Below are 71,773 nucleotides of genomic sequence, written 5' to 3' on the forward strand. Positions count from 1 at the left end.
TGAATTTGTTGCTCTAAATGTCCTGTAATGTGCAAATGAGTGTGTGCAGGATAGGCTCTGGACCAGCACAGCCCTTAACTGGAGCAGCGGTTATTAATAGATGGATGGAGGTAGAAATACACTACATACTGTATAACTATGCATAGTTTTTTTTTTTTATGCACTGATATATAATCAGTTGCCTACAATTAAAGCATCTCCCTCCATTTGAAGATGAAATGCATTGCCCATATCCACAGCAACAGGACCTCCCCCATCTGCGTGCACCTCCCTCGGTGGCACCGTGTTAACTTGTGACCTTCACAACATTTCCATTTACTCTTCGACACTTATTCTACTGATGCTTCCCTGCAAAGGACACACACATGCACACTGTCTGAACCACTTAGCCCATTCAGGGTTGCGGGGAGCCGGAGCCTAACCCGGAAACACAGGGCGTAAGGCTGGAGGGGGAGGGGACACACCCAGGACGGGATGCCAGTCTATCGCAAGGCACCCCAAGCGGGACTCGAACCCCAGACCCACCGGAGAGCAGGACTCAGTCCAACACACTGCACCACTACACCCCCTTTCTTCCAAAACAACTTAGTGTTAGACTATTTAGAATTATTTACCCATTTATACAGCTGCATAATTTTACTAGAGTTATTTAGGGTAAGTACAGTTCTCAGAGGTACTATGGCTGGGATTCCAACCCATGGGTCCAAAGGCAGTACCTCTAACCGCTGCGCTACCAGCTGTCCTGTAACAAAGTTGATGACTTTGGTTTCGGTCACTAAGTCATGATGCAAACTGGTTGCAGGTGATCTGCAGTTGTGAGATTTTCCATGGTGTCTTAAGTGAAGTACAACTTGTCAAAGACCATCACTGACACCATGCTGAGTACCCAGTAATTCCACGGTTCCCTTTGTATTTCTGCCAGCTGTACTACTGCGTAATCATCAGCGTGCAGCTGAGCACATGCTGCACAAATATTCCTTTCTTAAAGCACAGCTGGGTTCCACGATACAATAATACATTTTGATATTTGCATCAGGCAGCTGTGATGCTGTGCATATCTGCCAGCCTTGGTATGTGTTGTGTGCACATGCAACAACTGCCAAACAAAGGGTATGTTTTTAGCCAAAACAAATGTTCAACTCTTAATCTTTGCTATATTTTACTTGGTAGACCATTTTAAGGCCTTCAGGTCTTGGCGTCCTTTTTAAAACTTTCACTGCCAAGTTAATGTGGCGGACAGGGAGGTACCCCGGGAGGGCGTCCTCTGTTCGCCCGACAACGCGCTGCGGAGCGAGGGAGCTCGGGTTGCTGCCGGGGTTAGAATGCCAAGCATGCCGGGGATGCGGAGCTGCTTGGATCATTTGGTGTCAGAAGCACGACAGGTACAGCGTGTTTTCAAAACACAGTAACGTCTGCAGGAACACGCTGTAACACGCTTACAAGACATCACATCAGCACGAAACACAGCCCGGCGACCGAAACGAAAGCCAGACCTCCGTACAGTCATAACAGATCCGTGACGCCTCCCTCCACGGGGCACGTCTCCATTCCCGCTAATTAGGGGGAGAATCCCGGCACGTGATCTTTGTCGGGCGCTCGGCTCTTACTGGAGGCATCTGCAAAATCCATCATAGTTACTGTAACTGGGTGCCCAGATGTGCTGTGTGAAAACCAGTATTCCCACACCCCGAGTCATCATGGACTAACTGTCACAGAAACACACTGCACCGAACAGATGACAGCGGGCTGCCAGAGGGAGCTCCTCCTATTATACTTTGGAAACTGTAAAAAGAGCGGATTAAGCGTGTAATTACGTGGTGTGTGACAATCTCATATCAGGTCGGTCAAGTTATGTGCATAAATGCAGGTGTTTATCCAAAAGTACCTGCATAACTTCGCTACCCACTAGTGCGACTGATCCTTCGTTGCCAGATAGCATTTCCGGATGCTTCTTAATCTGCTTGCGGGTGTTAAACGCAACCTCTCGATTCTTTTAAAGATTCCCAGTGACTTGTGAGGCTCCCGAAATCAAAGTACTACTAATAACTTGTATTTATTAGGAAAAAGCTTGACTTTGTGCTGAAAGATAATACAATTCACGTCGATTCCAGGTCAGCCGGTTCTCGAATGGTCAGTTGCACATGATGAGTATCTTTTTATACATTAGGAGCATCGGGTTGCATAGCGGTTACAGCTGCAGTTTTGCGGTCCGAAGGTACGTGATTGAATCCTACTCTTGTTTCCGTACCCGTGATCAGGGTGTTTACCTTGATTTTAGACCATAAGGGAACTCTGCTCCGCTTTAGAGTGTCACACAGTTCTTTGGCTCTTAGATGTTTTTCATTTGACTTTCTTCTCCTTCATTCAGTCATTCATCCAGCTTGCTTCTCTTTGTTACCGGGTACTTGGACTGGCACGAGACTGCCTTCAGTCCTCTTCAAGTACTCGGCCTTTCATCTCTGTTTCCTCTCACGGAAGCACACCTTGTCTCTTTTGTTTGTGGATCGTTTTATTGAGCTCCAGCGGATCTTGCTGTGGACCACGTGTGCTGTACCTTTCCGTTGGTCCCATACAGATGAAGCCGAGCTTCATTACACTGATGTTTTCGCATTCCAAAGCCATTATATAAGCGGAGCTTCAGGGAGGACGTGGTGCGCTTTTTCTTTTCCCTTCTTTTTTCTCACGAGCTTCGCCTTTGAAAGGCCTCCTTTTACACGATCCCATCGAGCTCGGCAAGCAGATGTCCCTCAGCTGCCTCGCGAGGCTCCGAACACTTGGCGATAGCAGGGATGGAATGTGTAAACAGGGCCTTCAAAACCAAGAGGAAGGTTATATTTCATCAGGTACGAGATAGCAGCTGCGCTCATTTGATGCGGAGCTTTTTCCAGGCTGCCTGACAACGTTGTACGCAGGCTTTAGCTCACATTTCCATCAACGTTTTCTTTTTTTTTTCTTTTTAATTAAAATGGACAATCAACAGGGGAGCGAAACAGGGATTACAGATACTGGAAATGGCATCGTTTCAGGGGAAAAAATGAGAGGCCTGCACTAGTGTGTGAGAAATGGCCAATGCGGTTCACATTATGTAAGTCAAACAGAAGATACAGTTGGGTAATCCCTCTCCACCCCACTGGAGACATTTAGGGTAAGGACCTTGCTTAAGGGTACTACAGCAGTATGAGACATGAACCAGTGACCTTCATGTCCAAAGGCAGTAGCTCTGACCACTATGGCCTCAGCTGTCCCTAAGCAAACTGTAGGCCTTTAAAAGGCACGAGGACATGGCACGATGGGGGACAAGAAAGACATTATGTTCCTTAGCTTTGTGTCCAGCTCTGGGTCCTACAATTTCTTGTACAGGAAACCCATGAACAATCTGTGTGTGCGTGCGTGCATCAAGGTAAAGCAAAGCAAGCCAAAGAGCAACAGTTTACAGTAAACAGCCCCGTTGTCCATCATTATTGTCTCTACTTTTCATTGTTGCACTAGACTGAGTTCCATGTGATAAAAGGACAGTGTCTTTTGTGAGATGACACACACCTGGCCTAGTTTGTGGACGTACAACGGAGAGCGAAGTACTACCGCAACGGCCCAGCGGCTCTCAGGTTACAAATCGACATCGTCAACCTCCATCATCTCTGATACGGACTTACAGATGGATGGTAAGGTTTGCACCAGCAGCTGAATCGCGGTGCTTTAAACGCTTACTGTGGTTTTTTTTTTTTTTTTTTTGGTCTGATCTGTAAATGCTTTCCCTTGATATAGTGTTATTACAATTTATTTTTGTGTCCTTATATGCAGAGGAATCAGAATAATTTTCCAAAAATCAGCTGACATTTAAGTGAGCGGGCACACGTTCTTTCATTTTTACTCAAAGAGGGAAACGACGTGTGGTCAGCCGGAACGGAGGTGAACATATCGAGAATGCAGAGAAATCAAGAGGTTATTCCAGAAATGACTTTCTGCCACTGTCTCTTAAATGATATTATGAGCTACATTATTTGACATGCTGTGATATAACTGGTTTTACCAGAACATCTGTTTATACAACACGCTTGATAAAATTAAATATATTTAAATATTGCTTTTGCTCTCTAGCTTTTTCCATATAAGTATTGTCAATGCGGTACTAAAAATTTTAACTGGCGATGCTGTAATATTTTAAGAATATAGTTAAATAAAGATAGTTAATATATTATACTCTTAAAATACCTCTTAAAATGTACATTTAATGTGGCTTCCTGTAATATATTTAGCAGAAGTGGATTACTAATGTATTACCTAAGAAAGATGCCTTATAGCTCCCTGCCATCTCTCATTCTAGACCTAAATAACCCCTGCAAGGTGGGGTTTTCCCTTAGTTGAAACGAGAGTTCTCTTTTTTTCCTTTTTTTGAAGGAACGAAGCGATACCGAAATCCCCAGGGAATGGTCCACTGTCTCACTTCTCATTTCTTTCAGGTCATGAGTCTCAGAAACACAAAGATTTCTTTCAATATGCTTCCAATATAAAATAATTTTGCTGACTGGATGTTGGTATCCCATACAGTGTGCACTTCCTCCAGCCCCCAAAACCCAGACCAGGACAACCTGTTAATGAAAATAGGTTGAATGGAATAATTATAAGAAAAATTTAAAACGAAATTATAGGACACACAAAAAACTGAGTATTTACTTTTTAAAAATGTCCAAGATGTGTCAGAATTACTCATAAATGCTTTATAGACAACAAAATATGTTCATATTCTGATTAGGATATCAAAACAGTTCTCATTATGATTATTTGGACCCCTTGTACAAATTGCATGCATATATGTGTATATTATATATATGGGTCATTTTTACCCATGTTGTACATTTGTTTTGTAAAAAGAATAGAATTCTCAGCATTCCAGTGTTGCAAAACATGATTTTTCCATCTTTACTGTGGCCCAAGTTAACAATAGAGGTAAAGGAGTGTTCTAGTTGGCACATGAGAACAAACTGGTTATTGTGACCTTACTTTGTTCGTCCAGTGCTCCATGTGTGCAATCTAGGTGAAACATCATCCAAAAGCACAGAATTCTCTGTGTTGCAGGGTTACCAGATAAACACATATCTGGGCTCTGTGATGACAAACGCATTTTAGGGGTATCGATTTTAAAGAAATAAGTTCTAACGTCAAAAAACATCCCGGAAAATTTGGCGTTTCAGACCATTAAAAAGGTGTAGTTTAATATATTTTTGGCATGGCAAAACAAGACGTTAAGCACGTTCTCTGCCCTGGCAAAAAGCCACGTGCTATACTTGCAACCCTAGATGCCCAGAAACCTTAGCAGAACATTATTTCACACCGGAAACGTATTAGCTAATTGTGTGACAGTGTCCATCAGTTATTTCTTTCCTTCATAAAACTGCTGACAGACCGCTACTGAATGCGGAGAATGCCGTACAAGTACATTCCGTCCCCGGTATGAACTTTCGGGACCCTGACACACCCAGTCCACAGCTGTTTAAATATTGTAGTACAGTTAATATTTATGCTTGAAGATGGGATTGTATTGTTTTATGAAAACTGACCCCTAGAAGTAATACATTACTTTGCTATGCATGTGAACATTTAATAGTGAAACATATATTTTTCCTAAAATGAAACATTCAATATATTTGATTGTTACTATTACTTGCAAAAAAAAATGCAGCGCTGATGAAATGATAATTATGAAACTTTGGAGAAAACACTGCAATTTCTTCTCATTTCCTGTAACATCTGAACCAGTGACTTCTTACAGCAAACAGTCAGGACCTTCACCCAACACCCATCCATCCCTGAACCCATCAGTCAATTTAACTCCATATGGTAATGATCATGCTGATCCAGAACCAGTCCTGTGAGCAACACAATTAAACCTGGTACACCATGAACAGACTGCTGATCCTTTGATGAATCTTGAGTGTAACAGAACAAATGAAACCACGAGATCCCAGCACTGACAACGTAATTCTCTGCTATTTTTCAGTGTTTATTTTTTTTAATTCGATTTCTAAGGGCTACAATCATTCTTGAACACCCATTCCTCACATAAAGGGGTAAGTTTGTTCTGTAAAATCAGGCAAATTTCATTATTTGCCTGAAATCACCATTATTTGTTTGTCTCTAGACCACTGTGACCCTGCTTAAGCCAAGAGTTTCTGATTGTGAGTGAAAATGACCCTAAATATAAACACAAACATAAAATATTTATGTATGACAATAACCCCAACATATTTTATGATATATTATTTCTCCTTTATGTTTTAATAATACATTTTCATTCAATCATGCAGTGCCGTGTTGATCCAGGAAGCACAGGGTGTGAAAGACAACACACCCTAGACAGAGACATTTTGATGATTTCATTATTGGATGTTTATAACACAAAGAAATTAAAGTTCAGCACAGATCACTGTCTGCATCTTTCACTTGGCATGGCGGCACAGCGAGTAGCGCTGCTGTCTCACAGCAGGTGTGAAAGAACATGGGTTTGATCACCGCTCAGTCTGTGTGGAGTTTGCATGTTCACCCAGTGTCGGTGTGGGTTTAAGCCGGGTGCTCCGGTTTCCTCCCACAGTCCAAAGGCATGCTATTCAGGTTCCCCATAGTGTGTGAGTGACACAGCTAGAGTGTGTTTCACTGCTGTATGGATGAGTGACCCATTGTAAACACTGTCTCTAGCAGTGTGAGTCATCCTGGTGTGTGGGCTAGTAACACTACATAGTATCCATTGTAAGTCACTTTGGAGAAAAGCATCTGCTAAGTAAATAAATGTAAGTACTATGGTGCTGTGTATGGTCTGCTTCTTGAAGAGATTGAAACTATGCTAATGGTATTCATGTTATTAAACTTTATACTATTTAAATAATTAACAATTAAATGTTTAGTTTATTTCTAAGTGGTAGTATTAAAAGGGAGCAGGTGGCATAGTGGCTAGAACATGAGGTTAAATCCCAGCTCACCGAGTGCTATCCTTGACTGAGTAACTGAACCCAAGCAGCTTCAGTAAAAGTTAGAGCTGTATGAAGGGATGAGTAAGTGAGAGAAGCCTAGAACACAATCCTAATGTCATAATTCTCTGTGGACGAGGGCGTCCACTAACTACAGAGTAACAGCAACAGTGTGACCTTTTACTTATGTAGTACTGAAATTACACTGCACTTCTACCGCCACCTTGCGGCTAAAGACTATTTCATGTAGGGTTGTTGGGAACAGACTGAAAACAACACTTTTTTTTAGGAGAGTAATGTAAATGTTTCTGATAATTCAATTCCTTTTCACTTTATACACACGAAAAACAACAGATAAGTTTTACTCATGTCTCAATCAAGAAAAAATAGGTTCATACGATTCCTATATCTATAGTAGAGCCTCTATGCAGTACATTTTCTTGGTGATATTCATGCTGAAGGCTCTTAAATCTATTGGTTGACTATCTTGAAGACTGCTATCCTTTATTTCCTAACTTTATTATAAAGTATAGAATTTAGTTGTCAACATTCAGTTATATACATTTTTCAACAGTTTTGATTTTATAGTGCACCTTAAACACCCACTACATTTCACTGGCGATTGTGCTGGTTGTAAGAAGAGAAAAAAAAAAAAAAAAGCAAAGGTGAGAACAGATGGAAAGCCCATCAGCGTAATGCTTCCTCTGTCCTCTCTCACCAAACGTGAGATTTACATTTATTTATTTAGCAGACACTTTTCTCCAAAGTAACTTCCAATGAACTCTGCGTACTGCTATCAGCCCACACATCTTATTCACCGTGGTGACTTACACTGCTAGACACACTACTTACAATGGGTTACTCATCTATACGTCAGTGGAACACACTCTCTCTGTCACTCACACTATGGGTGGACCTGAACAGCATGTCTTTGGACTGTGGAAGGAAACTAGAGCAAACCCATGCATACACGAGGAGAACATGCAAACTCCTCACAGGCTGAGCAGGGATCGAACCCGTGTCCTCTCACACCACCCAGGCACTGTGAGACAGCAGCGTTACTCACTGTGCCACCATACTGCCCATGAGAAACATGAAAGACTCCGCTTCCTGTTGACACCGAGAAACAGCATTTGTTTGCTTTCTGAGACTTTCAAAATGAAGCCGACACACACATATACACACACAGTCTGAACCACTTGTCCCATATGGGGTCGTGGGGAGCTGGAGCCTAACCCAGCAACACAGGGCGTAAGGCTGGAGGGGGAGGGGACACACCCAGGACGGGACGCCAGTCCGTCGCAAGGCATCCCAAGCGAGACTCGAACACCAGACCCACCGGAGAGCAGAACCCGGTCCAATCCACTGCGCCCCCCATGAAGCAGACATCCTAGCAATGTTACTGAGTAAGTATCAGTTCTGAAGTGGATTCAGTGGCAGGGGCTGGGAGACACCACAATCCTATAAACTACTTACTGTATTTCATCTGTTGAAAGTGATGCATTTACTTGGACAGAGAAACGTAGAAACACTAGCAACAATGCGGTCAAACCATTAAACCATGTCCATACCACGTCTGATAGACAGCACTCCTGAATTCAAACGGTTAACCACAGGGCTCACATGGCAGAGTGCCTGACCACACAGGAGACACAGGGCTGCGTGGTGAAAGCAGCGGGTCAATCAAGAAAGACTGCTTGCTGTGGAGGAGTGAGGCCATGACAACCACACAGACATACTTAAGTCAAAAATGTTATGGCTAACAAAGTGAGGCTTTTTAAACAAGACACCCGGGAGGAATCCTGTTGCGATTCCCTTGGACAATGAACTCCAGCAGAGTAAAATTTCAAAAGGAATAAATAATGTATAATTACTGTAACATTTTGATGAACTCTGGCTGACAGCACTAACAAATAGGACTCCATGGGAAACCGGTACGGCATGATGGAGATCAAGCTGGGCATCGCATGCTGTACTATTACTGTATGTACAACCACTACATATCACAGACCACCTTTTAAAGCAAAAACTGAATGGTTTCAGTGAAGCAGGTATACATTAATAACAAGCAGAAGTTGCACTCCTAACTCAATGTCTATTAAAGGGTGTAACAAAGCATACAAATAAACCATTACAAATACTGTACATGAGCCACCAAATACATGGTGGCAGCTAAGGAATCAAAAGGACAGCCCTGAAAATAAGATCATTCATCATGAAATAGGGAATTTACAAGTCTCACACTCCAGCTTTGAGCTCTGCAAACAACTACACCCATGTTTCCCATATATCAGATGCCTTTACCGAGGGAAGTTTACTTGTTTCTTAGAAGCTACCACTTTTACAGTTTGATCAAGAATACATGAACACTCACGACCCTTCAAATGGAAGAACAGCTCTTCTGAAAGAAGTGCCACAAGACTAGTTGATGCTGTATCAAGTAGATCTTTTGACCACTCATGACCTCTTTCAGCTAACATGGAACAGAAGTTCAACCAGTATAACATTTTACTTGACTGCAAAAAAAAAAAAAAAAACAGCCCTGTTAACCATGAGCATGTCCTCCTGGATGCAGGCACACAGCCACTGCTTATCAGAGTGTTTCTTCCCAATAGAGGACACAAATATTTTGTAATGAATAAATGACCCAGTCTCCTCAGAAAGGCATTTCTAAGTCATGACTAAAATCGTGCTTCCAGGCAAAAAACATAGCTAACATGACGCTGAGTATGGCTGCCAACCACAGCTATGAATCAAACCCTTAAAACTTCCACCTCGACAACAGGACTGCCTTAGGTAATTTACATGCATAAACATGACACCGTTTACTCTACAGATATTTTTACAAACACTATAAATCATTAAAAGTCAGTAGTGCCAGACACATTTACCTGGGAAATTTAGAATTTCTGTTTCAAATAGTTGTAAGAAATGTACAATATTCATTCTCCTCATGAAAGACAGGTTCTATGGGAGTGAGGAGGGCAAAGAAGAAGAAGGGGGGGGGGGGAAAAAAAAAAAAAAAAAAAAAAAAACTTCCAGGCAGTGGCCACAGCACACCCACAAGTGCTAATATACTCCAGTGCTGAGTTATGATGAGCTGCCTGAGGCCATGTCATAATACAGGGCAGGTAGCTCTCCTTCCAGGGCTGCAGACAGAAATACATGTTATCCCGAGAGTGACTAGCCGTCCCTCCTTCAGGTAACAACCTTAATGGAGGTGGCCAGGTTTAAAATCTGCTCAAACTGCTCTCTGCCAGAGTTAGGTCAGGAAAACAGCTGTCGGGAATATTTCTTGGGGAAGTGAAAGAGGTCAAAGTTTCTCCTGCGCTGCACTAGGGGGGCAGAGGAGCAGGCTGGTCCTCATCTGAGTCAAATTCCACATTCTCATCCTTTATCCAGTTCCCACTCTTGTCCTGCAGCCATCCTGAGCTGAGAGACAGGCAAAGCACAAAACTGAGCACAGTTCTAGTGAATGTGGTCTATGCATAGTTTCTATTTGTACACACGTTCATTGTTCAAAAGTGCCACTTTAAAACTTTAACAGCAATGGATAATTTCATTTAGAAAGCATTTCAGTCTCATGTGGATTTTTTTTTTTTTTTTTACATTTGATTAATTTCTTAGCAACTCATCACATTTTTGCTAACTGTTTTCATCCCTCTCCAATTACAGGGAATTACCTTTTTAGTCTGAGGTAGTGCTCCAGCTCACGACGTCGCTCTGCCGTTAAAGAATTTGGCTCAGATTGTGCAGCGTGATGGGTCTTTCCTCTGTCCAACATCATCTTCTTTTTCTTAGGCAGAGGTTGTCTCTGCTGGACTGCTGCAATACACAGCATACAGAGGACAGTTCTGACACTGCACACATGACAGGAACACCTCTAATAAAGTGGTGCGAAGTAACCTATTTCAGAGGTTGCTACCTGTTGTGTTGCTGTTTTGAAGAAGTGTGGTTCTTTCTGTACTTGACCCCCCAGCTGCTTCATCAGATGGATTCTGGTACAACAGTGAAGGCCTTTTGCAAATGGGACCAATACTTGTTGATCCCTTTTCAGACCTGGTACTTATACTGTGACAGGAATAGAAAAGATGACAAGTTAGCGTGCAATATAATTTAACCACCTAAATAAATCTAAGAAACAAGAACATGAGCTCATCTTGTTGAACAGAACCCAATAGTAGAATGGTCACTGGCAAAAGAAATACTAACCTGTAAAATGTACACCTCTACAATCCCAGAAAATGTTACATAAATGAAAATTATCAAAGCACAAGGTAATCAAATTAATTTGTTTATATTTAGTTTCAGAAAGAGACTTACTGCATTCATGTAGCCAAAGCATGAATGATTTTTTTTTTTTCTTTCTATTACAAAAAGCCAAAAATTCCTAAGAAGTTTATGGAAACTTACCTGGTCTTATGACAACTGTTATAGGGTGTTGATTTCAGCAATGCATGATGGGTGATTTTTCTAGTTTCTGTGAGCAGAGGAGCAGGATTAGCATTTTCCTGTGGAACCAGAAAGGAAAATTTCATATAACTCCTCCGCATACCTTGCGTACACAAATACACACCCCCTCCAACTGCGAACAGACCCAATCTACCTCTGCAGGACTTAGCGCATGTACGGCTTCCATGTTTACATTGCGCACTGCACACTTTATATATGTACATAAATCCTTGTTTCTTGGATTTTTGTACTAATAGTAATTTTTGTAAATTTGTGATTTATGCCTTGTGTTTTCACTGTGTTTTTCTTTCCTTACGTCCTTATAATTTGTCATAGGCTGCTGAGAGGATTCACAGAGTAAGAATTTTATTGTATGGTGTAACAAACTGTTTACTGTACACATGACAATAAACTCTTGAATCTTGAAAAGAAAAATCTAAGAATTGGTATAGTTCACATAGTGGACACAGATTGCAAATAATGTTTGCATTATAATAATTATACCGTCTATAGAGTGTGTTAAACAGAACTGCTCACATCTTAATAGGCTTTTGCTGTTTCTCCCTGTGGTTTTAAATGTTTCAGAAGTAGCGGTTTTGCTGTTATACATTGCTACAGTTGTCCTGAACTTCAGCACAAACAGCACTTTCACTGTAAAACAGACAAAGGGTGCCTGATGGTTAACATTAACTTTCCAGGAAGACTTTACTTGAAGGTTTGGTGCCCAAGAGAAATTTAACTGACAGTTTCATGTCACTGTTCCACTGAAGACACTTCACCGAAGCTACAAAACCAATGCAGGAGTAACAAGGCACTGGTTACCTCCCTGTGCTCCTCAGCCTGGATGTAGTCCTGATGTCGGCGTTTCTCAACTTCATTCTGAAACCTTGCTTTCTTCCCATAAAACCACTTCAACCCTGAGATGGAGACAGAAATCTGCACCAACTTTCGCTTTGCCGATGCCCTTGCCCTACATTTAAGTTAATCGGCTTTACAACGACTTACCCAGTTACACAGCAAGGCATTCTTACTGTGTTTTCTCAGAGTAAGTAACTTGATCAAGGAAACTACAGCAGCAGGAGCGAGATTTGTACTGGACACTACAGACAGTAAGGGAAGAGCTCAAAAATGACCCAACGAGGAGATGCATTTGCATGTGTTTTTGTAACAGGGAGTTTACAGCAAAGTGCCACTCAGGGAACAGCTTTATTATTTAACTGTAAGGCTCCAGCTCACCTTCGAGGTGTCTCTTTCCCTGGCGGTGCAGAGCCAGCATATCCAGGGTGTCGAACACGGGCCGGTAGGAGCACACCAGACACGTGTATCTGGACACAGAACACGGACCCCGCTTAAGCCAACTTAGGCCCATCGTTCAGAAATGCCATAGTCTCTCGCAACGAGTGCAAAATCGGCCACCACCAGCCACTCTCTCTCTCTCTCTCTCTCTCTCTCTTACCTGCCATTTTTCATCAAGGCAGCTTCGTCCTCAGGGATAAAATTTGACAGAAGATCTGCAACGCGCCGTTTCTACAACAACAATAATCAATGAGTAACAGTAAGGGAACCAAATAAAATTTCCAACACGATAATTTTCAACTTCCCAAACACAAACAGACAGAGTACACTGACTGATCAGTGATGCTAGAACAAACCAGTCTTCGTAAACTGGCTAAACTCAAAAGTTCTACCGGTGTGCTGTATGCTCGCAGCGTAAACATATTTACAGCACAAACCTTAAGGATGTTCAGCTGACTTGGATCATCTCCTTCCCTCTTAAACGACATTTCTGTCGCAAAAAGTGAGCATAGCCTTAGCCAAGAAGCTAAGATTCAGGAACGCCGGAAGCCTTTCTGTAAAGCTAAGAATTGTGGGATTTCAGGCTTTAAAATCACGTGATCACGTATTGCATTTTTTTTTTTTTTTTTACATTTTTTTATTTGAAAACAAAATCTTTCAATCATCAGCGTGCACGTAGTCATCATACTATTGTCATCATGTATTTAATACCTGTATTATAACAACTATGAATAATTTAGGGGTGAAACTTTTAAAGCGCGTCAGTGTCAATAAAACCACATTTCCCATGTTACGTAGAAGTTGTCCTGCGCAGTTTTCGTCATCTGGAAGGTGACGTCAAGTGGATCAAAACATTTGTTATATTCAACAAACTCAACGCAGGCAGGGTATAGAAACTCGGAGGAATTGTTTCGGGGAAATATGTTTGAACTTAAAGCCTTCACTTTAAACAGCTGGTGAATTAAAGAGGTACCGCATGCATACTCATGTTGGGAGTCTGCTTGTACTTCAACTGTACGTACTACCGACTGGTGGAATCATTCAGCACGATTCCAGACTTGATTTCACATACTTTATTTCTGTTATTATTGTGTTATAACTGATGATGAGGGTGGTGGTACTGAAGGGTCGGGAGAAGAACTCAGAGTAACGGGGTGAACTGAGGCTACGGCGGGGTAAACCGTACTCAGTACTTGGGCTGCTACCGTAATTGCTGTGTAATTAAGTGTAAGCGGTGCTTTACTTTGTGCTCTTGACTTGAAGCTGCTGTCCTGCAGTTTTTCGAGCGAGAGAAAAACAAACAAACAAACAAACAAAGAAAGCGCCGCGAGAACCTCTGATTTCCGGAACTTCGGTGCGGACTCCCAGCCAGCGCGAGCTCAGAGTAGGATTGAGTCTGAGGAGCGGGAATGTTCCGTGTCCGAACTTCTTTTTTTTTGGCCTCTAATCATAGGTAAATGTTCACGTAGGAGCCTAGCAGCGCACTGATATCCAAAACCTTTGTTTTTGGCTAAGTTTTGTCCTGGGGGCGGCAAGTCAGTTTTAACTGGACTCGAGTCGATCGATCGATGTGTTCGCGAAAACCGAGCGAGTCAAGTGTTGAAGTCTTGAAGACAAGTCCCCGCTGCGTGAGAATAAAATAATTCATTCAAGTGTGCTGACTTTGAGAATAGTTCTCAGAAAACAATGATAGTTATTATATTTAATGATTAAAATTCGCCGACATCTGCGTTATAACTTGTAAGTGAACGCGTAGTGGAGTTTTGGTATTCACCGACCGGGTTTGTTGATTTATTCAGTGAATACTCTTACTTACTGTATCTGTAGTGTAGTGTAATACTCTACTAGTAAATAGGTAGACACACACGAAGGCTTTTATTTAACTTTTTTTTTCTTTTTTCTTAAAAACCTCGGGTAAGTACAATAAAAAGTGGAGACAAAAATATATTGCCTCAGACATTCAGTCAGTGCCGTTGTTGTAGTGTCCAGTCCCAGCAACAGCAGACAGAGGAGCTGTGAGCTGTGGAAGTCAAGTGCGCTCACTTAATGATCGGGCCTATGATACTCCTCCTGTGTTCCTGTGTCTCATATAGCCAGGGAACGAAATGATGAATGTCTGGGTGGGGAAATGCAGGAAATCGCATTTTTCTTCGCGTCAAACATTTTTCAAAAGAGACGAGTGATTGCAGAAATTGGGGGGGGGTTAATGAGCTGAGAAAGTCACCATCTTTGGAAATCTATAACACGAGCATTGCAGAATGGCAACCCAGTGTGTATAGAAGGAAGTTCTGTTAGCGAAGGCTTGTACTCTCACTTTCTTCCTGTCCCTCGTTTGCTCACGCACTCGCTCTCTCTTTGTCACTCTCGTGCTGTCATGCTCTTTGACACGACCTCTGCTTAAACTGTTCTTTCGAAACCTCAAAACCCCAAATGGCTGACACTCTCTGGTGACCGGTGGTTGTTATCTGTGTTTCCATGCAATTCCCCAATAGCCATGTGGCCACTGTGACGCTGATAAGCCGACGGCTGTGAGCAAGGCGTTCGGCCGAATCGATCAGATGTCGGCGGAGCGGGCTTCTCTTCCCGCCGGGGGGAAGACACGGGCCAAGTCCTATGGCAGTCTAGTGAACTCCTCCGTGTCTCCGCTGAGACAGAGGCGGCTAGAGCACCAGGTCCAACCAGGAGAGACGCTGCAGGGCCTGGCACTGAAGTACGGCGTGTCGGTGAGTGAAGATATGGCTTTTATTTACCAATTTACCTATTTATAACTGGACAGGGTGCTGGAGTTATTTAATAATTTGAGTTACTCATTGTGGTTATGTGAAAGTTGCCCCCCCAAAAAAAAAAAAAAAAAAAAAACGAGACTGTGAATGTGACCTACTCTTTTACAAGAGCCTCCAGGTTGGGTTGTATTGTTCTGAAATAACAGGAAAAAGAGTATAGTTTCCAGCAGCCTTCATCCAGTCAGCTCTGTTATCAGCTGCAGTATTATTGACTTAATATACTGGTCTGCTGGTGGTCCCATAGTTAACATGGCCTATAAGTCCCATTGTAGAACCCTTGACAGCCCATAGTGTCCACCTGTATAAAAGGGGCAAATGCTCTAGGTTGCTTTGATAAAGGCATACATACACATATACGCACAATGTCTACAACCACTTGTCCTGAGCTGGAGCCTAACCTAGCAAGACAGGGCACAAGGCTAAAGAAGGAGGGGACACACCCTGGATGGGACGTCAGTCTGTCGCAAGGCACCCCAAGCAGGACTCGAACCCCAGACCCACCACAGAGCAGACCCCAGGCAAACCTGCCGGGGCACCCCTTAAAGGCATATATATATATATATATATATATATATATATATATATATATATATATATATATATATAATATACACACACACAAACTAATTAATAGCAATGCAATACATTAAAAGTTACTTAACATTGGGATTGCTGCTTAATGTCACCAAAAAGGCATGTTGCTTGGCAATCATAGAGTACTTGCAAAGCATATACTTAATGAAATGTGTAATTTTTGGTTCTTGGATACCTGGTATAGTGAGATTCCTTGTTTTTTAGATGGAACAAATTAAAAGAGCCAACCGACTGTACACCAATGACTCGATATTCCTAAAGAAGTCTCTTTGGATCCCTGTGCTGACAGACTTTCATAGCTTTGACAATGGAGTTTCCCAAGAGGGCATGGGTCTGTTTGACACTGACAAGGAGCAGGAGGACTCTGGTGAAAACAGTGAGCCAGTCACCAATAAAGACAAGGGGCAAGCAGATGAGGAACAGGGCCCAACTGATTTATCGCCTATGGACTTCCTGAAAAGGATGGATGGTTTGATCAGCCAGTCCAAACTAGCAGCTGTTAAGAAGATCCAAGAAGGAGGCAAGGGGTAAGCTGACAACTTGCTGATCTTGCTTTTTAGAGGTGTATGCTGGCAAAATGTTCAAATTACCCCATTTCTCAAAGCTGGAATTCCAATTAGTGTCACCAAACTTTTTGTACCTAATTTATACTTGTGAGTTTCAAAAGACTTCTGTGATCACTTAAACTCTTAAGATTACAGAAATTGTTATATATTGCAGAATGAGATCTCGGAATTAATGTATTTTGAAATCTGGCTCAGAACAAACAAAAATTATGGTTAAAAGAAGAAAAATTAGGCTCATTTCCTTTGACTTTTTCATGTGTTAAAGCCTCACTGTCTTCCCCCCAATACACTTCAGCAATTTCTTGATTTGTTGCACGCTGCCCGTTCATGTGTTGTGATTTTTCACTGTAGTCTGTTATTGTTTGACCGGCTGGAATTATAGAAACTATTGATGTGGAGTATGATCATCGCTTTATGGAAAGACCAGCATTTGGTCTTAAGAACATTTGGTGTCAGTTTTTAAAATCAGGTAGCTCCTGTTTGAGGTGCTGCAGGTAATTCTTTATAGGAAAATTCTCACTATTTATCTTTGTGTAGATTTACATGTGCTGAAGAGTTTGGCCCTCATAATACCTCATCACAAAAGCCTGTGAACTACCGGGGTCCTGCTTCCTGCTCTGTAAACCAGCGGCCTCTGCTGGGAGCCGTCCCCCTGACCATCACCAAACGCACCAAGAAACTGAGGGACAGGGAGGATGAGATCTTTGAATTGTGATGTCGCAGGTATTGCACTGAATCTGCTTTTTGCACAGGTGGTGGTAGGTATGTCTGGTGTGACTTTCACTGAGACGACATCCAGACCATAGTGTCTTCTTTTAAGAGCTGGTCAGTAGGGTTAATTCAGTGAGGCTGTGTGCCATACTTTGGTTAGCTGATTCTTTTTAGTGCACATCTATTTTGGTTATCAGAAAATGTGAATAGTAAATTGCACACTGCAACATATTTTGGAGTATACATTATGGTCTGACATACTCAAAGACCCAGTGCTGAAAAAGTGGTTGTGTTTTGAACACTCTACTGCCTTGACACCCATTCCATTTTAAGTGAACATGAGTGACAGAACAAGTGAAAAGATTTGGGCATAAGAAGAATTAGTAAAATGTGCTTTGTATGTTGTGAAAGTGAACTACTGGTAACTTCTGAATAATTTAATAATGGTCAAAAATATAAAAATGTGAAAGATTTGATTTTTAAATCCTTATTACCATTCTTCACTACTTACATGGTAAAAGTTCATGTCCTGGTATTAGACGGTTGCTACAACTGGATGTTCACTGACTCTATCGTCGTTTTATCATCTTTGTATTTTTATCCCACACTGTCTTCCGGTCATTACATTCTTAATTTTGGTGGAAATGTCTCAACCTCTGTTTAAAAAAAAAAAAACAAAAAAAAACCCTGGATTAGTTAACAAGGTCTGTATGGTTAAAACTGTAAGGAACCATTTGTATTTTGATAGGAATGTGCGTAATGTTTGTTTTTTGTGTGTGTTGTAGAAAACCTACATTTAATTTGTGTAACAAACTACATGGGATTCTATGGGAGAATTCTTTGCTGTCACTTTTCCCTCTTTTGGGTCTTAACAGTTCTACACAACAGAAACCCATGACTGGAAGGGGCATTGCACTCTTAGCTGCTCATTAACACTAATTTTTATTTCTGGAATTGACTTTGTTATGTTTGCAGTGGTTCACATGACTGAATATTTCTTATTTTTCACCAGAACATTTTATTCTCAAAGCTCACCATAGAGACAAGCACATCGGGTGGTTCTCTTGCATTCTTATGGCTGGTTTTGTATGATCTTTGCCAGGTCTGGGCGATCCCGTATTGCCAATTGTATAGACATAAATTTTGGAAACTGCAGATACTGTTAAAATGTGTTGTTTATGCAACAAATGGTTGTAGTAATTTCTGCTGAGCATTAAATTTATTGTTGATTCAAATTTTAACTTGACTTGAATTCTGAAAGCCAGTATTCCCCTTGCATGTGTTTTTTGAGTGGATGAAACAACATGACAAGCATTCCAGAAATTGTAAACATGGGCTTTTGTTCCAAATGTATTTAAATACAAATGTGCAGTGCTGTATCTATTAAGTAGGTTGCACTGCTCATTTAGCCATTAAATATACCCCCCCCCCCCCCCAGTTTGAAATTTAGTGCAAGAGGAGCATTTTCCTTCTGCAGACCACAAAAATGACTTCTACTGAGAGTGAACTTTCCATGATGTGCCATAAATGTTTCTGGTTTACTGTTTCCAAGTTAAGAGTGTGTGTACTCACCTGCATATTATCAAAAGAGAACCATTCATGTGACTTGTTTGCCTCTTTCACATGTATAATTTTTTTGTGAGGGTTTTGTGAAGTTTGTGATGGTAATTATTATTAGTGATGCACTTTACATTAATGAATTATTGGGGGATTTTGAACTGAGGTGAAAGCAAATGTCTGCCTTTATGCAAAAAGGGTATTTTGTGACAAAGGACTATAACCTTCATGTGAGGTACTGCTCACGTACTCCTGCTCTTTGAGGCATAGTTGTTAAAACATAAACTTGAACTAAAGGTTACTGATTCAGGTTTTGGAGGCTGTAGTAGCTTAACCTGTGCTGCCTCAGTAAACTACAATTTTTTATAAAGGTTAAAAATTTAAAGTTGCTTTGGACAAAAGTGTTAATTCAGCAATAAAAAAAAAAATTGGGCTTTAGTCCCTTCTGACTAATGACTTGTGCTTTTGAAAGCCTGTCTTTGCAGCTGCTCACCAGTATCTCATTGTGATTCAACCGTGTTTATGGTCATGTCATGAGTCTTGTCTCCAGCTGACTCAAAGGTACTCTAGTGAAGCGTGGGTGCATTTTCTTTTCTTAATTACAGGAGTGTATGACCACACCTTGTGCTCATACCAGTGTAACCAGTGCTTATTTTTAGGAGGAATGGATGAGTCTCCCATTGTTTTAACTGTCAATTAACTGGAGGGTTGAAACATAGTACAGCGTACAAACTTCGCTCAAGTCTTGTCACAAGAGAACCCAGAAAATCTAAAATTACATGTAGTACAAACAACAGAGGGGGGGGAGAAAACCAGCCTTGACTTTGTCATATTTGGATAAGCTCTGATTACCTAAAAACTGGAAAGGCATTTGTATGAAATTACCTTTGTATGGTGTGTTTGCACCAAAAGTAAAAAAAAAAACAAAAAAAAAAAAAGCCTACCAAAGTTTGAAAATGGTTTCCCCCCCCCCCGCTCTTCCCATACCTGAGAAATAATTTTGATAAATGAGTTTCACACATCCCTGAATTTAAAGTTATTGGAATAGGGATAAAGAAATGTTTTATTTCCATTTGGCCAAATACTGAAAAAGCATTCAGTGTCAGGATTATGAAACACTCCACTCAGCTGGAGAGATGAGGTTTTGTCATTCAGTATTGTGGTACACAACAGACTATTGTCTACATACAGTAGATTTGCACATTTGGTTTTACATGCTACATATAGAGAGAGGTTCTTCAGTTTACAAACAATTGGGACCACAGGGCTATTCATAAAATGTTTTTGTTCAGTAGTTCTAAGTAATTTTTACTTCTAAATCATAATTAGTAAAAGCTTAATAGTGCTGACATGTCAATTTGCTCTTTTTTCCTTGCTGGTAAGGTTTTCTGAGAACAAGGATACTGTGGTAATAAATTACAAATTGTAAGAGTTACATGTTTTGCCACACTAAAATTAATACAAAATTATTGAAAACAACCAAAATGTTTCCACAAAGTCCTGTTCATTGTGTACTTCTGACTCATCACTAAATGATGTGCAGGATTCATCATCTCCACACTTTATTATGTGCAGTTTGGTCTCCATGGTAACAACACGCCCCTGACGCTGCTTTCCGAATGAGCCGCGCGCGCTCTCGAGAGCGGACAGGAGCTGTAAACAATGGAAGCAGGTGGAACAGGCGGCTGCCGCACTTTCTCTGGGTGAACTTTACTGCCATCTGTCGGCTCAGATGGGAAACATGAATCGCTCCACAGCAAGCAGAAATTTTGGAAAACAGAAAAGTGAAGCAAATATGCAAATAGAAAAATAAATTACAGGTAAAAACGCTTCTGTCTTCAAAAATGAGTAACGACTGTTTGCAGCACAAGTAGCCAGTTATATACATTTTAGTCATGGGAGAGGAGACATTGATAATACATACAGTACCTAGTTACAGCACAAGATGGCAGTGATGTTCTGCACACTATTGTAGTTATGATTATTGTTGATAAAAGCTTTAAATTGCTCAGTCAAGCAGTGCATCATACTGTCAGCCCTTATGTTGAGTGTTTTCTCTGTGAAGACCTTTTCAGTTTTTTCCTAAAACAAATGTTGATCTCCCTTTTTAAAGACAATTCACATCCTTTGGTTGAGAAAGATGTCAGCTTGAAGAAATAAGTTGTGTTTTTATTGTCATGAAAATATATAGACAAAAACTGAGGTGTTTTGTCTGCTGAAAGCAGGAGGTGAGTTCCCTTTTTTTCCAGAATCAGCTTGCAATTTGTATACTCCTGATCAGAAGTTTAACTTTTCACAAAGAGAACAATCCATAGTCACAGCTCACCACACAGCAATGGAAAAAAATTCACAGAGCTTGCACATTTGCCTAAAAAAAACTGATCTGTGACTTTGCCTTTAAAAGTATCAAATTAAATAAAATACCTTACACTGAAAACAATGTAGCTACAGGAAGGTTTTATTAATTTGTTGCGCTGATGTAACCGCTTATCATGTTTTCCTTAGTTCTTGTGCAGCAATGAATGGTCCTTGTCCTCCTGTCATTGCCATCCCGTGGAATTCATCACCAGTGTCCATGTACTCATAAGGGCAGCCACATCATAGCTTGTCCTCCTCCAGCAGTTTGTTGAGGCCATTGCAGATCTTGGTGAGGTTGGAGCGAAAGGGTCCGTCTGGGGAGTACAGAGTGGTGAGCAACTCCGGGTCGGAATAGTGGTTGAAGACGTGGTTGATGCGCCCATGGGATTTCGGAGTAAGGTGCTTGTCTACCAGCCTGAGCAACATGTCTCGGCATTCAGTCAGGATTTCTGACATCACAGTCTTATCAAAGGTGAAATCCACCTAGACCAGAAGGAAGGAGAAATGAGTCAATTTGTCATTGTTCCAGAAAAGGCAATGGTGCAACAAACTAGGAATCATTGCTTAGTTTTTATTTTACAGAATTAGGTAACTGGTATTCTTCATTTCAACATGAAGACAATTTATGAAATTTCTAACCGCTGGGAAAAAAGTGAGCCAAATAAAAAGAAAACTATAGATGTTCAATCCATAAGTGGAGTACTGACAAGAACATCGGTGTGTGCAGTCTGTATGGGTTCTTTTTTTATTAATTGTTACTTTATTTTACTTTAGCATAAAAATTAAATCTTTAAATAATATAAGAATTTAGTTTCAATGTTGGGGACAGCTGGTATTGTTGTGGTTAGAGCTTGCTGCCTTTGGACCTGAAGGTGTACCTAGCTGTAGTACTCTTGACCAGGATATTTAATCTAAATATCTCCACTAAAATTACCCAGATGAACAAATGGGCAAATAATTGCAGGTCCCTTAAATAGCTTTGGAGAAAAGTGTCAGCTCAATGAATAAATGTGGTCGCCATTCTTTGACTTCAGTTATTTGTAATGCAACCGTTTCCTTTGAAAGTACCTTGAAGTAAGGAGAAAATGCTACCTTGCAGCGATGTTAAGATCTTTTAAACACAGTCTGCTCAAGATAAGGAGCTAGATCTTATTTTGTGCACTTAGTAGTTATGACCTGTGGAATGGAGGAAGGTTAAGGCTACCTCGTAGAAACTGATAGCGGTCATAGCGCCCTGATGCAGCTTCTTTCTGAAGTCCTGGGCCAGGATGAGCTCCTCTGTGTTGAAGCGGTTGTGGCGGTAGAGTACGCTGATCTTCACTGCCACCTTGATCAGGTCCTTCACCACCTTCTGGGCCTCTGTGCGGTTTCCCGTGTATTCCTTGGACACTCTGTAGAGCTCGTCCAGAATTTCACTGCTGGTGTCATCAATGAACACCTGCGCCATGGATTTGCTCGCCATGTGGCTAAGGATCTTCTTCTGGACTTTCATGGCCATGTCCTTTGAGCTAAAGGACTCCATTGTGGCTTTGGGGCAGAAAAGGTGGAGGGGAGAATTAAAATAAGACATAATTAGTATAACACAATGTTGATGTAAGGAAAGTAGATCCCTTTACTAGGAAAAGGGAACTGGCTTTGTGACTTAGACACAATGATCTCATTCCTCTGACAGTCTGATCAAAATCAGTGTGTGAATGCTGCACTTTTTTATTGTTGCAGATAGTGTTCAAAGTTGCTGAAGAGGACAGCAGAGGAACACAATGTATTTTCTTGCTTGAAATGTGGACTACTCCCATTCGTCTTAAAACACAAGCACTGGGCTGTATTAAGACGTCTTGGTGGTGCAAGTAAATGCGGCAAAAATCAGCCCTGAACCTTCACGCTGGACTGCAAGTTGTGTTTTTAGCTCCCTTCTCAAGAATTATTGTGATTGCACTTTGTGAGTGTAAAATGTCTCTACTAGAGCTACAGTGCACCAAAGAATGTTTTTGTTAGAACGCCAAGTAGAAATCACATTGTGCTTTTTGCTATGATAGCAGGCCGGAGCGCTTGAGGAATGACTCCACAACTTTAATGGATATTTACATTTGCAGCAAATTGCCAGTAAGTGGTTGTCCAGTGTCTGCGGGAGCATCATGGTTGTTGGTGTTGGAGTTCTGTTTGGATCACCAACATTTTGGATTTTGTTTATGGACACGGTCAAGGGGACAGAAAGTATGACTCAGGCCACACAGTGTTTATTTGTCATGGGGAACATGCTGTGGCCGTGGGGGGAGGAGCTCGATGGATGCAGGACAGTTAAAAAGTCACATGTGCAAAGAACTTTCAAGCAATGCCTAGACTGCTGACTGCATCTCTGCTTTGTTTATCCTCTTTCACAACTGCATGTAATCAAATTTTGCTGGAGCAAAAGCACAGAGAACAGCAGTGCTCTTGATTTAATGGAACATCAGAAAAGTCAAAATATTATTGATACGGAAGGCAACGAATGTTTTGCGGGACATGTATCAACAACATGGATGAAAACACATCCGTACGCTGTATTCTGGAAAAAAAACACAAAAAACCAAACTTTTGATCTGGAGGTAGTAACACTGGAAATGTGTATTTTCTGTCCTTTTGAACGATTCAGCTGTGAATGATCTGTTAACCAAATGCTGATCCAAAACTCACAATGAGCCCTTTAAACATCTTTGTGAAATAATCATTCTCATACGCGACGACTGCTCTTAACATACTAGAAGAAAGATGTTCTCCTGCAGCAGTCTTAGTTTGAGGCAGAAAAACCTCTGAACTCGGCCGTCGCCGCATTGCTGTCGGCTTCGTAGCATCCGTTAGCGCTGCGTGAAATAAATCAGTTTCTCAGAAATGTGTTTATTTGCGAACGAGGAAACAGCCCAGAGTGACGCTCTGCACGGCAACATATGCATACACCTTTCAAAGCACATACCGAGTTATGTTTCGCACGTCCACACCCACTCACAGATACACACACGCGTTGCTCTCATTCACACATTTGACGTTGCTTGTTCTCTCTCGGTGGTTGCCTCTCCCTCCACAACTCGTACTTATTCCACCAAAGAGACGAGGACTCATAGTCGCTCACGTCGAATCGGGCACCTACTGCGCCGTGTGCACACGCCGGCACAAAACTTTACTAAAGTCAGTTGCATATAATAATGGTTTCTCTGGCTCGCCGATCAAGACACACACTTCAGAGACATACAAAATAGCACGAATTCTTAATGCACTTACGTACCCTTGGCTCACTGACGTTAACATGAACTTACATGCCTTTCCTAAACGCGGCCCTGTTGTGACAGAGCTCCGTTGCTGTTGGATTCTCTCACAAATAGCCGGTGAATATATTCTTACAAACACTTTGATTAACCCCTTAACTTACCAAGACAACTTTACATTAGTTCATTTAGCTCACACTTCTTTCCCCAGAGCAACTTACAGTGTTATTTACAATTATTTACCCATTTTTACAACTGGGTAATTTTACTGGAGCAATTCAGGGTAAGCACCTTGCTCAAGGGTGCTACACCCAGAGGTGGGAATCAAACCCGTGACCTTTGGGCCCAACAGCAGTAGCTGTAACCAGTATACTACCGACTGCCCCGTAGAGCTGCCCTTTCCCTATATTCCCAGATAGAGAAGGCAACCTATCTGTAGCAGTCCTAAGCCAGCATGGAGAACACAGCCCCTGCCCTACTTGCCCTTAGCATAAAACATGTCGGAGACCTGGTCCATCTCACGGAACAGGCAACACCAAGCATCCCTTACGCCAGTGCCTAACCTGTCGTGCCGCAACCGAAAAGGCGCGGGAAGGCTGAAAAAGTAATAGCTCGCATACTCACTGGAAGTAGTCGGTTACCCGACGTCCCATTTTTGTTTTGCTGTATCTGAGAGACGCCCTGTGAGACCCATGGGGATGAGATGTGAAAAGATGCACCATAGGGGCTTCGGCCGAACACCACCGAAAGCCTCAGGTGAGTTGAAAAAACACTCATTATTTGAGATACACACACAGAGTGTGTAAACAGCATCAACTGTTGCCCAGCACAGACAGTTTTTTTTGTTCTACCCCGGTATGAAACTGAGGAGCAGTAATTTGACCTTTCAGTTATTGGGGGCAGGTCAATATGAATAAGTGCAACTTCATAAGGCAGTGTTAGTTGTGCTACTTGTTGCGCTTCATACGTTTTACCTCATTCCTTTGACCTAATTACAGTACTTATCGTCACCAGAGATGAGCAGTGTAGTCAAAAACAATGACTAAAAATAACATTGCTGCAGCACAGTTTTTTTCAGAAAAATACTTATTTGTCAAAAAATCTACTTGAGTAAAAGTACAAAAAGCATCAGTGCAAAATACTGTGAAAGTATGAAGTTACTCTGATACAAATAAGGCTTTTAAATGTTGTATATAGATATATAATGTTATATATAGCTATAACTGGTTGGGAAAATATGCGTATCTATGTGTCTATAAATAAATATGCTGTATAAATAAAATGGGATATTGTAAAATACAAAAAATATAAAATACATTAGTGACCCTTATTTAGCTCTTTGCACACTAAGCTAATTCCAGTTGAAACATTTACCAATTTACACAGCTGGGTCATTTTTACCGTAGCAGTTCAGGGTCAATATGTGGTGAAGGGCACTACAGCAGGACCAGGAATCATTTTTGGCTCCCTGCTGCTAAAAATGAACAGTTCCATCATTCATCTGCCATTTAGATGGTGTTTTCATCCAAAATGCTTACAACTGCGTAGACATTTATTCAGCAGGTGTTTATACTTGAGCACTTCTCATTTAAAATGTCATTCAGCAGTTGCACAACTGGAATTTGGGCCTTCAAGTTGTAAGCTGTGGTCCTCAACTGCTCCAGTACCGACTGTCCCGTAGTAACGTCCCGTGCTAATGGGCCCCGTAACAGAAAGCCACCCGCAAAGTAACGGTGTCCAAATATGTCAAGAATGAAACATGACAGTTAGTTCGGAAACTCGAAATCACAAGAAAGTTAAAAGCTAAAAAGTAAAAAAAAAAAAAAAAAAAAAAAAAAAAAATTCAAAAGTTAAAAATAATTAATCATAATCTATGATTACCATAAAAATTAAAGCTTTAAAAAAAATCAGCAATCTTGCTTTACACATTCAGTATAGAGGATTTGATTAACCAGCCTGCCAGCGATTTATTCATACAGCAATTTATTGCAACTAACTAAAAGCCGTCAAATTTAGCTACGTGAACGATATTCCACTGCTCATGTTGAAACTGACATTCTCTTTCGAAAGCGCACAGAGCTTGTTATTAGTGAATAGTTAACAAGCCAGCTTCAGGACAATAGAAACAAAGAAATAATACGATGCAACGTTGTAAAAGGTTTTTTTTTTTTTTTTTTTTTCCAATACACAGATCTACTCAAGCAAATTTAAAAAGCATCCATGCTAAAAATTACACTCCGGTACAACTTGTTGACAAGTATTTAATGAATAAGCCACATACAAGTAACTCCTTAAGCAGCTGCTTTTTACTACTCACCTCTGGCGATAAGTATGTTATCGGCTCATTAAAAACAATAGCTGCATGTAGAAACCACATTTATTTTTTATTAAAATTGCCCAACAAAGACCACTCACTTAACGTAATCATTTCTGTGGTAGAACAGCTGTTAGACGGTTAAGGATCCAGACTTGTAACACAAGGGGCCTGTATAGAAAGTAATGAACTGAATTTGCTGCAGTTTGGTATCTGTGTTATAAATTGCTGAATTTGTCTCATTGGAGAAAATACCGCCAGTAATACAATAATATTGTATTTTGCAGACTGTTCATAGATTAACTTTAGTCTTTATGGTTGCTTTATAAATTTATATACTGTATATCTATTTCTAGAGTGGGGGGTGTTGTGGCACAGCGGGTTTGGCCCGTGCCTGCTCTCTGGTGGGTCTGGCGTTCGAGTCTCACTTGCGGTGCCTTGTGATGGACTGGCGTCCCATCCTAGGTGTGTCCCCTCCCCTGCCATCCCTGTACCCTACGTTGCCGGGTTAGGCTCCGGCTCGCCGTGACCCTGCTCAGGACAATCGGTTTCAGTCAGTCAGTCAGTCAGTCAGTCAGTGTGTGTGTGTGTGTGTGTGTGTGTGTGTGTGTGTGTGTGTGTGTGTGTGTGTGTATTTCTATAGCCTATTCATCAGTCATGAAACATCAGATGAAATGTATAATTGGGTAGAGGGTTGACAGCCATTGGTTATTAAATGTAAATCAGTTCTGTAAGGCAACTGGACAATAAGATAAAGACATCTCATTGAGCCATATAGTCCTTGTCTAATTTATACATTAAATTGACACTGAACTTTGCAATAATTAAACAGTCATGCTGACAATTTATATTTTATTCCAAGAAATGGCAGAGTATGTGAAAACTTCAAATGAAAACACAAAAAAGCACACACACAGTCTGTAATCATGCACTGAACATGTTTCTTAACAATTTCTATTTTAAAGTTTGTGGTAATCTTTCCTCTGTGGTGTCTTTAAGCATCGTGCAGCTTCATTTCTTTATTTACGCATTGTGAGAAACTGCTTTCTCTCTGCACAGCATTGCTTGTCATGATCTGATACAACATCCTGACAGACCTCACAACCTGATGCCTGGCTGTACATTATGCATGTTAGACTTGCTTAAATCTTAGCAGTTTTTTTTTTTATTCACCCCTTTGCAAAGACGTAAACGATATTTGGTGTTATTTTGGTTCGTTTGGTTTAAAAACCGCTGGCTTGGTTGCTGTGATATGTATGATTCCATGAGTTGAAGGTGCGAGGTTCGCTGACAACCGATTGCCTGTTCCGACAGGCATGAGACAGAGGATTGCGCTTTAAGTGGTGCAGACAGGTTTCTACAAGCCATCCTCTTCAGTTCAGATTCCGCAAAGAAAGAGCTTTTGCTTCCATAGCTAAGCATCTTCTCGAGTTCAGACAGACATCCCTGAACAAAGAATAGTGGCAGAACGAATCTCACATGAAGTGTCTCACCTTGCCCAGTTTAGCAGTGACCCAAAGAGATGTTTAAAGATGTCAGCAGAGTTTTACTGTTGATCTTGTTTGTTTTTTAAATTTATGGAACTTTTGCTATTGTCTAATGGGAAATTCGTATGGGGATGCCTGAGATGCCATTGTGTTATGTGTTATTCAGAATTGCTCATATTGGCAAGTGACTGAGCCACTGAGGTAGTGTGGAATTCTGTATATTTAGATGTAAAACATCTCTAAAGGGCTCCGATTTTGGTATTTGACAGTGTCAGCACAAAAACAGAAGAAAAACTCAATGAGTTTGCATGTCCTCCCCGTGTCTGCGTGGGTTTCTCGGGGTGCTCCTGTTTCCTCCCACAGTCCAAGAACAAACTGCTCAGGTTCCCCATAGTGTCTGAGTGATGGAGAGAGTGTGTTCCACTGATGTATGGATGAGTGACCCAGTGTAAGTAGTGTATCTAGCAGTGTAAGTCACCGCGGTGTATAAGGTGTGTGGGCTCATAACACTACACAGAGTTCATTCAAAGTCGCTGCGGAGAAAAGCCTCTGCTAAATAAATAAATGTAACCATGTTGAACTTCAAACTGAATTTTGCTCAGACACTTGTGTAACAATCATCAGATTTCTTCACCACAGGATTTTTAAGCAGCTGGATACAGCTGGTCTTTTGCAAGGGGCTTGAAGAAGAGATGCCAGCGATTATTCCTCCGCGTTCCTCCCTGTCCAGCTAACATTCAGTCGTTACAACATTTTTCATCATTCGGCCATTACACAATAGAACTGCAGTCAAGGGTAATCACTGGACCAGCCTCTCCTGTCTTTGAACCAAGGTTTTTTTTTAAACGACTTTTTAAATCACAACATCTGTAAATTGAGGACTTTATTTTCTTGATATACGCTGACACTCTGTGCATATGATTTTTATACACAAGACAAGCGCCACATACGTTCGATCAACCGTAAACCTGTTGTGTGTTCTGAATGCATAGAAAGAAGCAAATATGCATTGATAAAATACATAGATGCTCAGTAGCATGTTTTTATATTGATTTTCCATCTTTTCCTATCTCAAGCTGGACTGAGAGGCCAAGTATCATCCTGGAGTGGAAAATGGATCATGTGGAAATCAGTGGTCTGGAAAAATGAGAATTGCAGATCTTGACTGAGTTACAGCAGACAACAGCAGAGCTCTTTGAGCAGTTTCCTTGTTTTTCTCATCTAAGAGAGAATATGTAGGCCTACTGTACTCTGAGGGTGGTACAGTGGGTTGAACTGGGTCCTGCTCTTGGGTGGGTCTGGGGTTCGAGCCCTGCTTGGGGTGCCTTGCGGCAGACTGGCGTCCCATCCTGGGTGTGTCCCCTCCCCCTCCAGCCTTACGCCCCGTGTTGCAAGGTTAGGCTCTGGCTCCCTGCAACCCCATATGGGACAAGCGGTTCAGACAGTGTGTGTGTGTGTGTGTGTGTGTGTGTGTGTGTGTGTGTGTGTGTGTGCGTGTGTGCTGTACTCTAAGAGTATGTGCTCTGATTCATTTTATGTCAATACATTCTTTTGTACAGTACGCACACATTGCCACATGTAGAGGAGATCATTATATCCTAATTAACCCGGACATTAAGGGGAATTCATTTTTTTTCTTACCAGATTCAGATGCTATTTTTAAAAGAAGTTACACCTTTCTCAGGGGATATCTCAAAGATCAGTAGTTGTTCTGCACTCTACCAAAAGTATGAATGGAAGGACTGGAACTGTCATCTAAACTGCATTTCTTCCATTTTAATTTGAAAATAATTTAAATGAATTTTGCAGAAATCAGAGTCCTTTGAAATGTTCTATGTCCAATACTCAAACATACTGTATTAAATACATACAGTACTTGTTTCAAAGTATGGTTGTTTCATCCTGCCACACCAGTGCACTGCTTACCTTGTTTGGATAAGACACAATACTACATTTATCATGAGAAAATCCCCATGTGTCATTATCTCTGAGAAATTCATTACCGACTGGAAGCTAAGTGTCAGACAGTGAGTGGAAGCTGAGTAAGACTGCGAACTTAAGGATGCTTTAAGTGAGGGCCAGATAGACTTTAGTGTGATTTCCTAACCTGTCAGTTGTAGCTAATTTGCAATGTTTACCGAACCTGGTGAGACGGTCTCGCCACGGTGCAAGGGAGCTGTGATAAAGAGGCACGGTTAGCAGATTACGTGCGGGTTAGGTAAATATTTAGCATACCATAGATGACTACAGCTGGCAGCCTGTAGCTTTCCATGCGGAGGCCAGCCCTGCTAACCTAGGGCCTTCTATGTGGAAAGAGCATCCTCCTATTGGGAGGGGGGGCAGGGTGATCAGAGGTCCCCTGCATTAGACGGCGTCAGGCTGCGCACCTCTCTGATGCGTGTCCGGAGCGACGTCAAAGCCAGTCACCCGATCGTGCGTTATTGTGGCTACCAGCCCGCAATGAAAGGAGCGTCCCTCAAAAGAAAGAGGAATTTTCTGGCTTTTCCTGCCACGGTTCAATACAAAGGACGACTATTTGCTCGACAAATGATCAGAGCACGGACAGATGTCGCAGCGCTCCGTCTCCAGCGCCGCTCCGCACCCTTTCTGACACAAGCTGTCGTCGAGAACTGGCGGGTAACGCACTGGCAAAGAGGCAATTGAAAAAGCGATAAAAAAAAAAATTAGTTGACTTTCAAACGGACGTCTTTGTTTTGACAAGAAGGAGGAAAAAGCACAATGTCCCAGTTTAAAAAGGAAGTGAAATTTTGATCGGTTAGTCAAATCTGCTGCGGCAAAGCATAACCGCAAATGTCTCTGCATGATGAAAAAACAGCATTTTCTACCTGATCAGTTCCGAAACGCAACCTGTCACATAAATATTAACAGATGAAAGTTTGCCTAATGCAAAATTATTTTACAAAGCATGAAGTTTATGTAATACATTGTACACTGTAGCAACCCACAGGCGTGATATGGAAGAACGAAAAATGAGAAACTTTGAAACCAAGTTTTTTTTTTTAAAAAAAGTACCGTTTCCAAGAAGCACCATCTGTTTTCACGTTTCAGGTGGCGCCTGCTTCAGCAGGACTACCTGTTGCAGAATCAGTCCAGGCAGGATTCTCCCTAAATCTCTCTAAATTAACATCTACGGCAAAGTAGACGCGTGTTAAATATCCACGCCACCCTGTGATCTCACAATTAAAGGTGCTTGAAAAAGTCCTGCTCTGCTCTTCCACCACGTGTTTTTTGCTCCTTTCCTGCACTAAACCAGCCTGCCAAATGCAATTTTTCATAGGCAAGGCTACCGAGCGTACGGAAAGGTCTCTGAGTGAGAAGACAGATGTGTTTGGTCTTACAGATGTGCTTGTGAAGGTGAAGGAGGGTGAAGTTTGTTGCGGACCTTCACGTCACCGCTAGCTCTGGCCATGTGCTGCCCAAGTGCCTCCGTCTTCCTTGCAGACCATGAAGTTCTGAAGCGCCTTACCTGTGGTTCTGTGGGTCCAGCAACCTCCTCCACGTCAGGCTTCTGGCTCCCCTCTATGCCCGGAACAGGTGTTAAACATTCAGTTGTAGTGTTTTAGGCGCTCCTCTTCTCTCCGGGTGAAATCAAACCCGAAACCCCCCGCCGCTGGTGTGATCTCCGTTCCTCTGTATGCTTCAAGATCTTCTGAGAGTTGAACTTCCTTGAGGAACTAATTGTTCAAGGCACGCCCCTGAATGTGAGTTTTTCTCTCTCCCACTCGTGCCCATACTCCACCCCACCCTCTCTCTCTCTCTCTCTCTCTCTCTCTCTCTCTCTCTCTCTCTCTCTCTCTCTCTCTCCCCTTCCCTCCCTCTCCCTCACTGTGTGTGTGTGTGTGTTTGCTGACGCGGTGGATTGCCTCTGCCTGTCCCAACAAGTGTGATCCCCAGAAAGAATTCAGCAATAATCCAGCGGCACAGCCCTGTGAAAGAGTCACAGCTTAACCCCTTTTTGTAAGGGCCGTTGCAGGAATGCAGGGACACTCGGCAGCGGGCTGTTCCACCGTCGACACCCCCCCCCCTCCGCATTTCCAGCTCCAGGCTATAGATTAGTCCACTCTTCCAGGTTGGATACCTTCGACCATCCTGACTGAGAGGTGTGGGTAACTGTGTTCATCAAGCTTGATTTACCAGTATGTCCTCTCGCCCCATGGGACTGTGGGCAGCCTGCAGTGCGTCTTTATTCTATTGATATTTACATTACATTTACCTGTTTAACTGGCATTGTTCTCCACAGTGATTTACAATGTGACAATACTCAGAATGATTTAACCTTTACAGCTGGGTAATTTTTACTGGAGCATTTTTAGAGTAAATAGCTCGCTCGAGAACACTTGTGCAGGAGGGAGGATTTGAACGTGGGACATTGGAGTACAAAGCGGCGGCTCTAGGCATTACGCCACCTGCTGGCCCTTGCAGATATAAGATGTAAGTACTGATATAAGGGACACATGCAGACTACACCAAAACACTTTAAGGCACACATAATCGTGAAAAAGTTGAGGTTTCGAGCAGGTGTACTCAATCTTCTGACTGGTACTACGGATGTGCGTGGGTTTGAGTCTGTGCGGTACTTTTTTGAGACGTGTTTTTTGGCTGTTATTATACACACAACGATATGTGAAAATTCAAGTAAGAACCTCCCAGAAGTCCGTGCAGGGGCATCGTGGGAAACGCCCTCAGAGCACCTTTCGGTCTTCCTTGGTGAAGAGACTTTATTGCCACTGCACACGGCAGTCCGATGGTTGTCTCTTGAAGTGAACGCGTGGATACACCGAGCATATGAATACTTAATGGAAAGGCATTAAATTGCTCGTGTCAGAGATGGTGAACGAGACAACATGTCCTGACTGTAAGACAAAAGCTCACTTTCTCTTTTTGGCTTTGTTTTCTTAATTTGCAATAACTTGGCTTCCAGCTGGCTTACTTGTAAACTGGGTATAATAACCTGGCTTATAGGAAACCGGGGCAGCTTGTAGTGTAATGGTTAGAGCTGCTGCCTTTAGACCCAAGTGCTACAGGATTAAATCTTACCTCCAGTTGCAGTACCCTTGAGCAAGGTACTTACCCTAAATTGCTCCAGTAAAATTACCTTTATTACCTGTATTCAGAGAGCAAAGAAATGCAAGACCGCTGCAGACAAAGAGACACTTGAAGAAAACTACTGGAAAAGGACAAAAAATTGCTAATAGACAGTGTACTTTATTTATGCATGCTGTTCTTTAAGAAAGTCATAATCGTTCACAATCATTTTGTGATTTCTTTGAACTTGCTGGTTGTGGTTACTGACCTTGTTTGTTTCATTCTGCTTTTCGTTACGTCTGACCTTCAAGAGCATGTTCCATTTCTGCGGCTTCAGAAATTGACCTTTCTAGTTCAGCTTGATTTTATTATTTTGTACCAAAACTACAAGAAGTTTCCAGAAACTCGTGGGAACAAGAGCTTTGAAGGTCTAGAGTCTTCGATGAAGAAAAATTAATTATCCAAGATTATCTTCCAATAAGGGGGGGGGGGGGGGGGGGTATGGTGGCGTGGCAAGCTTGGCCTGTGCCCACTGTCCAGTGGGTCTGGGGTTCAAGTCCTGCTTGAGGTGCCTTGCAATGGACTGGCATCCTGCCCTGGGTGTGTCCCTCCTCCCCCCCGGCCCCACACCCCACGCCACTGGGCCAAGCTCCAGCCTGCTACAACCCCACTTGGGACAAGTGGTTTCAGACAATGTGTGTGTGTGTGTGTGTGTGTGTGTGTGTGTGTGTGTGTGTGTGTGTGTGTATCTTCCAATATTGTGTGGTCTCACTGTCACATTCCAGGCAATGAAGCAGTCTCAGAGATGCATTGCCTAATATACTGTAGCTGTGTCATTCAGCAACATCTGTACACTATACATATGCGAGGCATGCCCAAATATTCTGCATTTGACATTTAACTTCTCAAAGAAATGCAGTGAGTAGGCGGGCGCTACATATGACATCCATGTGTACCAGAACTCGGCTAGCGGCAGCCCAACCCTATGAAGTTATCTGTGGAATGGGCCTTTGCCATTTCTAAAAACTTGGCTTCAGCTGTGATTTTTTTCAGTAAAAAAGAAGTGTGGATCTGGAGGGAAGACCACGAAGACTCCGCCACAGGAGTTTAGACTGAGAAGTCTTGAGTTCATCATTTTACTGCTGTTATTTTTATCTCTCAGGTCCCTGCAGCGAGGAAAAGAGGTGCAACTGCTCAATGAGGCTGGTCACCTAGGCAACAGACAGGAAGTGCAGTTTAAGTGGTTTCCTGATCGCTTCCCCTTTATCACCTAATAGCATCTCACACGGAAATGACTGCGGGGGAATGCTGGGTGGCAGACAGAGGGTGGGAGGCTGCTGCACTCTGACCCTAAATTAGTTGTTATGGTTGGTTGTCACTTTCCCAAAGAGACCAACATTCCACAGTTGCGCTCTCAGGTAGAATGGCTTTCTCACGGGAGTTAAGAGATGTCTAGGGAAACTAGTGATTCTTCTGTAGGTTTTTGCCAGCAGCCTCTCTACATTCCACCTAGAAGGTCCGGAAGCCAGAATTGTTCTACCTCCAGGATGGAGAACCCCTATTTTAATAATGGTAATGGATCTCTGGCATGACAAGGAAAACTTCTCCACGTTTGTGCTTGAGCTTCCCACAGGTGTTGATCAGCTGAACCAGGGTGATGTTTGGTAGTTATGAGCAGCTTCTTGCTCAGTTTTCCTCACAGCACTGCTCCGCCGCACCAGCCGTGGTTTGTGCGACATCTGTTTCCTGCCGACTCGTCTCTCACCTGCGTGTGGCGTTAACGTATATTTTGTACCCTGCGTTGTCTGGCTTCCTTGGAGTTTCCGTCGCATTGCTCTCAGGCGGTTCAGGCTGATGCTGCTCAAAAACACTAGGTTTGGGGCCAAGCGGGTTCCAGCGATCCATGCAACCGGACCCGGAGCCCACGATCAGCTTTCACAACGCACGTCAGGTCCAGACCAGGGGAAAACACTACAGGATGATACATTTGGCATCACTCACACTAAGAGCTTAGGGCCCCCAGTGTCACAGCTTGGTTCCGCTCGAGGCTCTCCAGCATCTGTTCTCTTCTCACTCCTTCTCACTCATCCTTTTTCAGAATAACACACCCTTGCAAGAAGGTGCCGTGCGATTTCCATTTGGATGTGTTCCAAGAACACCACATTGTATATGCAGTATCAAGTGGGGGCAAATGGATGCCAACCCCTTGGCCGCAGCCCCCATCCTAACACTTGCGAGGCTGCATCCTGGGTCTTAGCAACGACTGCATAGCAATGCACAGGCAACAGCTGAAGCGAACACGTTACCTCTTCATCCTAAAAATAAATTGTTAGCGCATTTCCAGGCAGTGCAGCGGCAGCAGTTATTTCTGAACACTTTCCTTGAGAATGCTGGTGATTTTTTTTAGAATGGAGAAGTGTCCCTGGCTGAGGATTTAACTCAGCTGCTATTTCTTCGCAAGGATGCAGCCCGCTTTGTTAGCTTAAGCCCACAATAAAAGAGATTCTTTCCACACTTTCCATATCAGGGATTACTCAGTCTGAAAATATTCCCAAACTGTTTTACAAATACAGCACTTAAATTATTTTGAAAGTGAGATCCAGACAACCTCTTAATTTTTGTAACGGATACCGGGATTTACTATGCAGTACTTTTCAAAGAAAATTTATTTGCATTTTATTTTCATTTGTTTCTACGGTCGTTAAGGAAGCGACGTAACCTGTTCATGCAAAATGGATCGTACTTGTCATAAATAAAACCATTCTTGCTAAGCTCCCCCCACTTTTCCATGGCGCATTCCCACGGAAAATGTAAAACCTGCTATATTAAGACCTTTAGGTGAATCTTTAGTAGGGTCATTTTAATGTGTTTCCATGTTTCGATCGTTTTTTGATGCCGAACAGCATGGACACTCAGCACGTAGTACTGGTGCCTCAAGGGGTGAAGGTTCCAGGGGCTGGTTATGACCCCAGCTCTTTGTGTACCAGATTTGCATATTTCTCCATGCTCAGTTATTTTTGTTCCAGACACCTGAGGTTCCTCCCACTTTTCAAAAGTGTGCAGAGAACAGATGGTTCTGAAGTGCTTTAGTGAATTACCACTCCCCTAAGATGTGTCCCCTGAGCTGGGTACACTAACTTTTTTCCTCATGCTTCTCCGGATCGACTGTAGAATCACTGTGACCCTAGGTGGAGGGCTGTTTATCGATGATGAATGTTCCGAGTTGAGTACCGCCCCCCCCAAGCAAAACACTAGCTTGTGACCTGCCTGTATTGTTATTTTATTTTATTTTTTTTCTTTATAGATCAGAATGGATCACCAGCCCGCCAAGGGTGTCTGGTTCAACACACTGTCCAACTCAACAGTTATAAGTATCTCCTTTCATTATTTCCGGTAATTAAAATCTTTGTTCAATAAAGAAATCAACCCTAAAAACTGCCATGCAAATAATAAAATTTAAAATAAAACAATAAAAATCAATGAAACCAGCTAATATAAAGAACACATGGCAGAACCTTTAAAACACTAAAAACATACCCCAGTGCTTAAAACCATACATAATGAATAATTAAAATGAAACTTACCCGGTAATGTTCACCACTCAAGAGGGCCGGCCCCCTGGCCTGTTCCCAGGGTGTTACCATAGACCTTACTTACCGCTTTGGGTGATTCTCTTTTCGCAACATGTCTCCCCTGTTGTTGTTTTAGTGGGAAAGGTGAATGATAAAATACATATACAAAATCAGAACACAACTGCCTGTATGTTATATATGTCTTTTTATGAAATGTTTATCCTTTGGCACAACAAAAGCCAGCCTTAGAGCCCATCTTTATTTACTGCCCGAGCTCAGATCCTCCTTTCAAAGGTATCCCACAAATGAACTACTCAAACTCATCACCTCGAGCCATTAAATCTGAACGTAAACCCTACTTCATTCCAGACCCTGAGATTGTCTCTCACGCACGATTAACAAAAGACTTTAATTACGTTTAAAAATGTGGAGTTGTGTCACTTTTGTCATGTCAAACTACAAAGTAGGAAGGGGGTACATGTGATCCAGCCGCTTATGAAAAAGGAAGTGTGAGGGTTGCCCATTGTGCTCCAGCAGTCTTCAAAGCAAACTGCAGGTGGAGGGTGAGAAACCTACAACCTTTTGGTGCTGCGTTTCTGGAGCAGCCTTCAGAGGATACCCTCTCATTTGGCAGAGGTGACAAGGGTCTCTGGTGCTTTCAGTGGTCTCGTGTGCCTTCTAAGGGGCATAGCGTGGCAAGGCTGTTGTTGCGTACTCCTCATCCGGTAAGTTGAGGTTGTAGTCAGAGTGCCTCTTATTGTTCAGGTTAATCCATTAGCACTGTAAGAGCTGGATGGCTCCTTTATCCTTTAGTTGTATGGCTCCTTTTTTATTGCTTTTATAAACAGCACAGGGTCACGACAGCACACAGGCAGAGACGGTACACCAAGAATATGTCCTCATACACGGAGCGAGGGCTCAGGGTCAAAAGATTACAATATATCACAGGTATGCTCATACAGCACTTTCTAATAACTTCCAGAAGGGTGGCCAGATATCCCAGATATCCCAGAATTCACTGGAGTTGTCATGCAAATCAAGTGTCAGTTGTTCAAGTGGGAGAAATTTAAACACAGAGAGAACTTCTGGGGTAGACCGCAGCATTAAAATACATTTCTTTGCTCAATATTTTACAGTGGATAGTGTATGTACCATGACATCTACAAGAAAGGAGTTTGGGTTGTTATTTAACAGGATTATAGCTGGGGAGAAATCTAATGTTTTGTTAAAGGTTTCTTGGATAGATGTGTGCACCGCGCTCCAATAAGTCTGTATCTTATCGTATTCGCAGAATAGATGTATCAGATTACCTCCTTCTGCGTGACTTAATATGAAGTTATTTAAATTAATTAAAATGTGGCTGAACATCTTAATCATGTGTATTAATGTGTTGTACACCTGCCTTTTAATGCATTTTTTCTTTCAGTAAACATTTCTTTTGCTGCCTTTACTAATGCATTTTGCACTTTCTTGCTGCTTATTTCTCAAAGGTCTGGGGCCACATTTTGATAATATGGCTCACAGATGATCATTATGTAAAGAAATCAAGTTTACATCTTTCACTCTGCAAAACGTGAACACTATGCCCCTTAGAGTGCTGTGCAGCATTACTCACAAATGTTTGCTATTAGACGATTTTTCTTTGCAAGGTTAATGCTTTACTTATGCTTGCAGTCATTGTTTCCTGCATAATTTAGAGATGATACTCTAGATTTTAAGTGGAATTGTATGAACTGACGGGTGGTGTAGTCATGGCATGGGGGAGGGTGCACAGGATTGACAGCTCCCCCACCTCCAATCCCTGCCTTGCCACCTTAATGATGAGCAGCTCAGGGAAAACAAAAGTTTTGTCACTTTGCAGAAAAGCATGTGCTAAATGAAGAAGTGTAAATGTAAAAAAGCTCATGTGTACTATATATACACACACACACATATTTTCATATGTATGCATGAAAAAGTTATATATTTACTTAGTGTTTTTTTAGCTGTATGGGACCCTGTTACATCAGAGATGAGTATACATCCACAGTATACACTTCGATCTTCTAATTCGTTTTCAGAAACTGCTTCTTGCAAAAGAGGCTTGCAGTAGTCCTAAGCCAGTCCTGGGTGGGACCCCAGGCCATCATTTACACTCTCCCTCATGTTAAGGACTTTTTTTGTTTGTATTCCATTCAAAAAAGGCTATAAATCTTTATGAAATCAGAGTCTTCTTCTTCTTAAAGCAGTTGCCTTTGGACCCAAAGGTTATAGGTTCAAGTCTTACCTCCAGCTGTAGTACCCTTGAATAAGGTACTTACCCTGAAATTGCTCCAGTTAAATTACCTGGCTGTCTAAATGGGTAAATAAATGTAAGTATCTTAACACTGTAAATTCCTCTGGAGGAAAACATTGGCTAAATAAATAACCCATAATGGCATACTTCTGAAAAGACTGATAATTTGCATGTATTGACTATATTGGTAAATAGTCCCATAGTCTTTACTATGTAATCTTTCCCCCCAGTTACTGGGTGACTAAGAAGTGACTCCACAGTTTTGGCCAATCCCAACCAGTTCAAATACGAAAAAGGGAACATTTCATTGATGAGCTTTGGAGTGAATATCTATTACCTTGTTTATGTTCTCCTAGAATTGATAGTTCAATGATTTCATGACAAATTTGAGATGAAATGTCCCTGTTGAGTGCAGTGGTGCAGTGGGTTGGACCAGATCCTGCTCTCTGGGGGGTCTGGGGTTCAATCCCTGCTTGGGGTGCCTTACGATGGACTGGTGTCCTGTCCTGGGTGTGTCCCCTCCCCCTCCAGCCTTATGCCCTGTGTTGCTGGGTTAGGTTCTGGCTCCCCACAAGTGGTTTTAGATGGTGTGTGTGTGTGTGTGATGTCCCTCTTGAAGTAAAATGTACTGTAGCTGCTGAAAAATGAATATGAATCATTTTTTAGTTGCCCATTACTTTGTGATGGGAGAAAAAATAGTTTCTGATGATCACTGAAAATTTTGAAACCGAACGTAGGCAAAGCTAAGAAAAATACTTTCCACTTAATTTAAATTTTGCAGTGGATTTTCTTGCTTACATTGTGGAAGTGTAACGTCTGAATTTTGTTGTAATGAATAATTTAAATGAGGTTACACTTCTCTGAGGCAGTGTTCATGCAAATACTTGCAAGGTTTTATATTATCCCAGAAACTCGTAGGCAGTTATTTAAAGAGCTGTGCCTCCCTGATAACTATTTTGAGGGAGGCAAATTAAACAAGCAGGAGAATAACAGAAGTGTGGGGATTAGTACAGATGTCAAAATTAGAATTTACTTTAACATCATCTGTGTACTGTAACATGGTAAAAGATGAGATGTGTGGGGTTTTCTAGGAATTTTCCTTAGGCTTTCTGAGCCAGCATAGATGGAACTGCTTGCCACACATCCTCTAAGTATTTAGTAAATTTCACTTAAAAAAAATATTGAATTCCCTCGAATGCAAATGATTTTTTTCAAATTTGAACAACTCATGTATAAAACTCCTTTTTACTTCCCCAGATATAGTGTCCTATTTTCTTTTTCACCACACCAGTTCCAGAAAATCCAACATCTAGTTTCATCACGTATTACTGTAATTATCTGTATTAATTTATGAAACACTGGCAAGAGCTTGGCTCTTAATTCGTTCTTAAACTTAACTAATTAAAGCTGCATACCATAGCTGGGTATATTTTCATAATTAAGTGTTTCAGCGGAAAGGGCCGCTTCTTCAATATAGATGTGCCAATATTATTATACTGATTACTATGGTGAATTGTTCGCTTATAATTTACCTTAGTAAAAACAATTTTTTTGCAATCAATACTATATTAAAATATGAATGATCTCAATTTTAATAATAACCTTCATTTTTCATTCTTACATACTGGTCTTTTGAAATTAGCACAGCGTTACCGTGGTTAAATCAAATGCAATAGATGAACATATTTAGATAACTTTTAGCGTTTTTAGTGGTTAACTCTTACTTGGGCTTTTCTGAAGTTACATCGAACTATTTCCGAAATGTGTAGCACACGTATCCAATGGTTGGAATTCATAGTTCATGTGTCTCTTCATGTGTTTTTGTAAAAAAAAAAAAAAAAAAAATGTCTACTGAATTGTGTCTGTAAGTATATTAAACATTTTCTTGGTTTGCTATGTTTACTTTGATTAGCAAGAGATAGATAGATAGATAGACAGATATTGGTAGGCTGTACTGTATAAAGCAGCCGCTAGGGGTCGCTGTTGTACTTCTCCTTTTCCTCATGCTTCTGAATGCACGGTGACATTTGAACCTCAACTAGGATTCGCTAGGTGGGCACGGTGGCGCAGCGGGTTTGGCCTGTGCTTGCTCTCTGGTGGGTTTGGGGTCCAAGTCCTGCTTGGGCTGTCCTGCAATGGACTGGGCCACCTTCCTGGGTGTGTCCCCTCCCTCTCCGGCCCTACACCCTGTGTTGCCGGGTTAGGCTCTGGCTTGCTGCAACCCTACTCGGGACAAGTGGTTTCAGTCAGCGTGTGTGGTATTCATTGCTTCTACCATGTCATTATTTTCTGGGCTCATATAACCAAGTCAGAATGTTTTCTGGAATCTCAGAAGATGCACTTACTAAAGCAAGGAGTTCTGTTACGTTTGCCAGCGGCACGATGGGGTATGAATGGTCATTCGTTGTACCGAAAAGCCTCCGTGACTCATGCTGCACAGGCCGGTCAACGAGAAATGTTCAAAAGACCTTCAGTTTCTGTGCATCAGTCAAAATCACTCATCCACACAGGCAAGGAAGTGACTGTCACAGTCACCGGATGCATGCCGATTTTAATTTGCAGATACAGTAATGGACAATGTTGGCACAGAATCTATCATGCACAGTGTATGTCCCTTCATTACCGTGGTTTTACTAAAACCCAAAACGTGAGGAATACGTTGACAACGTAGGAAGCAAATGGTGTGATAGGAGAACGTCATTCGAGTGACTTTGTTTTCGGTTCCAGGAACAGATCAGTCATGATAATTCAATGCGAGTAATACCATAATAGAAATATTGTTATTCATGATTAGACTGATATCCAGCTAAAGCCCATAGGTCAGTGTGTGAGGGCTACTTGTTGTTTAATATTCCTCTCTATTACTTACAGATCAATTCAGAACTCAGCACGCACTTTGAAGAGGAGTGGATTTTCAATGTGCTGCTTTTATGGTGACAAGGAACAATTTCCTGAGGCTTGAAATCCTATGAGCAATTTCTAAAAGAGCCTGAAGTGAGATATCAAGGTAAAGTGAATGAACACTTGAAAGGTAATTATTTTTTATGTTCTATTTTAGTACTAAAAGCAATATGTTCAGGGTTGTTGACAGTAATTCCATATGGGATCCGAGCAGGAAATGTGTCTGGCTGTGTAGTTAATGCTATAGTGTATCTCTGAACAGGCGTACAGAAATGCCACAAAGTTCACTTCTTCCGAATGCTGCCGGAGATGCTGCTGAATTCTGTGCTTCACAATTTTATGCTATTTGATTCTAGTGGTTAAAGCTGTTGCTTCTAGCTGTACCTGGAAAAGGTGTTAGCAAAGTGATTGTCACTCTCTATTTCGGCTAAAGTCTGCAAAGCGCTACGTTTATTTGTCTTGTATTTACTAAATATAAAAAGTACGACGCAGCTCCTCTGATGACTACAGCGAAAAATGTTTCAGAAATCCAAATTGCAGGATTTTGTACGATTGGCAATACCGTCTCCTTTATTAATGTACATATCCTGGCTAAAGAAGAATTGCGGGACTGAAATAGCAAAAGCCTTTCAGAAATAATTTCATTATTGTTGTCTATTATGTTTATTGATTTAGCTGATGCCTTTCTCCAAGGTGACTTCCAGGTTGTATTTGGTTTAAAGCGATTTCTTAAGGGGTGCGGTGGTGCGGCGGGTTTTGCCGGGGCTAGTCTATGTAGTGGGTCTGGGGTTCGAGTCCTGCTTGAGGTGCCTTGTAATGGAGTGGTGGCCTCCCTGGGGTGTGTCCCCTCCCCCTCCAGCCTTACACCCTGTGTTGCTGGGTTGGGCTATGGTTCACCGTGACCCTGCTTGGCACAAGCAGCTGTAGACATTGGATGTGTGGTTATCGATTTACATAGTGTGGTAATTTTTTCACGTTTAAATGTTCACATTTATTTACTTACCAATCTACGCCCGGACAAGTGGACAAATGTCTCAGGTCTTTGGTTTTACACTGTCTTGTTTGTGCGATCATCACCATCATCTTGTACATTTTGCACCAGGAAAAGGAAAACGACTGTTTTGTTTCTTAACGTCTTACTTGTTATGATGTGTTCCGTCTTGCTAAATAAGGCTGCAGACAATGAGCTCATTTTGCCAGACTCAGAACAACATGACCCAGTCTGGCACTGTTTAACGGCAGTCCATCGAGGAGCAAATAGCATTTTGTGCCACGGTTACAAGAGGAAAGGACCACACACTTTCACCATAAGTCACCAAAAACACATTCATCGTATTTCCTCCAAAACAACCGTCTGCCTCCTCTCTCTCCATTCTAATCCCCCCTCTTTTTCCCAGCTCTCTCATCCCGTGTTCCTGTACTCTTCATACCCCATCTCCCACCCAGTAATCTAGCAACTAAAATGAGAATGGCCATTACAATGTAAGATTCATTAGTTGGATTAATGGGGAGGCCCAAGGAACGTTCGGCGATGGACTCGTCCTGCATAAACACGCAACGGCTAGAATGAAATCCTGTTACTGGACACGTGCTTCGGTCTCTGGGTTTTACAGCCGGTAGGAGCTTTGGCGAACTGGCAGCAGCACTAACAAAGGAACCGCAGCACATGTGGCCCGGCTGACGTGTCCGTGCACAATAAGCACGTCGCTTTGTTGAGGCTTATTTCATTAGCACTCTTAATAGCATTAGCTGCATTTGGCAACATCGCTAAGAAGGAAGGAACAAAGAAAAAAAAAAATCCCTGTAGATTGGGGATGAAATGAATAAGTGATCATGAATCTGCTAAACAAAAGGCTGCAGGTAGCTGTGCTTGCAATAATGTTTCATATGGTATGAAGGTATAATATGCGGAAGACTGGGTAATTAGGAATTGCTGCCCTAATGTATGCACAGTTATCCATTTACAATAGTGCATTGTCTACTGTATGAGCAGAAGCAGTTGAGCCCTTTGCTCAAGCAATATGTTGAAATGAGCGAGCCATACAACCTGTCCTATAGTGGCTGTCTAGGATAATTCTTCATTGTAATATTTGTATGTGTTGCTACGTTTATTCTGAAAATCTTTTTTTTTTTTCCTACACCATTTATTCATGCTGAATGCAGCGGTAACGTGTATCGGCGTGTTCTACTAATGCATTGAAACGATGCTCAGAACAGGGTTTCTTCTGGGCAGCGGTGTGGGTTGTGTTTTACCTGGTCAAGTCAGCTGAACTTAAAAACTAGTATTTCTACTACTCATAAGAAACATCAGTGCAATGGATCTTGTAGACAATCAAAGCAGGTACTTTTAAACGAACCCAGTTTATAAAAGCACTTAATAATGGGCATAGGTGTAACAAGAAGGACGGGCAAGATTCGCGCCCCCCCCCCCCCCCCCCCCAGTGGTGGCACAAATCTCATTTGCCCTCAAAATATTTGTGTGTAGTATTTCATTTGAATGTAGCTCAATGCATCGCTGTTGTTTTGCCAACTTGACTTCTGCTGGTGAGATTTAAGCAGTTGAACATCATATTGGACGTGGCTGGTCCAAATCAGACCTGATTGTATTCAAACAGCTGCCGCTTAATACCCCCTTCATTCAGCTGAAGAAAGATCAGGGGCAATTACTTTTTCACACCTATGACTGCACATTTCATTATCTTCCACACCAAGGATAAGATATAGTGTATACTGTAAACAACACTGATGTCTTTTTTTCTCTCTCAGAGAGAAAAATCATATCAATTCATACACTACAAGATGTAGCAAAAAGATTTGTTCAAAATTAATGTCACAGAGGTGCGAAAATAGAGAAAATTGGAAAAGGGACAAATAATTTTCCACACCGTCATATGTACATAATGAGTTTACGGTATATGTAAAATTCAAAAATGCATTTAATATTTTTTTAAGAATTCCCGAACAGCTGTTACATCTCTTGAAATGGGAAATTCAAATCAATACACAGAGCTTGCATATTACGTACTGCAAATATAATTGGTTCTTAAAAATAAACAGTGTTATATAACGCGCTGCTTTTAAACAATTGCTGTGCGGAAAATGCTGACAGTCTTATTTTTGTCAGTCTCGAACATATAGCAGAATTATGCTACATATATAAAACGTTACATTCGCAAATATGTTATATTAAATGTACTTTTTTTCTACAGAACAGTCACGCTTATGAGACAAATTTATTTTACCTCTGACTTCTTCGGAAACCATGACTGCGGAGATTAAACGCTACAGAGGTAGAGCAAATCGCACACCCTGTCAACTGTGATCTTTTATTTTAAGGTGCCGCACTTGATCTGCTGGGTTTAATAAGACAACCTTTCGACATAGTGAAAATGATTGGTGCTGCACGGCCCGGACCCTGAGCGTGTCACCACAGAGGGGATGGGCCTTGATGTGACAGGGGATGAAGGTGAGGTCCACGTTCCTGGCTGGATCCTGCTTTCTGTTGCTGGTTCAGGAGCTCCTGTATCCGCGGTCAGTCCAGGCGCTGGTTCGGTCCCGAAACGCTCTCCGCGCTCGTCTTCCGGAGTTGGTGACGGCAATCCTCCCGCCCAGTCCCCGGTTTTTCCATTCATCCGTGTGTGAGGCGAGCACAGCGAACTCAGACTGAAACTTTGTTGAAAGTAGGGGAAATTTTTGATCGTTGACTCCCAATTAACTGCGTGCGAAAGCAGACAAAGGCTTGTCAGCAAATGTGCCCCCATGCTGAGAATGACAATAATGGCGCTGCAAAGAAAGACTTGCGTTAATCAAAGGGACCGACGCTGAAAGGCTGTCAGGCACAAAGAAGCTGCGCTGACTTGCGGTAACAGGTGTTACAGCACACCTTGTAACCCCCGATGCACAAAGTATTTTATTCGCACTCAGCAGTACATGTTTTAGAAATGGGGAGCTTATTGAAGAACATCGCAGGCCGCTGCTGGGCTTCCTCGCCGTTCGTTCTCGCCGTAGCTTCGTGTAGCTCGACGAAATGGGCCTGTCCGCTTTTTGGGTTCTGCTCTTATGGCCTTCGCTCTCAGGGCTCTGAAGATGTCTTGTGATATCAAGACCAGTGGCCATACCCGAATCAATCACACACACACACGCACATTGATCGAAACCGCTTGTCCCGAGCGGGGTCACGGTGAGCCGGAACCTAACCCGGCACGTGGACAGTAAAACGTTACCTTTAAAACCGTAACTGTAACTATCATACCGATACAGTTAAAACTTATTGTCAAAGACGCCTTTTAATTTTTAATTCCGCTTAAAGCAGAAATCCTCAGGGAGTTCAAGAAACACGCATCTGGATTTAACATTAATTCTCTCAACGTCCTATTACACTCGCAATAGAATTAGCATTTTAACTTGGGATTTTCATTTGGCTCACAACACTCAAGTCAAATTGCCATGATCGTACGAATCCTTCAGACACAAGCAGAGAGAAATAATCTGGCCAGCCAATTAGACCGCAGTTGCAGACTGTGTCCGAGGGACTCTTTGTTAAGTGCGGCACAGCTCCGTTGTGTTCTGTTTGTGTCTTACGGTGTCTTCCACGTTCTCGGTGAAGTTGCTCCGGACATGGGGTCAAATCCCTGCTCCTGCTGCAGGACCCTTGAGCAAGGTCCCACCCGCAGATGACTGCCGTGAGGATTACGAAGCTGTAAGAATTGGTAAATAATTGTCAATTGTACAACATTGTAAGTATCTTTGGAGACGAGCATCATTTCAATGAATGGATAATAAATGCGTAATAATAAGGAGCCCTGTGAGAAACTGCAAATGCCCCATAAGCAATCACATAATGGAACACAGATGAGAGAATAAAAAAAAACAAAGGAAATAATGAGTTAGCGTGTATATCGGGGCTCTTCGAGGTGGGGTCTGGAGGACCCGTTTCGCCAGGTTTTCCCACATCTCCTTACAGCACTTGGAGCTCAGGAAGACAATTACATGGGATCAGTCAAGACAGTTTGTTGGTGCAGGTGATTTAGAGAGAAGCTGGAGCAAATACCTCCTGGTTGTACACTCTGGAAACTGACTAGTGTCACTCCTAAGGGTTATTCTGCTGCGGCTGCAATGCGGTCGCGCTCCCTAAAATGTCTAATCCGTCTTTAATTTCCACGGACTAATTGTATCGCAGTTAACCTTCAATCGCTAAAACGACGGAGAATAATGAATCACCCTGCGGCCTGTTGATTCCTCGTTGCTCCAACGTGTCAGCCGCACGCAGCTTTTACCGTACCTCTATGTAATCAGCAATCATCATATTTGCTCATTCTATATCTCCCATGTCTGCTTAGCTAAGCAGAAGGCAAACCGGTGTATGTTTATCTCCGCAGGAGCGACTGGATGGAGACGTTATTCAAAACCACATAATGGAACACAGCCCATTGTATTATAGTGATGGGAGCCATACATATTATAGCAGTGGGCACAGCGAATATTATGCACTGCTGTTATCATATGCCACAGCTGAATATTTCGCACAGCAGCGTCCAGGATGGGTGCCTGTCGCACCGTGCGGCAATGAGCCGCATTTTGATTATTTCGGAATCCCATGATGCTGTTCCTCGCCGTTTTTTCTTCGCACAGAGCAGCGCTCTTCTGACCGATAACCTTGCTGTGGTGTATTCTTAAAGCGTCGCCTCGTTTGACCCCGCCCACGGCCTTGTCCCAAAGCAATAATGCATCACTCGGCGTGTCCGAAGGGGCCATCCTGCACCTATGATCTATCTCGGCTATTTGCATTAGTTTAATTGGATTGCCCACAATGTTTTGAAAGGATCGTAGGACACAGTCCATTTTTCTTTACGGCAATTCATCTCTGTTAAGCTAATAACCCCTGTCGAATAGCCCTTCCTTTTTCGCTTCGTGCCAACATGGCATCCAGCTGCGGGTCTGAGACACGGGCTCCTGGTGGGACAGAGGGGAAAAAAAAAACCATAAAAAGGCAACAATAGCAATCATAAAAAAAAAGAAGGAAAAGCAGGCGACTGCGAACGGAAGAAAAGCCAGGGCCCGGTGCATAAATATTCCATTAGTTCTGCAGAGCTCTATAACAATCCGTTTACGCATTCTGGCTGCTGGTTTTCAAATGAAACTTTTCCAAAAGGAGAAAAAACTGATTTCTTTCCCCCCAGTTGTACTCCTTTCCCTCTCTGCCCTTCATTCTATCAAGGGTGACACTAGTCCCATTTCAGCACCTCCGGTGACTCCTATTATGTCGTTATGTGTACTGATTCTCTACCGTTGAGTCCTCTTCCTCTGCCCCCTCGCAGCATCTACATTTCTGTGTGCTTCTTCTTTGAGAGGAAGAACTATGACAGGTGTATGGGGTGAAGTGATTCACCGCGCACGTGTCCACTTTAATGGCAAAACAAAGACCGGAGGAGCGTTACATAAACACTTCCTAACCGTAATTAAGTTGAAAAACACTCTTGCTTGTTCTCAAATTGCCTTTTAAACTGACTATAAAAATAATTTAAGTTCTTGGGTATGGCACAGTACGTCATAGCTACGGGACGGATTTTTCGGCGGTGGCTCGTCGCTTGCCCCGTAATTTTGTTTCGTTGAGAAGCTACTGTGAGGAATTACTAATATATTCCACATTTTGCAAATACTGTGTATTACAACAGCATTAGGGTGACAAATGTATCATTTCGCAGTCACTAAGAATTCATTGTCAGCTGAGCGCACGTGTGCATGTGTGAGAGACGAGGTGGCGTGACGTTTGCAAGGACGGATAGCACGAGCATCGTACCCGCGGCCCTCGCGCACCGGGCACATCCGCTGCACCTGCGCCGTCGATGCCCCGTGTCGCACCGGGCCTGCGCTCGCGGGACGGGGTTAAAAGTGACATGCTGATTTCGAACACTAATGCTCCCGGAATGGAGAGTCGCTGCGGTGCTGCTATAAAAGGGAGAAGCCAATTTTTTGAAAAGAGGTGCAGCATTAGTGAAATTGCTGTAGTTGGAGAAAAGTTAGGAGCAGAACAGACCAGGTGACTGTTATGAAGATTTCATTAAATTCACTGAGGTCTCTTTGTAGAAGCCATTAATAACCTTGTCTGTTCTGTTATTGCTTTAGGAACAGCACAGAGCGTAGGACTATAAATAGCTTTTATAGGCTCAGTCCTCAGTCCCCTTTTCATTAAACTCGTTGGTAAAGAGGGGCTCCGAAGTGAACAAATTTGCAATTCAGATACGACTGGTCTATCTTGGAAACCGAGCAACGTGCTCCCGAGCAGCGGCGCAGAAAGACTCGAGTGTTCGGGAAGGGATTGTTTTGGATCGCTCACGAATCGAGACTGTCGTCAGTCTTACCCAGAGATGGAATTTACCGTAACGCCACTTACCAAATGCTGCACAGAGGAAATAGGTTCCTGGAAATATTAAACACCAGATATACGGCTCGAAAGCGAAGGGAATGGTCTCCTGGTCAATGACAGCGAAAGGGAGGCACTTCTCCACATGGGAAGGGACACAGCTGGGCTAAAAGCGATCTCCATGTGCATGTGTTAAAAGGATACTGTGGTAACCTTGTTAGGACAGAACCGTGCTGCTGCATATAAAAAGCAAAGCCACCCAAGCAGGGTGGATGGGCTTACGGGAGGATGAAATGGACCCTCGGTGACCTCTGCAGCTCCAGCCGTTTCCATCTCACTTCTCCAAACAAGGCCACGTGCTGGGAGGGTTCTTCTTCCTTCCAGAGGAATGCGAACGCTGCCTCGCCAGCTGACCGACGGCTGAAACGGAGTCCTGGCGACGGCACGGGCTCATTCCGCGAAAGGTTGTTTTTCCGTCTTTCCTCCCGAAGAAGAAACGCCCCACCCGCTGCTTTGTGCCACGAGGTGATGGCCGCTTTAATGTTTGAGATGGTCATTGGGAAAAAGCGAAGCGCGGGGAGGAAGGAAGGAGCAGGCGGTGATGAAGTAACGTTTTAATGTCTGCCAGCTTTGCGAGGAGGAGTAGACGCCGTGCAGCGGCCACGGCCTTTATTGTTTAATCCGGCGGCTGTCAGATTGGCACACATCGGAACGAAGGTGCAGCCTCGCTCAACGTGGCGGTTCACAGAAAAACAGCTCTGCTCATGTTTGATCTGAAAATGGCTGGAAGGGAGAGAGCTTTCAAAAAAGAAGCTCATATTTTTCTTTGAAAGGTTCGAATGACAATATCCTGTGTTCTGCATATCTTTAAAAGCTGTATGATTCAATTTTAGTTTTAGACAGCATGAACGCCTTGTAGGCAATAAGCTCCTTCTCCAACTCCGAACATAGGGAGGTTGCGGAGGCCATTAAACTGTAATGTCTTTGGCGGTGTTCTTACAGGGTGTGTCGTCAATTGTCATTTTAAGAGATGTCGTCAATTGTTATTTTGATTGCATTACGTTGAAGGAAAACTGACATGGTACCAGATACACACGCGCTGTCTGAAACCGCTTGTCTCAAGCGGGGGTCGCGGCAAGCCAGAGCCTAAGCCGGCAGCACAGGGCGTAGGGCTGGAGGGGAGGGGACGCAAGTCCATCGCAAGGCACCCCAAGCGGGACTCGAACCCCAGTCCCACCAGAGGGCAGGACCTGGCCAAACCCGCTGTGCCACCGCACCCCTCAAAAATTGACATCGTACCAGACAATAAAAAAATTAAAGATATTGTATGAGAAGTGAGATGGATAAGTGCAATGAACGCTAGCACAGACGGACACTTTCCAGAGCACACAACAATCCTTTCCATATTTTTACTCGAAAAGGAAGAAACCTAATGCGGTGTGTTAAAATAATATATTGATTTTACACAGTAGGTTTAGTTAGCATTCACAAGAAATATTTCACATTTATTGTTTTGGTAAAGGTCAAGGTGTTTTTTTTTTATTCTTTGATAGGAATAAAAGTAGTGTTTTCTTGGAAAGACAGGAACTCAGAATAATACCAACACTGACATTCACAGCCTTAGTAATGTTAATGTAATTTCAACCATTAAACTAAATCCTCATGACAATAAAATTACCCCGAAGGCACGATTGCATGTTGAATATGCAAAATTTTACTTCCAGTCATAAATATGATGACATATATTTGTTATGTTGACTTAAGTCTAAAAGAAAACCCCGTTGTTTCCATCCTAATGGAAGCACATTTTTTGATGTGAGAATAGTGATGTGATGCAAATGCAAGGAGGGCAATCTTGCGACCTTATTTAGATATTCTGAAATCCCGATAAAATAACATTTTGCCAGTTTTGACCTCTGCAAGTGTCTGTACCGGTCCTTCTAATTTTCCATAGTAAATAAAACTGATTTAACACTTGTATGTTGGCAAATAGAAATAAAAAAATTATTAAATAAAGCTTTTCCTCTCATTCATTACTGCTGTTAAACTGTCAAGCTGATATTGAGGTGAAGCATATTTTACATCTCTTTATGTCTTTAATCTCACTGAACCGAGAAACTATTTGCATAAGTGGCTGCATGTAAGCTCCTGAAATCAGCTTTATTGAGTGAGCATTTTCTTTGCAAAAATTCTGCTATCTCATATACGAGTAATTATGCAATTAAGTGTGTTGTTATAGACATAATAATTTGACATTCGTCAAGAGAGGTCTGATGAAACCCTCACTTTAGATGTGAGATTTTTATTCGTGGCAAAGCCTACTCTTGGAGGAAAAGTAATAACTTTCGAAATGAATTCCTGTAAAAGAGGGGTTGTATGCTGGAGATCGACGACAGCGACCATCATAATAACACATTTATGGACTATTTAGAGACAGCTGCTAGTGTAGTGGTTAGACCTACTGCCTTTAGACCCAGTGGTTACAGGTTTGAGTCCCACCTCTGGTTGTAGTACCCTTGAGCTGTGTAAATGGCTACCTCAAGTGTCAGCTGAATGAATACATGTAAATTTATCAGGAGCGACTTAGGTTGGAAGTTCATAAGGTGCAAGATCACTTTCTTATTCCCTGTTTTTTCTACCTCTTGCTCTCTGTATCTCTCTCTCTCTCTCTCCCCCACTCCTCTATGTGTGTGTGTGTGTGTGTGTTTGTCTGTGTGTGTGTCTGGCTCACTGTGTGCAGCGTAGGCGTGTGTCTCAGCAATGGTGTGGAAATGTTACATGCTGCTGCATGGTGGGCTACAGCAACGTTTGCCTGAACCCCCCAGTGCTGTGAGGAAATGGAACTGAAGACGTCCTGGAGAGCAGACCTGGTATGTGTCAAACAGGAGAGGCCAGGTCAGCAAATCAGATCACATCTATAATAATAATCAAAAAATATATATATATACAGTATATATATATATATAGAGAGAGAGAGAGAAAAATATATAGGACTCTTACAGCCCTGAAACCCTGAGCAGTAGCTGTACCTCCCACTGTCTTAGTTTACATTTCCCTTTACATTTCAATTTCCTTTATCCCTGCATATTTCCTTGTATTAATTTACCTTAAATTTTCATTTTTTGTTAACACTTTTTCACACACTTTTTATTTATAAAAAGGTCCAGCCTCTACCCTAACAAGGCTGTTCTGAACATTTATTTCGGGAATATTTTCATTCAGTACGTATTTCTTTCTTCCTTTGCAGTATTTCTCACACAGAGTCCATTACCCTCAGTGGGTTGTTGGGGATGGGTAAGCCAACACTGAGCTGCCAGACATTGACAAAGATTACAGCAGGAAGCCACCTCCAGCTCTGTTTGAATATTTGGGATGTGCCCACAAGCCATGGACTGCTAATATGTTACTGACTTGCTTTTTTACAGCACGGTCCATGCATGCTAGTGTTTTTTTCTGCAGCCTACTTTCTTTTGCTGCATAATAAAGGTGTTAATTTGCAATGCGTTTACATTTACGCGTAACTTTATTTATTTAGCAAACACTTTTCTCCAAAAAGACTTCCAATGAACTCTATGTAGTGTTATGAGCCCATGCACCTTATTCACCGTGGTGACTTAAGCTGCTAGATACACTGCTTACAATGGGTCACGATGCAATAGCAGGAAATCAATTCAGCTCGATACCTTTTCGGTTTCCGTGGAGATAGAAGTGATTGTCAGCTGAGTTTAGTAGTCATGACTGTCATGTGGCAGAGGTTAAGGAGTGGGTGTGTAAGAGTTATGCTTAGAAGTACTCCCCCTGTTTGACTCTCAATGTTAGGGTCATACTCCTAATTGCCAAGCAGTGACGAATGGCCCTCTGCTATCGAACTGCTTAGACTTTAACCACTGTTCTCTCAGTTTTGACACAAGATGAATCTCGTAGCTGCAATCTGTTCTCATCTTGGCTTTGCAGGGTATCCTGCTGCTTGCCTGCAGTGCAGTTGGTCTTTTAGCACAACGAATGGTATCAGTCTATTAAATACAAAAAGTATCCTTGTCCACCGGGGGTGGCTCTTCCTCTGAAAAAGGTTATTTGTCGTGGGAGGAATCTGTGATTATTAAAAGGAACGTAACTTTTCGCACCATATTCCACTCTAGAGATAATGACATAGTGTATAACTGTCAGCCTGCAAATACTGTATGCTGCACTGACCATAGGGCATTGTTCAGCTAAGGGTTTTACTAGGAACTGGTGTATCGTTGCATCACTTATTGCTTTGACCTTAACGACTGATAGATTTTAATTAATGGACATATTAATTCAGTTGTCATATTTGAAAGTACTGCTTATAAACTGTAAACAAGGAAATATTTTTGCATGGTATATTCTTTCTGAGATTTTTATTACATGGTTGTTAATTGGTTTAACAGAAAACACTATGCACCCCGAGCACCTCCCTTTTGTGCCCCTGCCTAATTGTCCCCAAGGAATCCTTTTGACATCATTTCACTTTGTTGTTTGAATTGCAGATCATTGTCAAAATAACATGAAGGTCACAGGGCGTCTGCAAAGATTCTCAAGAGGACAAGCAAAGTCAGAAAAAACCGTCAGAACTGATTCAACAGAGGTGATTGTGTCAAAGCACAGTGATCTGAGATAAGGCTGTTGAGGGTCTTGAGAAAATAACGCCTGTTTGTCATTGTCTCACCTGTCTTTGATTTGTTAACAGCATTGGTGACCCTGCTTGTTGGAGTCGTGATGGAAGCCACTCTGGCATTTCAGAGACGGTTTGGCCTCATTCCGTAACGGATGTGAGACCCCCAGGTTTGAGACCCCTGGCTGGCCAAGACGTAGGCAAGTTTAGCTGAGACAGAGCAGTGGAACACATTGGCTGTTTCACTCTGCAAGGCTGCAGCACATGTCTTAATTCCTTCAGTTGCACCCCATTAAATCCCATTCATTGTTCTTGCGGTCAAAGCAAGGATTTTCTTTTTTCATAATAAACTCAAATTGCAGGTCTGTAGGAGCATGGGATTATCCTGAATGGACTGGTGACTTGAATCTTTTCAAGTTTTCTTTAAGAAAGAAACAATATTTACAGTACGGAAGAGGATATACATGATACATGAGCCGTATTGTTTGATAGTGCCGTTGTTCCCACTTTATTAATACGTCTGTGATTTACATTTGTTGTTGGAAAATAATGACATTCCTCCTTCTGTTTTATGAGTTTGTCAAAATAAACAATATTACACAATCAGTTTGTTTCAATCAAAAGAAAACAGGACAAACAGAAATGGTGGTGTTATGATGAAAACAATTTAATCATTCATGCTCATATTTACAGAATAAGGTAACCATGACCTACATGTAGGGTTTTCTTTACTTCTATTATCCATTTGAAATATGTTTCCAGCTAATTGTGTATGTGAAGCCTATTGATGTTCCTATTCCTTTGTTTGTGAGCCTTGCTTGTCTCTCTCCCTGTGTCCTCCCTCATTTCTTTGTTCATATTTTAGGCCTCCAGATCCATCTATCGATACAGGATCCCACGCTCCCGAGTGCTCCTCTTTTCCTATGTTTTAGGACAGCCAGCTTGTGACATGTTCAGTGGTCACCGTCCCAATCACGTATTCCCACAGTGCCACCAGTGCCCAGCTCTGAGATTTCAGAATGACAGATACGAATACCAATAGGCAGATGTAATTTTAACTGCTCCATTTTAGAATAAACTTTTAAAGCCTGCACCGATTTCATAGAGAAATAGGTCATAACAACATATAGACAGGTTAACAGAAAGAGCTAATAGAAACATCACAGTATTCTGCAAAACATTGCTTTGACATAACTTCATTCATTCTATAAAGCATAGTTTTTATAGCTTGCACAGGCAGTCTTACTGATTTATTGACCGTAACTTTTCAAGTAATGTAGCGGTGGCAGCTGGGTCTTTCAGATTGTCACTGTGCAATATACAGTAGACCAGCATGGAGGGTCTAGGGAAAGGTGATCACTGCTTGTCAGTTCCTATCTCTCACTGACCATCAGCTGCACAGCAAGCAAATGTTTAACGATGAGCTTAAGTAGGAAATACAAAGTCTCAGACTAAAGCTCAGGAAATGACAACAAATGATGAAAAAAAGCAGTAATCAGAGCAGCATGTTAATAACCAGCTTAGCAACATTAACTACACACAAAATAATTTGGATGATGCAATGCAATTACAATATATCTGATATCGATCAACAAAATGGCAGCGTAAAGAGGGGCCTTTATTATGTTCCAGAAGCAATCGAGTTGTGAATGTAAATGTGATATAGTGCAAGTTTTAGCCAGACTCTCACCAGGAAGGTAAAGTGCAGGGCAGAGTAGAAGGGGCGGCTACAACCCCATTTAACCACATATCTAACCACGTTAACAAAAACTCTCAAAATCATTCTCCATCACATTTTTCTCAACCGCTTCATATACACCTTACCAATTTGTGCAACGCAAAGCTGAATACACATATACAGTATACAGTACATCATAGTATAATTTGTAGAAAATGTGAATTGGAAGAGAAAATGTAAGGCCGAAGCCTTTCTCCAAAACTGCAGAGAACTCAAAGTAACGAAAAGTGTATTTCACAAGGGAAGAACATCTTAGATAGAAACACACGAATTTTAAAGTACGACTTTTTTACCATCTGCTGACCCACATTAGTCCAGTAGCTGCCTGTGCAACTGACAGTCAAACGGGACATACAAAAACGATCATGGCAGATGATGGGATGCAAATAAGATCATCAGTGAAGTGAATCCAAAAGAGATGTGTTTTGAGGCCCTTATTAAACACTGGGAGGGATTCAGCCTTTCCGAGAAAGATGGGGAGCTCATTCCACCACAGCAGGACCATAAACGAGAACCAACAGATTTCAGGAACATTTGAAAGTTGGACTGTCAACTGACCAGGCAATAATCAGCACGGTCAGTCTTGGCCACACTACTACTTTCAAGGTCTTTTTCTGTATAGTTCCTTTCTTTACATCAACAACAATCCAGATAAAAAGGAAATCTAACCATTAGTAATCAGCAGAAAAAGTGTCAAAGGCTAAAACAACTTTGGATATCTCCTTGGTGTCACCTGCGTGGAAGTATGTTGTTAAAAACGGGCTTCAAGAAATCCTTCACAAGTTTTCCCTAACGTTTCCGTTAGCTACGACGTGCGCGCTTGCTAACATTTCTCATGCGAACGACAGAACTTGAAGATCCGAGCAGCCCTTTAAAAACCGGTCACACTAGGGTCGTGAATGCCGTAACTTGTGCGCTCTGCCCGGCGATGGCCGAGCCTCCGGAGGCTATGGGAAACATGCTGTTCCTCATGACTGGGCTTGACGGTGTGGGAATCGAATGAGGTTTAGCATGCCCGGCCCTGCGGCTCAGGTCCTCTGCGTGAGACTGAGAAGAGATATTCTCCTCGCGTGTGCTTCTTTGCAGCGCCCTGGGCAAGCCGGGCCATGTGAGTGTGTGAGTGTGTGTGTGTGTCACAAGGATCAGCTAACCAGGGGAAATTGGAGGCACATTGTGTACCCGAGCAATAAAACGGCCTAATAGGGGTGCGCCAGCTTGTTAGAGGCATTCAGGGTGCCTTTTACTACAATCCCCTCACTTCTGTTTGACTTGTTAACGTTTTTTACGTGTGGAAAGTAAGACAATATCATTGCCAGTGTTCCGGAAAAGCAAACCGTAAAGCCTGTTCATCTCCAGCAGCGGGGAAAGCGCCTGAAATAAAAATAGTCAAACTGTCAGATTTTCTTTGCTTTCTAAACCAGCTTGTTTACCTTGTTTATCTGTAGGGCAGCAAGTTACCAAGCTAGAGATGTTTTGTCCAATGAGCTCCTCTCACTGCTATTTCTTTATCTTGTTTTCAAGGCTGTATTTGTCTCTAAGCCTTTTTAATATGACAGTGCTGTGAGCTTTGATGAATGCCACAAGCGTTGCGTGAGTTTGCTGCCCTCATCCTCCATTTCCCCACGCTAAAGCGAGGTTTTAAAATGCTAATTAGGAACGTACAGATATTTCATGCTCCAACAAGAAACAGATTCAGATGTTTTTGTAATTATCTGCAAATTATTTTTTTTGCAGGGATAAATAAGGGGCAGGAACAAATTTACCGCCTTCGCAGGCTCATCTCTGAATCTCAGGTTTCAAGCCTCTGTGTTTAAAGCCCATAAAAAGTCAATGAAATATTGTAAAATAAAGTTGATTGAAAGACTTTGGATTTAGACCACAAAGACACATCCTCTGCGGTGCATAAATATATTAATTGAAGGACATGGAGATGAGTGGAAGAAAAATACATATTTTTGTTTACTCATTTCACACACACCACCATGTGGTAATTCTTGGTCTGGTTTTTTTGCAGTGTGGTAATTAGAACCTTACTTCGCGCTTAATCATGAGCGCATTGACAACTGGAACAAATTTGACAAGAGACAGATTGAGGTGGCACTCTTAAGGATCCCCTTCTCTGGAATTCATAACAAATGCTCATTTGCATGTGAATCCTAAATTATGACTTGTTACTGCTCTTGAGTTGTTTTTCCTCTGGGTTATTTGATGAAAGACCCATGATTCTTTTCAGACCATTTCAAGGGAACATTTTTTAATAAGCCAATTAAAGCATCAATGCTGAGAGGCTCAATGAGGGGAAAAAGGTCAATAGTTGATGTTGTGTGTTCACAGAATTAAGGTGTGATAGCTGAGATTTAGCTTTTCAGCTGTGCTTCTTTGCCCATGAGCTAATCAGACTGTTTGAACACTACACCTTAACTCGCTCAAATTTCATTCTGCTCTTCCATCATTATCCTTGAATTTAATTATATAGTTTGTAAATTCATCACCTCCTTAAGCAAAAATAGATACTATTATTCAAATTATCAATTACATATTTTTCCACAGTAAAAAAAAAAAAAAAACAAAAAAAAGAGTTTAAATGTTTTTAATGAAATGTAAAAACAGTACAAATATGTCTCGGATATTTACATCTATTAAATCTCAAGTGAAGGTAATATTTAATTGAATAATGCTTGGGAAAGCTAACTACAAGCCATGTGCTGTTTTTACTAGTATTATTGTGCTAAGAAACGAAAAAACAACGTATTTAGCAGAAATAATGTTGTCTGTATATTACACCAGCAGTTATTTTAGTGTTTGCCTTTTTAATTCCTTGTCTTTTTTTTCTATAAAAGCAGAGTCCTCTCACTCACTGAGCCTAACTAATCCCAGAAAATATGTATAAGATTAAACACGGTTTCATGTAAAATCCTTAAATCTCTATTATTTAAATGAAAACCTTCACAGCATTTATTGGAGTATTGCAACAACCATACTGAAATTATTATCTGTAAGACTTGCAATGTTTTATTTGTTATTTATTGTCACTTTAAACAAATTCTGGATCTACACAGCTGGATGTTGTACTTTATCAAGTTGTGGTTGAAGAGCAGGACTCAGCCTGGAATTTCCTGCAACAACCTTTAGGCTGCAGGTCCATGAGTTTGTCCACTAAGGTCTGTTTTCTATATGTACCTCCAGTGCCCTCTACATCACAGCTGGGGTTTCAGAATCACGTCCTGTCCTAGTCAGGACCCCATGAGGCTGAGCGCTTGCCTTGGCGCAACTCTCCCTGCAGCTGGTGCTCCACCTCCTAGCACATTTTGGACCATTTCTCCAGACTATTTTCCTTTCCAACTTTTCCAACAGTTACTGAATTTTAAAAATACTTTCTCACTTTAAAAAGCCGCCAAAATATTGTTTGACAAAAATCATTCTTGTGCCTTTGGGACATTTGATTTTTGGTAAGTCATGCAAAACTTGGACAACAAGAAGGGTACACCTCCTTTGAGAGGGGTGAGTTTGTTTTTTTAATCAGTGGTACAGAATGGTACAGTATAATTACATGCAGTACATTTTTTGTAGGTAATGGTTTAAAATAATTTAAAAGAAAGCAGTGTAACATGAATCTGTGACCTCCATAAGCAACTTCAAGTACTGCCTTCAGAGGAAAAACGTTGAGTAGTAGATGATCCCTCTGAGACATACAAAATGTTGCCCGCATCAGTAAATCTGGTAATTACATTTTACAGATCAATTAATCTTTGCAGTACATTCTTAAAGGTGAATACTGAATTAAAGATGTAAAAGTGCCTGTTTGTGCCTAATCCGAATTGCAGCTCCTATTATAAAACTTCATTAGGTTTCAAGTATTATATACATGAAGACAGATTATTTTCCCACTGTGCTGGACAACTTGTTTTACATGAAAGGAAACTTTCAAATCAAATAAAGTCTTTCTTCTAACCGCCTTTATCTTCTTTCGCAGCACTTACGTTATTCTGACTCCACTTATAGTTTGGAAATTTCAAAGCAGTAATACAAGCTTCATCCATTATGTCCACACTGGACAGAACATGAAAGGGGCAAGTCAGATATTGTCACTGTAATTATCTTTATTCCAAAGGGCGGCTGTAAGCTCATGATTCATCGCAGAATTCGTTAGCACTGCAATTACTCTTTCCATCCATGACCACTGTTGGTTTCTGTGGGCCAAAACAGAGCTCGGTAGAATCCGGACTTTAGCGGCATAGTGTAGTAATATGGCTGAAATGACCTGTTACGCTCCCACTCTGAGCACCTCCTGAAAAGCATTCCTTCTTGCTCTACGTAGCACATCCCTTTTCCCCACCCTTAGTAAAACACTGTCGATAATTTTCGCCAACATGACCTTTCGGCATGCAACACTTTCGAGAATTTCATCGAGGAGATGCGACATAGCCGGTAGAGGGGGCGGACGTGGTCCGGACTGCTGGGTGGTGAGATAAGCCCATCCTGGTCATGATGCCAGCTAGCGTCACCTTTGCCAGATGGCGCCGTGCACCGGGACGGCCGCATGCCACCTTCATCTGCAAGCGCCGGCCTGCCACAACCATCTGTGCATGGCACTTGCTGCTTTGGGACACCGTGCTCAGTTTTTTCTTCCAATCCATTTGCATCTAAATACTTAGTTTCACCCCACTGCGAGGCTGCAGAGCCCGGGGTCCCAGGTTTCAGGGCCCCCGGTGGAAGCAGAGGAAGGAGCAGCACGGCCTCAACCTCCCAGTACACACTGCGCCATGCGCTCTCTCCTTTGCTGCATTACTGCTTCTCATCTAAATCAGAAACAGTGAAACAAACCCAGTTTCTGGGGTATGGAACTAATCGTATGAAGAAATATTTGATAATAATAATCGTTCCTCGGCTGATCAAGTGATACTGGATGATTATTGTTTGTAGCATAGTTCTCATCAGAAATGCATCTACGAAGACACCAATTTATGAAATCAAGACATGGTAAGAGTTTTTTCTTTTAATCACAGGTGGTACTTACAAATGAGAGCTGGAAAACCATGATGTTAATACTAATAATAATAATACTAATAATAATAATAATAATAATAATAATGAAAGAACTTACCAAGAAGCTAATAAAAAAAAACACATTTCACACAACCTAACTTGGTTAATCTTGCTTTGGTTTACTGGAGTAGATACAGATTAAATAATTTGCTGTAGTAAACACCTGAATGGACACCAAAGAAGCGACCTAGACATCATGATACATAACAGTCGTAGGCCTCTTATTAAGAAATTTGAGAACAGCATAAATAGATTAAGATCGTTCTTGTACTTTGAGTTAATAACACAAAGCTGTAAGCTCTAAGATTTTTTATCTTCTTCTTCTATATACTGCATTACTGTGGAAGGTGTCCTCACAATGCAGGACAGCATATTACAAGACAAAACGTTTTAGGTGTGGCAGGGGACAGCAGGACATCCTCATTACCTGTGGGAGTTAACAAACTCTGATTAAAGGAAAACATGCTACACCTTCATTTCCTCTAGTATGCTTGATTAGGGCTATTATTATGATTTTATTAACAGGACTATTCCTTCCTTTTGATGGTCCACACTTATTTGAAATGGGTGTTGATGTTGAAAAGCAGAAGCAGTGTTTCATTAGGGAAAAAGATATTCCCAAGTGTCTGAAAATAAACTGCGGCTCCACATTATTTCTGCTATTTAAGTAAAATTCAAGCTAAGCTGAAGAGACTTAATTGACTGAATCTGGTGGATATTCTAACAGCTAATACAGAAATGTTGAATTGGTGCGTTGAAAGACACTAAGGATTCAAGGTAAAGCACATGTCTGATGAATATCTTTGTATGGAGGAGCCGGTAATTGTGTCTCACAAAGTGTACACTTTACTTAATTGTTTTCACCAGAAATAACAGATATATCTGTGCTTTTCAACGCATAGTTTTGTTGGTATATTTGTACTTTATTGGCTACACAGAGCAGTTAGTTTCATTATCACAGAATTTTATTTAAAGTATTTGTACAGTATGGTCTGCTGATGCTCACCGCATTATCGAAGGGCATCAGGCTGAACTCATCTTAACTCTTTGCAAAGATTTCACACACGGTTTCATCTTAAACCATATTATACATTTCTGTTTAATTTTGCACCAGTATTACCACTGATACCTCAAACACATTAAAGGAGTCGATGAAGAAGCAGAAGCCATTTGTGTGAAGTGTCAGCACTTGGCTTTTGCTACTGTACAGTGTGATGTAGGTTTAAGCTCACTAAATACACTACATTGGCTCAAATCCCAGTCTGGGATTTGCTTTTTTTCTGTACAAAAGGAGCTATTATAATGCAGTTTTTTCCATTTTTTCTCCCCAAAAAATAGAATAGTATTTTAATAATTTGCATTTATATATCTACTGTGAGATGCAATACGAGCTATAGAATTTTTTCCTTTTCCTAGAAGATAAAAAATATTTTGTTGCTCAGATTACTATGATGGGAGCATGTCTTACAACATCAGAGCCAGAAAGTTTGAGTCTTAATGGCACAGCTCTTATGTCAAATGATTTTGCCAGTCTAATTTAAGTCTCTGTGACTTGTTCTGTGAACCATTTCAACATGTGACTCAATCTCGAGTGACTTGTCTCACTGAGCTGTCATGGCACAGGAAAGGCCATGTAAGAAATGAAGCTTCGGGGCAGAGTGACTTATAGTATTAGCCTGTGTTCATGACTGACCTTCATGACTGACCTGTTTGTCTGGGAGCGCCCAGACCTACTGAGTCAGACATTTACATACTATGTTTTCCAGCAGAAACATTTTGTCCAAGAAGAAAAGCTCCAGTTTTAAAAGTGTAAAACATATTTGGTGTAGCCTGTTGTTTTCATTAATAGTTAACTACCATTCTCAAAGTTTATACAGACATGTAAGTAGAAAACCAAGCCTAGTTTTTCCAAAACTGAAAGTCTAACTGGCAAGGGTGTAAAACTTTCATAAATGATTCTGCTCCGATTTTGAATGTAACACACGAGGGTGTATGTTCAAGTTATCCTTGATCTATTAAGTTAAAAAAACACATTACTGTTAAAAAATACATATTAACGCATTTTTTTGGACTCACTGAATACATTTCAGCTTAAGCATAGTTTTTTTGTTTGGTGTTAAACAGGTAAATAGGTGGAAATTACTTAACTAAACCATTATTCAAAGTTATTGTGTAATTTTTCTAATTTTTAATTAGAAAATATTCACAACTATTTTATGGATATAATCATAACTGGCATTCATCTGAGCATAGATGATTGTTTATAGTGAAAGGAGAGTAGAGTTAAAAGAATGAATGAATGAATTAATTAATTTAAAAAAAAGAAAAACTGTACCAAAACTTTCTAAAGTTAAGCATTATAGACAGATGCTGCATGACATGTTACAATATGCTGTAAATTAATTTAAACTGCATTTTTATTGTCTTCCTGCCATACACTGATATTTCCTGTCTATGCAAATGCGCTTTATTTACACATTTATTTTTAGAAATATGTTTCAGCTGCATTTCCTGTATGCCAGATACCCTACATGATTTTATTTAATATTTCATCTATAGCTGCATTAGTAATTACGTTTCACACACATAATTTAAAGCTGAGGATTGGCCCTATTAATAACAGTAACCTGTCACAGAATATTCTAATGACATATTGATACTCACACTGATTTTCATTAACTTTTCCTGAGTTAGATTTACTGCTGTGTACTTGAGTATTTTAAACTGTTGGAATGAAGGAGCGCATTCTCACCTATTATTTGACTTGACTGATTAACACAGGATATTTTCACCTTGAGAAACACTGTAGTCATTGAAAATGTTAAAGGAATGTCTCCTGAGCCAATTGCACTAATGCATTCTGAGAATGTTTGCCCCATTTACTGTGTGGAAATTCCCTCACAAACCATCAGGTAGTACTAAGATGGAATACATTATTTATTACTAAAGTAATTTATGATGGACAGAATTGATTTGTGGAATACACAGTATGTGCATCTGATTTATGACTAACTATAGATGCTTTCATTATTAAGGGTAAGTGAATACATTCTAGTTCCTACTGCCATTTAATGTATTGCAAAGGTGGTGGAACATGTCACTCAAGAAAAATATTCGCTTATTTCTATATCTACAAAAACATGATTTCACACTGTCTTTCCCCCCAATAGTTCATAGTGACAGAACTCTAGTCCACTGCAGTGATTATCATGGCTTTATTATCCATTGTCAGCATTTTAAGTGTGTCTTTATGTTAGTTCATCTGAGGAATAAACTTTGTACCGGACATTAATATGAAACTGATGTGTATAGTATAATTTCAAATATCTTGTTGAATATTCTGTCCTTATAACACCCGTTTACGTTTCCAATTCAGTACCCTGATCAGTTGTGCTTTTAGGATAAAACCGACTTGTGTTTGGTCGAGAGGGGCGCGGTGGCGCAGTGGGTTGGACCACAGTCCTGCTCTCCGGTGGGTCTGGGGTTCAAGTCCCGCTTGGGGTGCTTTGCGACGGACTGGCGTCCCGTCCTGGGTGTGTCCCCTCCCTCTCCAGCCTTACGCCCTGAGTTGCCGGGTAGGCTCCGGTTCCCTGTGACCCCGTATGGGACAAGCGGTTCTGAAAATGTGTGTGTGTGTGTGTGTGTTTGGTCGAGCTCTTTCGCTTGTGAGTAAACATGAACAACATGAACTGAGGTGTGGCGATCATTTCCAGTTGACACCTTTGTGAACAAATTGAGCAGCACAGCTTTTTGCTATTGTCTTTATGTCAGAATCAATATGTATACCTTGTATCCCCCAAGGTCTATGTTCTGCTTATGCAACCCTGTATTTCTTTTGTTACATTCTGAGATTTATGAAGAAGAGACTTATGTCAGATGAAGAATAAGTGCAGTCACATTTTAAGGTTGCATTGTAACCCTCCTGCAGTGCCTTGCCTCCATTCTACATTTGTGTTTTCCAGTTCAACTTGACGGTTACCTACTATTTTAAGTACGAAGGGTATTGATTCTAACTCTTTTCCCAGTGTGCAATTTCACCTTAACTCATACGTCAATAAAGCAACAGACTCTTTCATAGGAGCCCCTGGATACTGTCCCAATTTATGTCCACAGAGTACTAAATTTATAGCCATATTACTTGCTTATTCCCTTGAAAGGGGCTCATTGTTTATTTGGGTAGTTTCACAGCCAAGATCAAGTCCACCTTGAAAAGTATGGTTGTTTCCTTATTTGTTCTAGTTCTCCTCTGAGCATTGATTTCTCTCCCAGTTTTTATGTAAATACCCTCTGTCCAAATCCTGTGCCAATTAGTAAAGTAACAAGTCAATTAAACATGCAGAATACTGGAAAAAAGTCTGTAATTTCCTGTTTTTAATATTCATGAACTTGCACAAAATATAATACTCTACATCTGAGAATTCTTCAATCACAATATGAATCTCATCGTTTTTGTATTCTCACTTCTAATGTGTGATGTTTGTTTAAATTAATTTCATATTGGGTTAGTATATAGATGGGGGGCATGGTGGCACAGTAGGTAGTGCTGGTGCCTCACAGCTTCTGGTCTGTAGGTTCAAAGTCGGCTCAGATTGTGTGGAGTTTGCATGTTCTGATGGGTTTCCTCCCATAGTTATGTGTTTCAGGCAAACTGGAGTCTCTGAATTACCTGTAGTGTGCATACTCTATGTGTGCATGAATGAGTGTGTGTGATTGCCTTGTGATGAACTGGCATCCCATCCGATGTGTATCCTGCCTCACACACCACCACGACCTTGCATTAAACAAACAGTTACTGATAATGAATGGATGATAATGAGTGACATTTGAAAGTAAAGCTGCACTGATGGGTGCAGATTTATGTGCGAACATAAATCTGTAAAGGAAATAAAGTCTGTGGTCGGAACACAATGCGGTACGGATGACATGATGGTGGTCTGTGGGCTGGGTTGTATTTCTGAGGCTCATCTCATGTTTGACCTCCATGGATCTGGAACCAGTGATTTAAAATGTATGCACAGTGAAAGAATCAACTGCCATACCACAAGGATTAAAAAATGATCCTGGAGGTGGATGCCACTCATTCATTTTCAGCGTTTTCTTTTCTGCTTGCTTGTCTGCCTATTAAAGGAGCCGTGTTTTTTGGCCCAAGTCCTGGAGAACAGTGCTTCTGATTCTGACTGTTGTTCTTATCAAATTCCGCTCGCCCACCTAAGGTGATATACACAAGATAGCATTATCGCATGAGATGGAGAGGGGGAGAGAGAGGTTGAGAGAAGGAGAGAGAGCGAAGGCAACTTAAGAAATGCCACATTAGCCATTGCGAGAATGCGAGATCACGACAATCAAGCTCCTGAGGACGCACTTTGGTGCAGCGAGGGGTATAAACAGGCATATTAAAAAAGCCTGGAGGAACCCTGTTATGAAAAACTGTGCTTATTTGTTTTCATATTTTTATCAGCTGCATAAGCAGTTTTGTAACCTTCCAACCCCTGTTTGCACCAGGGAAGCTGCAGGCTGCTTTATTGCAGGTCCTCTCCCACAAAACAAAAACGAAAAAAAGCAAAACAAAATAATTAATGAAACTCTGTAGTCCATTGCCTGTTGGGAAATGATCAGAGCAATACAATGCTGGATGGAAATAGCAAGAAGTGGTGCCCTGTTGTAGTACTGGATTCACCCCTTAAGCTTTCATATTGCATGCTAAATCATATGATTCAGTATAATAGACATTACCACCATAAAACCCATCAAATAACATTAGCACTAATTTATTGTTCTTTTTTTAGGATTTGAGTCGTGTTTAAAATTCATCACGTTGCCCAGGCTGTTGGTTGATGTGGAAAGAGGGTGTAAATCCTTTTTAGAGGCTATCGTGTTAGTAATCAAATGTGAAATGTGAACGTGTTTGCCGCTGGTATATCCATTACTGACGTTCGGAGTCCCTGCCATCTGCAGTGCTCTCTTCCTCCACTTAAATGCATGATATGCTATACGCACTGAATTGGGCAGGATGTAAACGAGTTAAAATGAGTATGAAAGCAGAGAAATACATTTTAAAAAAATGCAATGATACCACGGTAGCAACATTTGCTGTAACCTGCATTATTTCTGTCGCATATGAGTGAGGAGACCTTTAGAAAACGGTCCCAGTGTCTCTTTCCTCCAGAGAATGCCATTAAAAACAATGATGGCCTAATAGTTGTGGGAGCAGTTGGATAATCCTGGATTAATTACTTTCTGCAGCACAATTTGTAAAGGATCAGCCATTTTAAGCTTCCCGGTTTTTGCGAGGAAACCGTGCGCCTCCCGTTCACCACGGTTCATCTCTCCCTTTTTTTCTCTTTCTCTCTCTGTCTCTCTCTTTCTCCATCAGACTGGCTTGTGGCAATCGACCGTGGCCTGATTATTACCCATTCGAAACCCACATCCTGTTCATCTTGTTTTAATTGTGGAGAAGACTGATGGGCATCTGTCAAGTGTGTGGTGGCCTTGACTCTACTCTCTGCTCCCCTTGGGCTCTCTACAGAGCATTGCCTAGCATGGCATCCAGTTTATTCTCTCTGCATGTTGGACTCACTCCTAGAAATTCGATTAAAATGCCTGGGAGGTGATTAAGCCTTGTCGGGCTTTTGCTGGAGCCATAAATGATCTGGTATTGCTCCTCCAGATTATTATATTACGCCACAAACCAAGTTGAACTGGAACAAGGCCTAGTACAATGTGGGCCCGTGGGGAAAGTGCAGGACAGGCCATTCCAGGATGCCTTCACACCTTTCGCATTACATGTTACGTGTATTTTTTTTTACTGCATTTTGTTGTTTTTGCCATTTTTCTCACCATTGAAACTGGTGTACCTAGAAGAATCACCGATTAACAACCTTGCACTGAAGATCAGCGCTGCGTGCAGCATGTTACGAAGCAATGATGCTGCCTGGCCTACTGCGTGTGTCTGCACAGCGAAGGCACATTCTGTATTTTTCCTTGTTATACTTGTTGTGTGATGGAGCTTCTTCAAATTTGTGAAATGAATTCTCTTAGGCTTCTGATCTGGTGCTGAACACTGGGCTTCCCGTTTAAATAAAGACTGGTTTGATGATGGTCCGTTGATTGAAAATGTAACATTTACCGCGTGAATCACCGCGTGCTCGAGATCACGGTTCCTCAGCGCTGAACGCTGCGTAACCAACCCGGCTCCTCGAGTGTTATGACAGAGTCGCCCCAACACACACTTGACACCCACTGTGCTCTTGACAAAGTAGGCCCTCTCTCTACTCTTGCACCTTGTCTGGGGGGCCTGATTTACTGCTGCAACGGACAATTAGGGGCCTCGCACCTAAGAGAAATTTACTGCGACTGCCGGGAAACCTCATTCCCTGCCATAATGGGAGAGGAGAAATTGTCATTTACAGTGGTGCACATGCTGGGAAATAAGATTAACTAAACTGATTTTACAGCGTGGTGTGCAATTCTGCCTTGATGCATTGTTTGTTTCCTCCAGGCCAAGTCCTCCCTAAATGCTTGTCACCATTTAAAAAATATGTTTACAATTTGAACATCATTGCCACTGATAAATGGCTCCTTTTTGGCTATGGATATCCAATCAAACTGCCGAATTGCACTCTTCCTGTTCTCTGATCCAGAACCGAACATCAGAACTCTTCGAAGCCACAAATAACACCTACAATTGCATTGTAGTCGTCCCGCATTTTTGAGCTTCTTTGGACTTTTGTTCATGTTGCGCTTTTCATGGTTCATCTTCTATGGAAAGACTCAATGTCAGCAGCACGTGCATTTTTGCAACAGGGTTTGATTCACATAAAGGCTGCATGGGACTATTGAGCTGTGGAATGGGGTGCGATTCTGAACCCTGCGAGCTTCAAAGAGTCAGGTGACATTCCAGTACATCGTGCAGATATTACATTTTCATTTACAAATCAGGGCTTCTTCTTGCAGGCACGCAACAGACTGAAAGGTGAGCAGCTCATAGAAATTACCGGCAGGAAATTGCCCACGCTGTGGATTTTTGACAGCCCGTAGTGGATGCCGATGAGCTGGTTCGGGAGCGCGGCGCGGCAAATAAACGTGTGGGAGTGCTTGAAAGGAGCCGCGCCAGCCGGGTGGAGGGGGTGTCAGGGCTGCGGGTCCTGCTGCAGGAGCAGAGAAGGAGACGCACGAGAGGGGTCCCACCGTTGGTGAATCATTCAATAGATGTCATGAGCAGAGCCCCCCAGAACGTGGGCTCTGAGGGAGGGGGGTCATCGTGCAGCACTCAGAGCTCAAAAGCACAGCCTCAGGAAGGGGCAGCTCCAGGTCTCAGAAAGCGGCGTGCTGCTCACCTCTCTGCTCTGCCTGTAAATAATTGTTTCCTCCTCCTCAGAGTATTTTGGCAGTTTCCTGCTTTTTTTCCATCCGCTCCTTCTTTATTTTTGCCCAAAGGCGTAAAAGTGGGTTGTCTTGTGTCTTGTAATGCAAACATTACTGAAAGAACTATATCTGCTATTCATGTTTTTTTATCGCGCACCATCCAGCAATGGTCCCTTTTGTTAGCTGGTTGTGGCTTCTTTGTCTAAATGTTTTAGGTATTAGTATTGATTTTAGCCCTGCCTTTTCTTCCATTCCCTTCCACAGCCTTCCTTTCACCTCTGGGGACTAGCAAATACAGCCCCACCCCAAAAATCTGGTATCATTTCAAACCACACAATGTCCTCTTCATGAAGCATTAGGACCCAACACCACACAATTTACACTTTGTACACTTACACACATGTCTATTACAACAGACAATGGCTGGGTCTCAGGATCATATAACTTACAGTATAAATGCATTATTATCCCTATTATTTCCATTATTTCCTTTGTTCATCTCTCTATAACTAATCTAAGATTCTATTAGTGTACCTTTAGTCTTTCATTCATATTGCCATTACCTGAAATATTGTCTTCCCTCCTCACCGTACTCCTGCTGTATTGCCTGACAAGTGATTGTCATTTCGAGCATAGATACACTGAGTTTACTTTGGATTTACCTCATCAGAGCTTTTATCATCACTCTTTTGTTAATTACTGTCACCCTTACTTGAAAGGAGGGAAGATGAGGATGATGATGAGGATGATAATTGTGATAATACAGAATGTAGTCATAAACATTTCATTGAACTTATGCTGTGATATGAAACATTAAAAAAGGGTGAGCAGGTGACAGAGTCATTAAAGAATGGGTTTATGGCTCTAGATGTTGCCAGCCAGCTATTACCAGTCGTAAAAAGAGCCTGTACATATGAATATACACGTATATAGGAATATATAGTATATATACAGTATTGGTGAACTCGGAAACAGTAAGATCATCTGAAGTTGAAAGCTGTCACAATTATCACTGAAATCAGAAGCAAAAGTCCAACAGGACATTTTTTGTACTGCAAATCACTTTAAAAACCCATTTGTTCTGAAGTTAATTTTAAACTGAAATTTTAACGATAATATTTTTGGGAGGTGTAAGAAGGTCACACGCTAAGAATCACCTGTCTCCATCCACCGTAGAGGGAAATTTATAAATATGTGTCCTGCCAATAATGTTTCCTTTCTTTCGCTGCCTCAGTTCTCTGCTGACACTAGTCAACACTAAATAACAGTCTACAGTAAATAACAGTGTACCTGGAAGAAAATATCCAAAAGATTTTTGCTTGACAGGCCTCAACAACATAAGAATTGGTGTTTATGCAATAAGCTTTTAAAGTCATTTTCACGTCTTTCACGTGTTATTTTTTTATCTTTCCACTCTGAGATAACCACCTACTGTAGTAATGTATCAACTTACACATCAGTGTAATGAACACTAGAAAGGAAGGACAGCCTTCACTGTCAGATGGACCTACATTGTATATATTGTACATGTTTGAACTGTCATTACAAGGCATTTATAATAAAGTGATATTACTGCTTTCATAATGTTCAATGCAGACATCACCATCGTCATCATCATCATCATCATCATCACTGTTTTTATTATTACTGGTAGCATGATGGCGCCTCACAGCTCCTGGGCCATGGGTTCAACTGAGTGTTCAAACGCGGCTCAGTCTGTGTAGAATTTGAACGTTCTCCTGTGTTCATTAGGGTTTTCCTCCTGATGCTCTGGATTCCTCCCACAGTCCTAAGACGTGTTTCAGGTGAACTAGTGATTCTCAGTTGCCTGTACTCGGTGTGTGAGTGAATGAGAGTCTGTGTGATTGCACCACAATGGACTGGCATCCCATCCTAGGTGTACACTGCCTTATAACCAATACATCCAGGATAGGCTCCATACCACTGCGATCATATATGAAGACAAGCAGTTATTGAAAATGGACGGATATATGGATGGATATATGGACCAATCTAATTTCAATAACCGCTTGTCCTGAATAGGGTCACTGTGATTTGGAGCCTATGCTGGAAGCCTTGGGTGCAAGGTTCAAAGGGTATAAGGTGCTCTCTGACTCAAGCTGTCTCTTGACACTTTACTGACCTCTGATTGATACCTGAATTCAGTGCAGTTATTCTGGTAGCTGATGAAAACGCTCCCCAGCTTCAATAGTTCACAGGCCGCTATAGTTAAAGACCTGTTGCGATCATGTTAGTTCTGTTATTCTACTGCTATGTCTGACTTGGCCATTGATAATCAACAGGTGGCTCCACTGCTCCAGAAACAGATGGCTGGTGATTTCTACACATGAGCTCAACTGGGCTTTAGGGTGCTGACTATGGTCATGTGATACAGAAATAGCTGTTTTTATTAATTTAGCTGACATCTTTCCCCAGGGTAACTTAAAATGCTCAGGTATATTACTATGTACAATTATTCACTTGTTTGCATAGCAGAGCTATGTAGCACACTT

At 41.7% G+C, this 71,773-nt stretch overlaps 3 protein-coding genes and 1 long non-coding RNA gene across 7 annotated transcripts; 2 read left to right on the top strand and 2 right to left on the bottom strand.

Annotated features, from left to right (window-relative positions):
* Positions 1-9,958: 9,958 nt before the first annotated feature.
* Positions 9,959-13,320, bottom strand: scnm1 (sodium channel modifier 1). Its single transcript, XM_018764784.2, has 8 exons — positions 13,148-13,320; positions 12,871-12,941; positions 12,651-12,739; positions 12,237-12,331; positions 11,376-11,473; positions 10,888-11,033; positions 10,646-10,787; positions 9,959-10,394 (listed from the first exon to the last, which is right to left on the bottom strand). The coding sequence occupies exons 1-8, from the start codon at positions 13,196-13,198 to the stop codon at positions 10,298-10,300; spliced, it is 789 nt and encodes a 262-aa protein (XP_018620300.1). The 5' UTR covers positions 13,199-13,320; the 3' UTR covers positions 9,959-10,297.
* Positions 13,321-13,542: 222 nt separating this feature from the next.
* lysmd1 (LysM, putative peptidoglycan-binding, domain containing 1) lies at positions 13,543-18,791 on the top strand. 4 transcript variants are annotated; one of them, XM_018764785.2, is made up of 4 exons: positions 13,543-13,724; positions 15,203-15,433; positions 16,292-16,614; positions 17,191-18,791. In XM_018764785.2, exons 2-4 carry the CDS (start codon positions 15,269-15,271, stop codon positions 17,366-17,368), a joined length of 666 nt encoding a protein of 221 aa, XP_018620301.1. In that variant the 5' UTR covers positions 13,543-13,724; positions 15,203-15,268; the 3' UTR covers positions 17,369-18,791. The 4 variants fall into 4 exon arrangements, with proteins under 4 accessions (XP_018620301.1, XP_018620302.1, XP_018620305.1 ...); XM_018764786.2 differs by having other exon boundaries at positions 13,543-13,679; XM_018764789.2 differs by lacking the exon at positions 13,543-13,724 and adding an exon at positions 13,778-14,163.
* Positions 18,792-19,928: 1,137 nt separating this feature from the next.
* On the bottom strand, positions 19,929-32,073 carry tnfaip8l2b (tumor necrosis factor, alpha-induced protein 8-like 2b). Its single transcript, XM_018764744.2, has 3 exons — positions 31,807-32,073; positions 22,484-22,806; positions 19,929-21,762 (listed from the first exon to the last, which is right to left on the bottom strand). The coding sequence occupies exons 2-3, from the start codon at positions 22,799-22,801 to the stop codon at positions 21,520-21,522; spliced, it is 561 nt and encodes a 186-aa protein (XP_018620260.1). The 5' UTR covers positions 22,802-22,806; positions 31,807-32,073; the 3' UTR covers positions 19,929-21,519.
* Positions 32,074-52,205: 20,132 nt separating this feature from the next.
* On the top strand, positions 52,206-54,612 carry LOC108941851 (uncharacterized). The gene is made up of 3 exons (XR_001966663.2): positions 52,206-52,346; positions 53,988-54,085; positions 54,188-54,612. It is a non-coding gene; the product is annotated as an uncharacterized LOC108941851 (long non-coding RNA).
* Positions 54,613-71,773: the final 17,161 nt, after the last annotated feature.

This window comes from Scleropages formosus, chromosome 18 (genome assembly GCF_900964775.1).
Source record: "Scleropages formosus chromosome 18, fSclFor1.1, whole genome shotgun sequence".
In the NCBI taxonomy this organism is placed as follows: Eukaryota; Metazoa; Chordata; class Actinopteri; order Osteoglossiformes; family Osteoglossidae; genus Scleropages; species Scleropages formosus.

Coding starts and splice junctions, on each gene's coding strand:
- lysmd1 (XM_018764785.2), top strand. CDS start 15,269: ATGTCGGCGGAGCGGGCTTCTCTTCCCGCCGGGGGGAAGACACGGGCC. Junction 15,434..16,291: donor CACTGAAGTACGGCGTGTCG/GTGAGTGAAGAT, acceptor CTTGTTTTTTAG/ATGGAACAAATTAAAAGAGC. Junction 16,615..17,190: donor ATCCAAGAAGGAGGCAAGGG/GTAAGCTGACAA, acceptor ATCTTTGTGTAG/ATTTACATGTGCTGAAGAGT.
- scnm1 (XM_018764784.2), bottom strand. CDS start 13,198: ATGTCGTTTAAGAGGGAAGGAGATGATCCAAGTCAGCTGAACATCCTT. Junction 11,474..12,236: donor AGGCTGAGGAGCACAGGGAG/GTAACCAGTGCC, acceptor CTGGTTCCACAG/GAAAATGCTAATCCTGCTCC. Junction 10,395..10,645: donor CACTACCTCAGACTAAAAAG/GTAATTCCCTGT, acceptor CCTGTCTCTCAG/CTCAGGATGGCTGCAGGACA.
- tnfaip8l2b (XM_018764744.2), bottom strand. CDS start 22,801: ATGGAGTCCTTTAGCTCAAAGGACATGGCCATGAAAGTCCAGAAGAAG. Junction 21,763..22,483: donor CCGCTATCAGTTTCTACGAG/GTAGCCTTAACC, acceptor CTTCTGGTCTAG/GTGGATTTCACCTTTGATAA.